Raw genomic sequence first — 72089 nt, 5'->3', positions numbered from 1 at the left:
CATTTACCACTCTAGTCTCATTTAAGTAAAGAATATAGGATCCATACAGTGTTTCATGTCATCTTAACTCGAATTAAGGATTTCCCGGATCTTAGCTACCTTTTCTACACTAAGAACTGACTTGGAGAATCTCTTTGAGCTGTTCTAAACAAGTTCTCATCTGTTTACAGTCATTTTCTCTGAATTATCCATGTTTTCAGGTAGTTTCCTATATTCTGCCTTCTGGTCCAAGTATAAGCTTTGCCCACTTTATCAAACAACTTCCTACGCACTGTTATGAACTGAGGCAGCTCGGGAACATTGTCTCTCAACTGTGTTATAGAGTGTAGTACTACATTTCAGTGAAGTGTAAGGCTTTCCAAAGCTGCCGAACGTGTTTCTTTCTCTATTTCAATGGTATTCTGCCTTGTATAACACACATTTACCACTCTAGTCTCCTTTAAGTAAAGAATATGGGATTCATACAGTGTTTCATGTCATCTTAATTCAAATTAAGGATTTCCCCGATCTTAGCTACCTTTACTACACTAAGAACTGACTGGAGAATCTCTTTCAGCTGTTCTAAACAAGTTCTCATCTGTTTACACTCATTTTCTCTGAATTATCCATGTTTTCATGTAGTTTCCTTTAAAGGAGACTAGTTTCCACTCTAGTCTCCTTTAAGTAAAGAATATAGGATTCATACAGTGTTTCATGTGATCTTAACTCGAATTAAGGATTTCCCGGATCTTAGCTACCTTTACTACACTAAGAACTGACTGGAGAATCTCTTTCAGCTGTTCTAAACAAGTTCTCATCTGTTTACACTCATTTTCTCTGAATTATCCATGTTTTCATGCAGTTTCCCATATTCTGCATTCTGATCCAAGTATAAGCTTTGCCCACTTTATCAAACAACTTCCTACACACTGTTATGAACTGAGGTAGCTCGGGAACAACGTCTCTCAACTGTGTTATAGAGTGTAGTACTACATTTCAGTGAAGTGTAAGGCTTTCCAAAGCTGCCGAACGTGTTTCTTTCTCTATTTCAATGGTATTCTGCCTTGTATAACACACATTTACCACTCTAGTCGACTTTAAGTAAAGAATATAGGATTCATACAGTGTTTCATGTCATCTTAACTCGAATTAAGGATTTCCCGGATCTTAGCTACCTTTTCTACACTAAGAACTGACCGGAGAATCTCTTTGAGCTGTTCTAAACAAGTTCTCATCTATTTACAGTCATTTTCTCTGAATTATCCATGTTTTCATGTAGTTTCCTATATTCTGCCATCTGGTCCAAGTATAAGCTTTGCCCACTTTATCAAACAACTTCCTACACACTGTTATGAACTGAGGCAGCTCGGGAACATTTTCTCTCAACTGTGTTATAGAGTGTAGTACTACATTTCAGTGAAGTGTAAGGCTTTCCAAAGCTACCTAACGTGTTTCTTTCTCTATTTCAATGGTATTCTGCCTTGTATAACATACATTTACCACTCTAGTCTCCTTTAAGTAAGGAATATAGGATTCCTTCAGTGTTTCATGTCATCTTAACTCGAATTAAGGATTTCCCGGATCTTAGCTACCTTTTCTACACTAAGAACTGACTTGGAGAATTCTCTGAGCTGTTCTAAACAAGTTCTCATCTATTTACAGTCATTTTCTCTGAATTATCCATGTTTTCATGTAGTTTCCTATATTCTGCCATCTGGTCCAAGTATAAGCTTTGCCCACTTTATCAAACAACTTCCTACACACTGTTATGAACTGAGGCAGCTCGGGAACATTTTCTCTCAACTGTGTTATAGAGTGTAGTACTACATTTCAGTGAAGTGTAAGGCTTTCCAAAGCTACCTAACGTGTTTCTTTCTCTATTTCAATGGTATTCTGCCTTGTATAACACACATTTACCACTCTAGTCTCCTTTAAGTAATGAATATAGGATTCATACAGTGTTTCATGTCATCTTAACTCGAATTAAGGATTTCCCCGATCTTAGCTACCTTTACTACACTAAGAACTGACTGGAGAATCTCTTTCAACTGTTCTATAAAAGTTCTCATCTGTTAACAGTCATTTTCTCTGAATTATCCATTTTTCATGTAGTTTCCTATATTCTGCCATCTGGTCCAAGTATAAGCTTTGCCCACTTTATCAAACAACTTCCTACACACTGTTATGAACTGAGGAAGCTCAGGAACATTGTCTCTCAACTGTGTTATAGAGTGTAGTACTACATTTCAGTGAAGTGTAAGGCTTTCCAAAGCTGCCGAACGTGTTTCTTTCTCTATTTCAATGGTATTCTGCCTTATATAACACACATTTTCCACTCTAGTCGACTTTAAGTAAAGAATATAGGATTCATACAGTGTTTCATGTCATCTTAACTCGAATTAAGGATTTCCCGGATCTTAGCTACCTTTACTACACTAAGAACTGACTGGAGAATCTCTTTCAGCTCTTCTAAACAAGTTATCATCTGTTTACACTCATTTTCTCTGAATTATCCATGTTTTCATGTAGTTTCCTTTAAAGGAGACTAGTTTCCACTCTAGACTCCTTTAAGTAAAGAATATAGGATTCATACAGTGTTTCATGTGATCTTAACTCGAATTAAGGATTTCCCGGATCTTAGCTACCTTTACTACACTAAGAACTGACCGGAGAATCTCTTTGAGCTGTTCTAAACAAGTTCTCATCTGTTTACACTCATTTTCTCTGAATTATCCATGTTTTCATGTAGTTTCCTATATTCTGCCTTCTGGTCCAAGTATAAGCTTTGCCCAATTTATCAAACAACTTCCTAAACACTGTTATGAACTGAGGTAGCTCGGGAACATTGTCTCTCAACTGTGTTATAGAGTGTAGTACTACATTTCAGTGAAGTGTAATTCTTTCCAAAGCTACCGAACGTGTTTCTTTCTCTATTTCAATGGTATTCTGCCTTGTATAACACACATTTACCACTCTAGTCGACTTTAAGTAAAGAATATGGGATTCATACAGTGTTTCATGTCATCTTAATTCAAATTAAGGATTTCCCCGATCTTAGCTACCTTTACTACACTAAGAACTGACTGGAGAATCTCTTTCAGCTGTTCTAAACAAGTTCTCATCTGTTTACACTCATTTTCTCTGAATTATCCATGTTTTCATGTAGTTTCCTTTAAAGGAGACTAGTTTCCACTCTAGTCTCCTTTAAGTAAAGAATATAGGATTCATACAGTGTTTCATGTGATCTTAACTCGAATTAAGGATTTCCCGGATCTTAGCTACCTTTACTACACTAAGAACTGACTGGAGAATCTCTTTCAGCTGTTCTAAACAAGTTCTCATCTGTTTACACTCATTTTCTCTGAATTATCCATGTTTTCATGCAGTTTCCCATATTCTGCATTCTGATCCAAGTATAAGCTTTGCCCACTTTATCAAACAACTTCCTACACACTGTTATGAACTGAGGTAGCTCGGGAACAATGTCTCTCAACTGTGTTATAGAGTGTAGTACTACATTTCAGTGAAGTGTAAGGCTTTCCAAAGCTGCCGAACGTGTTTCTTTCTCTATTTCAATGGTATTCTGCCTTGTATAACACACATTTACCACTCTAGTCGACTTTAAGTAAAGAATATAGGATTCATACAGTGTTTCATGTCATCTTAACTCGAATTAAGGATTTCCCGGATCTTAGCTACCTTTTCTACACTAAGAACTGACCGGAGAATCTCTTTGAGCTGTTCTAAACAAGTTCTCATCTATTTACAGTCATTTTCTCTGAATTATCCATGTTTTCATGTAGTTTCCTATATTCTGCCATCTGGTCCAAGTATAAGCTTTGCCCACTTTATCAAACAACTTCCTACACACTGTTATGAACTGAGGCAGCTCGGGAACATTTTCTCTCAACTGTGTTATAGAGTGTAGTACTACATTTCAGTGAAGTGTAAGGCTTTCCAAAGCTACCTAACGTGTTTCTTTCTCTATTTCAATGGTATTCTGCCTTGTATAACATACATTTACCACTCTAGTCTCCTTTAAGTAAGGAATATAGGATTCCTTCAGTGTTTCATGTCATCTTAACTCGAATTAAGGATTTCCCGGATCTTAGCTACCTTTTCTACACTAAGAACTGACTTGGAGAATTCTCTGAGCTGTTCTAAACAAGTTCTCATCTATTTACAGTCATTTTCTCTGAATTATCCATGTTTTCATGTAGTTTCCTATATTCTGCCATCTGGTCCAAGTATAAGCTTTGCCCACTTTATCAAACAACTTCCTACACACTGTTATGAACTGAGGCAGCTCGGGAACATTTTCTCTCAACTGTGTTATAGAGTGTAGTACTAAATTTCAGTGAAGTGTAAGGCTTTCCAAAGCTACCTAACGTGTTTCTTTCTCTATTTCAATGGTATTCTGCCTTGTATAACACACATTTACCACTCTAGTCTCCTTTAAGTAATGAATATAGGATTCATACAGTGTTTCATGTCATCTTAACTCGAATTAAGGATTTCCCGGATCTTAGCTACCTTTACTACACTAAGAACTGACTGGAGAATCTCTTTCAGCTCTTCTAAACAAGTTATCATCTGTTTACACTCATTTTCTCTGAATTATCCATGTTTTCATGTAGTTTCCTTTAAAGGAGACTAGTTTCCACTCTAGACTCCTTTAAGTAAAGAATATAGGATTCATACAGTGTTTCATGTGATCTTAACTCGAATTAAGGATTTCCCGGATCTTAGCTACCTTTACTACACTAAGAACTGACCGGAGAATCTCTTTGAGCTGTTCTAAACAAGTTCTCATCTGTTTACACTCATTTTCTCTGAATTATCCATGTTTTCATGTAGTTTCCTATATTCTGCCTTCTGGTCCAAGTATAAGCTTTGCCCAATTTATCAAACAACTTCCTAAACACTGTTATGAACTGAGGTAGCTCGGGAACATTGTCTCTCAACTGTGTTATAGAGTGTAGTACTACATTTCAGTGAAGTGTAATTCTTTCCAAAGCTACCGAACGTGTTCCTTTCTCTATTTCAATGGTATTCTGCCTTGTATAACACACATTTACCACTCTAGTCGACTTTAAGTAAAGAATATAGGATTCATACAGTGTTTCCTGTCATCTTAACTCGAATTAAGGATTTCCCGGATCTTAGCTACCTTTACTACACTAAGAACTGACCGGAGAATCTCTTTGAGCTGTTCTAAACAAGTTCTCATCTGTTTACAGTCATTTTCTATGAATTATCCATGTTTTCATGTAGTTTCCTATATTCTGCCTTCTGGTCCAAGTATAAGCTTTGCCCACTTTATCAAACAACTTCCTCAAAACTGTTATGAACTGAGGCAGCTCGGGAACATTGTCTCTCAACTGTGTTATAGAGTGTAGTACTACATTTCAGTGAAGTGTAAGGCTTTCGAAAGCTGCCGAACGTGTTTCTTTCTCTATTTCAATGGTATTCTGCCTTGTATAACACACATTTACCACTCTAGTCTCGTTTAAGTAAAGAATATAGGATCCATACAGTGTTTCATGTCATCTTAACTCGAATTAAGGATTTCCCGGATCTTAGCTACCTTTTCTACACTAAGAACTGACTTGGAGAATCTCTTTCAGCTGTTCTAAACAAGTTCTCATCTGTTTACAGTCATTTTCTCTGAATTATCCATGTTTTCAGGGAGTTTCCTATATTCTGTCTTCTGGTCCAAGTATAAGCTTTGCCCACTTTATCAAACAACTTCCTACGCACTGTTATGAACTGAGGCAGCTCGGGAACATTGTCTCTCAACTGTGTTATAGAGTGTAGTACTACATTTCAGTGAAGTGTAAGGCTTTCCAAAGCTGCCGAATGTGTTTCTTTCTCTATTTCAATGGTATTCTGCCTTGTATAACACACATTTACCACTCTAGTCTCCTTTAAGTAAAGAATATGGGATTCATACAGTGTTTCATGTCATCTTAATTCAAATTAAGGATTTCCCCGATCTTAGCTACCTTTACTACACTAAGAACTGACTGGAGAATCTCTTTCAGCTGTTCTAAACAAATTCTCATCTGTTTACACTCATTTTCTCTGAATTATCCATGTTTTCATGTAGTTTCCTTTAAAGGAGACTAGTTTCCACTCTAGTCTCCTTTAAGTAAAGAATATAGGATTCATACAGTGTTTCATGTCATCTTAACTCGAATTAAGGATTTCCCCGATCTTAGCTACCTTTACTACACTAAGAACTGACTGGAGAATCTCTTTGAGCTGTTCTAAACAAGTTCTCATCTGTTTACAGTCATTTTCTCTGAATTATCCATGTTGTCATGTAGTTTCCTATATTCTGCCTTCTGGTCCAAGTATAAGCTTTGCCCACTTTATCAAACAACTTCCTACACACTGTTATGAACTGAGGCAGCTCGGGAACATTGTCTCTCAACTGTGTTATAGAGTGTAGTAGTACATTTCAGTGAAGTGTAAGGCTTTCCAAAGCTGCCGAACGTGTTTCTTTCTTTATTTCAATGGTCTTCTCACTTGTATAAAACACATTTACCACTCTAGTCTCCTTAAATAAAGAATATAGGATTCATACAGTGTTGCATGTCATCTTAACTCGAATTATGGATTTCCCGGATCTTAGCTACCTTTACTCCACTAAGAACTGACTGGAGAATCTCTTTAAGCTGTTCTAAACAAGTTCTCATCCTTTTACAGTCATTTTCTCTGAATTATCCATGTTTTCATGTAGTTTCCTATATTCTGCCTTCTGGTCCAAGTATAAGCTTTGCCCACTTTATCAAACAACTTCCTACACACTGTTATGAACTGAGGCAGCTCGGGAACATTGTCTCTCAACTGTGTTATAGAGCGTAGTACTACATTTCAGTGAAGTGTAAGGCTTTCCAAAGCTGCCGAACGTGTTTCTTTCTCTATTTCAATGGTATTCTGCCTTGTATAAGACACATTTACCACTCTAGTCTCCTTTAAGTAATGAATATAGGATTCATACAGTGTTTCATGTCATCTTAACTCGAATTAAGGATTTCCCGATCTTAGCTACCTTTACTACACTAAGAACTGACTGGAGAATCTCTTTCAGCTGTTCTAAACAAGTTCTCATCTGTTAACAGTCATTTTCTCTGAATTATCCATTTTTCATGTAGTTTCCTATATTCTGCCATCTGGTCCAAGTATAAGCTTTGCCCACTTTATCAAACAACTTCCTACACACTGTTATGAACTGAGGCAGCTCGAGAACATTTTCTCTCAACTGTGTTATAGAGTGTAGTACTACATTTCAGTGAAGTGTAAGGCTTTCCAAAGCTGCCTAACGTGTTTCTTTCTCTATTTCAATGGTATTCTGCCTTGTATAACACACATTTACCACTCTAGTCTCCTTTAAGTAAGGAATATAGGATTCCTACAGTGTTTCATGTCATCTTAACTCGAATTAAGGATTTCCCGGATCTTAGCTACCTTTTCTACACTAAGAACTGACTTGGAGAATTCTCTGAGCTGTTCTAAACAAGTTCTCATCTGTTTACAGTCATTTTCTCTGAATTATCCATGTTTTCATGTAGTTTCCTATATTCTGCCTTCTGGTCCAAGTATAAGCTTTGCCCACTTTATCAAACAACTTCCTACACACTGTTATGAACTGAGGCAGCTCGGGAACATTGTCTCTCAACTGTGTTATAGAGTGTAGTACTACATTTCAGTGAAGTGTAAGGCTTTCCAAAGCTGCCGAACGTGTTTCTTTCTCTATTTCAATGGTATTCTGCCTTGTATAACACACATTTACCACTCTAGTCTCCTTTAAGTAAAGAATATAGGATTCATACAGTGTTTCATGTCATCTTAACTCGAATTAAGGATTTCCCCGATCTTAGCTACCTTTACTACACTAAGAACTGACTGGAGAATCTCTTTGAGCTGTTCTAAACAAGTTCTCATCTGTTTACAGTCATTTTCTCTGAATTATCCATGTTGTCATGTAGTTTCCTATATTCTGCCTTCTGGTCCAAGTATAAGCTTTGCCCACTTTATCAAACAACTTCCTACACACTGTTATGAACTGAGGCAGCTCGGGAACATTGTCTCTCAACTGTGTTATAGAGTGTAGTAGTACATTTCAGTGAAGTATAAGGCTTTCCAAAGCTGCCAAAGTGTTTCTTTCTCTATTTAAATGGTATTCTGCCTTGTATAACACACATTTACCACTCTAGTTTCCTTTAAGTAAAGAATATAGGATTCATACAGTGTTTCATGTCATCTTAACTCGAATTAAGGATTTTCCGGATCTTAGCTACCTTTACTACACTAAGAACTGACTGGAGAATCTCTTTGAGCTGTTCTAAACAAGTTCTCATCTGTTTACAGTCATTTTCTCTGAATTATCCATGTTTTCATGTAGTTTACTATATTCTGCCATCTGGTCCAAGTATAAGCTTTGCCCACTTTATCAAACAACTTCCTACACACTGTTATGAACTGAGGCAGCTCGAGAACATTGTCTCTCAACTGTGTTATATAAAGTGTAGTACTACATTTCAGTGAAGTGTAAGGCTTTCCAAAGCTGCCGAACTTGTTTCTTTCTCTATTTCAATGGTATTCTGCCTTGTATAACACACATTTACCACTCTAGTCTCTTTAAGTAAGGAATATAGGATTCCTACAGTGTTTCATGTCATCTTAACTCGAATTAAGGATTTCCCGGATCTTAGCTACCTTTTCTACACTAAGAACTAACTTGGAGAATTCTCTGAGCTGTTCTAAACAAGTTCTCATCTGTTTACAGTCATTTTCTCTGAATTATCCATGTTTTCATGTAGTTTCCTATATTCTGCCTTCTGGTCCAAGTATAAGCTTTGCCCACTTTATCAAACAACTTCCTACACACTGTTATGAACTGAGGCAGCTCGGGAACATTGTCTCTCAACTGTGTTATAGAGTGTAGTACTACATTTCAGTGAAGTGTAAGGCTTTCCAAAGCTGCCGAACGTGTTTCTTTCTATATTTCAATGGTATTCCGCCTTGTATAACACAAATTTACCACTCTAGTCTCCTTTAAGTAAAGAATATAGGATTCCTACAGTGTTTCTTGTCATCTTAACTCGAATTAAGGATTTCCCGGATCTTAGCTACATTTACTGCACTAAGAACTGACCGGAGATTCTCTTTGAGCTGTTCTAAACAAGTTCTCATGTGTTTACAGTCATTTTCTCTGAATTATCCATGTTTTCATGTAGTTTCCTATATTCTGCTTCTGGTCCAAGTATAAGCTTTGCCCACTTTATCAAACAACTTCCTACACACTGTTATGAACTGAGGCAGCTCGGGAACATTGTCTCTCAACTGTGTTATAGAGTGTAGTACTACATTTCAGTGAAGTGTAAGGCTTTCCAAAGCTGCCGAACGTGTTTCTTTCTCTATTTCAATGGTATTCTGCCTTGTATAACACACATTTACCACTCTAGTCTCCTTTAAGTAAAGAATATAGGATTCATACAGTGTTTCATGTCATCTTAACTCGAATTAAGGATTTCCCCGATCTTAGCTACCTTTACTACACTAAGAACTGACTGGAGAATCTCTTTGAGCTGTTCTAAACAAGTTCTCATCTGTTTACAGTCATTTTCTCTGAATTATCCATGTTGTCATGTAGTTTCCTATATTCTGCCTTCTGGTCCAAGTATAAGCTTTGCCCACTTTATCAAACAACTTCCTACACACTGTTATGAACTGAGGCAGCTCGGGAACATTGTCTCTCAACTGTGTTGTAGAGTGTAGTAGTACATTTCAGTGAAGTGTAAGGCTTTCCAAAGCTGCCGAACGTGTTTCTTTCTCTATTTCAATGGTCTTCTGCCTTGTGTAAAACACATTTACCACTCTAGTCTCCTTAAATAAAGAATATAGGATTCATACAGTGTTGCATGTCATCTTAACTCGAATTATGGATTTCCCGGATCTTAGCTACCTTTACTCCACTAAGAACTGACTGGAGAATCTCTTTAAGCTGTTCTAAACAAGTTCTCATCCTTTTACAGTCATTTTCTCTGAATTATCCATGTTTTCATGTAGTTTCCTATATTCTGCCTTCTGGTCCAAGTATAAGCTTTGCCCACTTTATCAAACAACTTCCTACACACTGTTATGAACTGAGGCAGCTCAGGAACAGTGTCTCTCAACTGTGTTATAGAGTGTAGTACTACATTTCAGTGAAGTGTAAGGCTTTCCAAAGCTGCCGAACGTGTTTCTTTCTCTATATCAATTGTATTCTGCCTTGTATAACACACATTTACCACTCTAGTCTCCTTTAAGTAAAGAATATAGGATTCATACAGTGTTTCATGTCATCTTAACTCGAATTAAGGATTTCCCCGGTCTCAGTTACCTTTACTACACTAAGAACTGACTGGAGAATCTCTTTCAGCTGTTCTAAACAAGTTCTCATCTGTTTACAGTCATTTTCTCTGAATTATCCATGTTTTCATGTAGTTTCCTATATTCTGCCTTCTGATCCAAGTATAAGCTTTGCCCACTTTATCAAACAACTTCCTACACACTGTTATGAACTGAGGTAGCTCGGGAACATTGTCTCTCAACTGTGTTATAGAGTGTAGTACTACATTTCAGTGAAGTGTAAGGCTTTTCAAAGCTGCCGAACTTGTTTCTTTCTCTATTTAAATGGTATTCTGCCTTGTATAACACACATTTACCACTCTAGTTTCCTTTAAGTAAAGAATATAGGATTCATACAGTGTTTCATGTCATCTTAACTCGAATTAAGGATTTTCCGGATCTTAGCTACCTTTACTACACTAAGAACTCACTGGAGAATCTCTTTGAGCTGTTCTAAACCAGTTCTCATCTGTTTACAGTCATTTTCTCTGAATTATCCATGTTTTCATGTAGTTTACTATATTCTGCCATCTGGTCCAAGTATAAGCTTTGCCCACTTTATCAAACAACTTCCTACACACTGTTATGAACTGAGGCAGCTCGAGAACATTGTCTCTCAACTGTGTTATATAAAGTGTAGTACTACATTTCAGTGAAGTGTAAGGCTTTCCAAAGCTGCCGAACTTGTTTCTTTCTCTATTTCAATGGTATTCTGCCTTGTATAACACACATTTACCACTCTAGTCTCCTTTAAGTAAGGAATATAGGATTCCTACATTGTTTCATGTCATCTTAACTCGAATTAAGGATTTCCCGGATCTTAGCTACCTTTTCTACACTAAGAACTAACTTGGAGAATTCTCTGAGCTGTTCTAAACAAGTTCTCATCTGTTTACAGTCATTTTCTCTGAATTATCCATGTTTTCATGTAGTTTCCTATATTCTGCCTTCTGGTCCAAGTATAAGCTTTGCCCACTTTATCAAACAACTTCCTACACACTGTTATGAACTGAGTCAGCTCGGGAACATTGTCTCTCAACTGTGTTATAGAGTGTAGTACTACATTTCAGTGAAGTGTAAGGCTTTCCAAAGCTGCCGAACGTGTTTCTTTCTATATTTCAATGGTATTCCGCCTTGTATAACACACATTTACCACTCTAGTCTCCTTTAAGTAAAGAATATAGGATTCCTACAGTGTTTCATGTCATCTTAACTCGAATTAAGGATTTCCCGGATCTTAGCTACATTTACTGCACTAAGAACTGACCGGAGATTCTCTTTGAGCTGTTCTAAACAAGTTCTCATGTGTTTACAGTCATTTTCTCTGAATTATCCATGTTTTCATGTAGTTTCCTATATTCTGCTTCTGGTCCAAGTATAAGCTTTGCCCACTTTATCAAACAACTTCCTACACACTGTTATGAACTGAGGCAGCTCGGGAACATTGTCTCTCAACTGTGTTATAGAGTGTAGTACTACATTTCAGTGAAGTGTAAGGCTTTCCAAAGCTGCCGAACGTGTTTCTTTCTCTATTTCAATGGTATTCTGCCTTGTATAACACACATTTACCACTCTAGTCTCCTTTAAGTAAAGAATATAGGATTCATACAGTGTTTCATGTCATCTTAACTCGAATTAAGGATTTCCCCGATCTTAGCTACCTTTACTACACTAAGAACTGACTGGAGAATCTCTTTGAGCTGTTCTAAACAAGTTCTCATCTGTTTACAGTCATTTTCTCTGAATTATCCATGTTGTCATGTAGTTTCCTATATTCTGCCTTCTGGTCCAAGTATAAGCTTTGCCCACTTTATCAAACAACTTCCTACACACTGTTATGAACTGAGGCAGCTCGGGAACATTGTCTCTCAACTGTGTTATAGAGTGTAGTAGTACATTTCAGTGAAGTGTAAGGCTTTCCAAAGCTGCCGAACGTGTTTCTTTCTCTATTTCAATGGTCTTCTGCCTTGTGTAAAACACATTTACCACTCTAGTCTCCTTAAATAAAGAATATAGGATTCATACAGTGTTGCATGTCATCTTAACTCGAATTATGGATTTCCCGGATCTTAGCTACCTTTACTCCACTAAGAACGGACTGGAGAATCTCTTTAAGCTGTTCTAAACAAGTTCTCATCCTTTTACAGTCATTTTCTCTGAATTATCCATGTTTTCATGTAGTTTCCTATATTCTGCCTTCTGGTCCAAGTATAAGCTTTGCCCACTTTATCAAACAACTTCCTACACACTGTTATGAACTGAGGCAGCTCAGGAACAGTGTCTCTCAACTGTGTTATAGAGTGTAGTACTACATTTCAGTGAAGTGTAAGGCTTTCCAAAGCTGCCGAACTTGTTTCTTTCTCTATTTAAATGGTATTCTGCCTTGTATAACACACATTTACCACTCTAGTCTCCTTTAAGTAAAGAATATAGGATTCATACAGTGTTTCATGTCATCTTAACTCGAATTAAGGATTTCCCTGGTCTCAGTTACCTTTACTACACTAAGAACTGACTGGAGAATCTCTTTCAGCTGTTCTAAACAAGTTCTCATCTGTTTACAGTCATTTTCTCTGAATTATCCATGTTTTCATGTAGTTTCCTATATTCTGCCTTCTGATCCAAGTATAAGCTTTGCCCACTTTATCAAACAACTTCCTACACACTGTTATGAACTGAGGTAGCTCGGGAACATTGTCTCTCAACTGTGTTATAGAGTGTAGTACTACATTTCAGTGAAGTGTAAGGCTTTTCAAAGCTGCCGAACTTGTTTCTTTCTCTATTTAAATGGTATTCTGCCTTGTATAACACACATTTACCACTCTAGTTTCCTTTAAGTAAAGAATATAGGATTCATACAGTGTTTCATGTCATCTTAACTCGAATTAAGGATTTTCCGGATCTTAGCTACCTTTACTACACTAAGAACTGACTGGAGAATCTCTTTGAGCTGTTCTAAACAAGTTCTCATCTGTTTACAGTCATTTTCTCTGAATTATCCATGTTTTCATGTAGTTTACTATATTCTGCCATCTGGTCCAAGTATAAGCTTTGCCCAGTTTATCAAACAACTTCCTACACACTGTTATGAACTGAGGCAGCTCGAGAACATTGTCTCTCAACTGTGTTATATAAAGTGTAGTACTACATTTCAGTGAAGTGTAGGGCTTTCCAAAGCTGCCGAACTTGTTTCTTTCTCTATTTCAATGGTTTTCTGCCTTGTATAACACACATTTACCACTCTAGTCTCCTTTAAGTAAGGAATATAGGATTCCTACAGTGTTTCATGTCATCTTAACTCGAATTAAGGATTTCCCGGATCTTAGCTACCTTTTCTACACTAAGAACTAACTTGGAGAATTCTCTGAGCTGTTCTAAACAAGTTCTCATCTGTTTACAGTCATTTTCTCTGAATTATCCATGTTTTCATGTAGTTTCCTATATTCTGCCTTCTGGTCCAAGTATAAGCTTTGCCCACTTTATCAAACAACTTCCTACACACTGTTATGAACTGAGGCAGCTCGGGAACATTGTCTCTCAACTGTGTTATAGAGTGTAGTACTACATTTCAGTGAAGTGTAAGGCTTTCCAAAGCTGCCGAACGTGTTTCTTTCTATATTTCAATGGTATTCCGCCTTGTATAACACACATTTACCACTCTAGTCTCCTTTAAGTAAAGAATATAGGATTCCTACAGTGTTTCATGTCATCTTAACTCGAATTAAGGATTTCCCGGATCTTAGCTACATTTACTGCACTAAGAACTGACCGGAGATTCTCTTTGAGCTGTTCTAAACAAGTTCTCATGTGTTTACAGTCATTTTCTCTGAATTATCCATGTTTTCATGTAGTTTCCTATATTCTGCTTCTGGTCCAAGTATAAGCTTTGCCCACTTTATCAAACAACTTCCTACACACTGTTATGAACTGAGGCAGCTCGGGAACATTGTCTCTCAACTGTGTTATAGAGTGTAGTACTACATTTCAGTGAAGTGTAAGGATTTCCAAAGCTGCCGAACGTGTTTCTTTCTCTATTTCAATGGTATTCTGCCTTGTATAACACACATTTACCACTCTAGTCTCCTTTAAGTAAAGAATATAGGATTCATACAGTGTTTCATGTCATCTTAACTCGAATTAAGGATTTCCCCGATCTTAGCTTCCTTTACTACACTAAGAACTGACTGGAGAATCTCTTTGAGCTGTTCTAAACAAGTTCTCATCTGTTTACAGTCATTTTCTCTGAATTATCCATGTTGTCATGTAGTTTCCTATATTCTGCCTTCTGGTCCAAGTATAAGCTTTGCCCACTTTATCAAACAACTTCCTACACACTGTTATGAACTGAGGCAGCTCGGGAACATTGTCTCTCAACTGTGTTATAGAGTGTAGTAGTACATTTCAGTGAAGTGTAAGGCTTTCCAAAGCTGCCGAACGTGTTTCTTTCTCTATTTCAATGGTCTTCTGCCTTGTGTAAAACACATTTACCACTCTAGTCTCCTTAAATAAAGAATATAGGATTCATACAGTGTTGCATGTCATCTTAACTCGAATTATGGATTTCCCGGATCTTAGCTACCTTTACTCCACTAAGAACTGACTGGAGAATCTCTTTAAGCTGTTCTAAACAAGTTCTCATCCTTTTACAGTCATTTTCTCTGAATTATCCATGTTTTCATGTAGTTTCCTATATTCTGCCTTCTGGTCCAAGTATAAGCTTTGCCCACTTTATCAAACAACTTCCTAAACACTGTTATGAACTGAGGCAGCTCAGGAACAGTGTCTCTCAACTGTGTTATAGAGTGTAGTACTACATTTCAGTGAAGTGTAAGGCTTTCCAAAGCTGCCGAACTTGTTTCTTTCTCTATTTAAATGGTATTCTGCCTTGTATAACACACATTTACCACTCTAGTCTCCTTTAAGTAAAGAATATAGGATTCATACAGTGTTGCATGTCATCTTAACTCGAATTAAGGATTTCCCGGATCTTAGCTACATTTACTGCACTAAGAACTGACCGGAGATTCTCTTTGAGCTGTTCAAACAAGTTCTCATGTGTTTACAGTCATTTTCTCTGAATTATCCATGTTTTCATGTAGTTTCCTATATTCTGCTTCTGGTCCAAGTATAAGCTTTGCCCACTTTATCAAACAACTTCCTACACACTGTTATGAACTGAGGCAGCTCGGGAACATTGTCTCTCAACTGTGTTATAGAGTGTAGTACTACATTTCAGTGAAGTGTAAGGCTTTCCAAAGCTGCCGAACGTGTTTCTTTCTCTATTTCAATGGTATTCTGCCTTGTATAACACACATTTACCACTCTAATCTCCTTTAAGTAAAGAATATAGGATTCATACAGTGTTTCATGTCATCTTAACTCGAATTAAGGATTTCCCCGATCTTAGCTACCTTTACTACACTAAGAACTGACTGGAGAATCTCTTTGAGCTGTTCTAAACAAGTTCTCATCTGTTTACAGTCATTTTCTCTGAATTATCCATGTTGTCATGTAGTTTCCTATATTCTGCCTTCTGGTCCAAGTATAAGCTTTGCCCACTTTATCAAACAACTTCCTACACACTGTTATGAACTGAGGCAGCTCGGGAACATTGTCTCTCAACTGTGTTATAGAGTGTAGTAGTACATTTCAGTGAAGTCTAAGGCTTTCCAAAGCTGCCGAACGTGTTTCTTTCTTTATTTCAATGGTCTTCTGCCTTGTATAAAACACATTTACCACTCTAGTCTCCTTAAATAAAGAATATAGGATTCATACAGTGTTGCATGTCATCTTAACTCGAATTATGGATTTCCCGGATCTTAGCTACCTTTACTCCACTAAGAACTGACTGGAGAATCTCTTTAAGCTGTTCTAAACAAGTTCTCATCCTTTTACAGTCATTTTCTCTGAATTATCCGTGTTTTCATGTAGTTTCCTATATTCTGCCTTCTGGTCCAAGTATAAGCTTTGCCCACTTTATCAAACAACTTCCTACACACTGTTATGAACTGAGGCAGCTCAGGAACAGTGTCTCTCAACTGTGGTATAGAGTGCAGTACTACATTTCAGTGAAGTGTAAGGCTTTCCAAAGCTGCCGAACGTGTTTCTTTCTCTATTCTAATGCTCTTCTGCCTTGTATAAAACACATTTACCACTCTAGTCTCCTTAAATAAAGAATATAGGATTCATACAGTGTTGCATGTCATCTTAACTCGAATTAAGGATTTCCCGGATCTTAGCTACCTTTACTCCACTAAGAACTGACTGGAGAATCTCTTTAAGCTGTTCTAAACAAGTTCTCATCTGTTTACAGTCATTTTCTCTGAATTATCCATGTTTTCATGTAGTTTCCTATATTCTGCCTTCTGGTCCAAGTATAAGCTTTGCCCACTTTATCAAACAACTTCCTACACACTGTTATGAACTGAGGCAGCTCAGGAACATTGTCTCTCAACTGTGTTATAGAGTGTAGTACTACATTTCAGTGAAGTGTAAGGCTTTCCAAAGCTGCAGAACGTGTTTCTTTCTCTATTTCAATGGTATTCTGCCTTGGATAACACACATTTACCACTCTAGTCTCCTTTAAGTAAAGAATATAGGATTCATACAGTGTTTCATGTCATCTTAACTCGAATTAAGGATTTCCCCGATCTCAGTTACCTTTACTACACTAAGAACTGACTGGAGAATCTCTTTCAGCTGTTCTAAACAAGTTCTCATCTGTTTACAGTCATTTTCTCTGAATTATCCATGTTTTCATGTAGTTTCCTATATTCTGCCTTCTGATCCAAGTATAAGCTTTGCCCACTTTATCAAACAACTTCCTACACACTGTTATGAACTGAGGTAGCTCGGGAACATTGTCTCTCAATTGTGTTATAGATTGTAGTACTACATTTCAGTGAAGTGTAAGGCTTTTCAAAGCTGCCGAACGTGTTTCTTTCTCTATTTAAATGGTATTCTGCCTTGTATAACACACATTTACCACTCTAGTCTCCTTTAAGTAAAGAATATAGGATTCATACAGTGTTTCATGTCATCTTAACTCGAATTAAGGATTTCCCTGATCTTAGCTACCTTTACTACACTAAGAACTGACTGGAGAATCTCTTTCAGCTCTTCTAAACAAGTTCTCATCTGTTTACACTCATTTTCTCTGAATTATCCATGTTTTCATGTAGTTTCCTTTAAAGGAGACTAGTTTCCACTCTAGTCTCCTTTAAGTAAAGAATATAGGATTCATACAGTGTTTCATGTCATCTTAACTCGAATTAAGGATTTCCCAGATCTTAGCTACCTTTTCTACACTAAGAACTGACTTGGAGAATCTCTTTGAGCTGTTCTAAACAAGTTCTAATCTGTTTACAGTCATTTTCTCTGAATTATCCATGTTTTCAGGTAGTTTCCTATATTCTGCCTTCTGGTCCAAGTATAAGCTTTGCCCACTTTATCAAACAACTTCCTACGCACTGTTATGAACTGAGGCAGCTCGGGAACATTGTCTCTCAACTGAGTTATAGAGTGTAGTACTACATTTCAGTGAAGTGTAAGGCTTTCCAAAGCTGCCGAACGTGTTTCTTTCTCTATTTCAATGGTATTCTGCCTTGTATAACACACATTTACCACTCTAGTCTCCTTTAAGTAAAGAATATGGGATTCATACAGTGTTTCATGTCATCTTAATTCGAATTAAGGATTTCCCCGATCTTAGCTACCTTTACTACACTAAGAACTGACTGGAGAATCTCTTTCAGCTGTTCTAAACAAGTTCTCATCTGTTTACACTCATTTTCTCTGAATTATCCATGTTTTCATGTAGTTTCCTTTAAAGGAGACTAGTTTCCACTCTAGTCTCCTTTAAGTAAAGAATATAGGATTCATACAGTGTTTCATGTCATCTTAACTCGAATTAAGGATTTCCCGGATCTTAGCTACATTTACTACACTAAGAACTGACCGGAGAATCTCTTTGAGCTGTTCTAAACAAGTTCTCATGTGTTTACAGTCATTTTCTCTGAATTATCCATGTTTTCATGTAGTTTCCTATATTCTGCCTTCTGGTCCAAGTATAAGCTTTGCCCACTTTATCAAACAACTTCCTACACACTGTTATGAACTGAGGCAGCTCGGGAACATTGTCTCTCAACTGTGTTATAGAGCGTAGTACTACATTTCAGTGAAGTGTAAGGCTTTCCAAAGCTGCCGAACGTGTTACTTTCTCTATTTCAATGGTATTCTGCCTTGTATAAGACACATTTACCACTCTAGTCTCCTTTAAGTAATGAATATAGGATTCATACAGTGTTTCATGTCATCTTAACTCGAATTAAGGATTTCCCCGATCTTAGCTACCTTTACTACACTAAGAACTGACTGGAAAATCTCTTTGAGCTGTTCTAAACAAGTTCTCATCTGTTTACAGTCATTTTCTCTGAATTATCCATGTTGTCATGTAGTTTCCTATATTCTGCCTTCTGGTCCAAGTATAAGCTTTGCCCACTTTATCAAACAACTTCCTACACACTGTTATGAACTGAGGCAGCTCGGGAACATTGTCTCTCAACTGTGTTATAGAGTGTAGTAGTACATTTCAGTGAAGTGTAAGGCTTTCCAAAGCTGCCGAACGTGTTTCTTTCTTTATTTCAATGGTCTTCTGCCTTGTATAAAACACATTTACCACTCTAGTCTCCTTAAATAAAGACTATAGGATTCATACAGTGTTGCATGTCATCTTAACTCGAATTATGGATTTCCCGGATCTTAGCTACCTTTACTCCACTAAGAACTGACTGGAGAATCTCTTTAAGCTGTTCTAAACAAGTTCTCATCCTTTTACAGTCATTTTCTCTGAATTATCCATGTTTTCATGTAGTTTCCTATATTCTGCCTTCTGGTCCAAGTATAAGCTTTGCCCACTTTATCAAACAACTTCCTACACACTGTTATGAACTGAGGCAGCTCAGGAACAGTGTCTCTCAACTGTGTTATAGAGTGTAGTACTACATTTCAGTGAAGTGTAAGGCTTTCCAAAGCTGCCGAACGTGTTTCTTTCTCTATATCAATTGTATTCTGCCTTGTATAACACACATTTACCACTCTAGTCTCCTTTAAGTAAAGAATATAGGATTCATACAGTGTTTCATGTCATCTTAACTCGAATTAAGGATTTCCCCGGTCTCAGTTACCTTTACTACACTAAGAACTGACTGGAGAATCTCTTTCAGCTGTTCTAAACAAGTTCTCATCTGTTTACAGTCATTTTCTCTGAATTATCCATGTTTTCATGTAGTTTCCTATATTCTGCCTTCTGATCCAAGTATAAGCTTTGCCCACTTTATCAAACAACTTCCTACACACTGTTATGAACTGAGGTAGCTCGGGAACATTGTCTCTCAACTGTGTTATAGAGTGCAGTACTACATTTCAGTGAAGTGTAAGGCTTTTCAAAGCTGCCGAACTTGTTTCTTTCTCTATTTAAATGGTATTCTGCCTTGTATAACACACATTTACCACTCTAGTCTCCTTTAAGTAAAGAATATAGGATTCATACAGTGTTTCATGTCATCTTAACTCGAATTAAAGATTTTCCGGATCTTAGCTACCTTTACTACACTAAGAACTGACTGGAGAATCTCTTTGAGCTGTTCTAAACAAGTTCTCATCTGTTTACAGTCATTTTCTCTGAATTATCCATGTTTTCATGTAGTTTACTATATTCTGCCTTCTGGTCCAAGTATAAGCTTTGCCCACTTTATCAAACAACTTCCTACACACTGTTATGAACTGAGGCAGCAGGGGAACATTGTCTCTCAACTGTGGTATAGAGTGCAGTACTACATTTCAGTGAAGTGTAAGGCTTTCCAAAGCTGCCGAACGTGTTTCTTTCTCTATTCCAATGCTCTTCTGCCTTGTATAAAACACATTTACCACTCTAGTCTCCTTAAATAAAGAATATAGGATTCATACAGTGTTGCATGTCATCTTAACTCGAATTAAGGATTTCACGGATCTTAGCTACCTTTACTCCACTAAGAACTGACTGGAGAATCTCTTTCAGCTGTTCTAAACAAGTTCTCATCTGTTTACAGTCATTTTCTCTGAATTATCCATGTTTTCATGTAGTTTCCTATATTCTGCCTTCTGGTCCAAGTATAAGCTTTGCCCACTTTATCAAACAACTTCCTACACACTGTTATGAACTGAGGCAGCTCAGGAACATTGTCTCTCAACTGTGTTATAGAGTGTAGTACTACATTTCAGTGAAGTGTAAGGCTTTCCAAAGCTGCAGAACGTGTTTCTTTCTCTATTTCAATGGTATTCTGCCTTGGATAACACACATTTACCACTCTAGTCTCCTTTAAGTAAAGAATAAAGGATTCATACAGTGTTTCATGTCATCTTAACTCGAATTAAGGATTTCCCCGATCTCAGTTACCTTTACTACACTAAGAACTGACTGGAGAATCTCTTTCAGCTTTTCTAAACAAGTTCTCATCTGTTTACAGTCATTTTCTCTGAATTATCCATGTTTTCATGTAGTTTCCTATATTCTGCCTTCTGATCCAAGTATAAGCTTTGCCCACTTTATCAAACAACTTCCTACACACTGTTATGAACTGAGGTAGCTCGGGAACATTGTCTCTCAATTGTGTTATAGATTGTAGTACTACATTTCAGTGAAGTGTAAGGCTTTTCAAAGCTGCCGAACGTGTTTCTTTCTCTATTTAAATGGTATTCTGCCTTGTATAACACACATTTACCACTCTAGTCTCCTTTAAGTAAAGAATATAGGATTCATACAGTGTTTCATGTCATGTTAACTCGAATTAAGGATTTCCCCGATCTTAGCTACCTTTACTACACTAAGAACTGACTGGAGAATTTCTTTCAGCTCTTCTAAACAAGTTCTCATCTGTTTACACTCATTTTCTCTGAATTATCCATGTTTTCATGTAGTTTCCTTTAAAGGAGACTAGTTTCCACTCTAGTCTCCTTTAAGTATAGAATATAGGATTCATACAGTGTTTCATGTCATCTTAACTCGAATTAAGGATTTCCCGGATCTTAGCTACCTTTACTACACTAAGAACTGACTGGAGAATCTCTTTCAGCTGTTCTAAACAAGTTCTCATCTGTTTACAGTCATTTTCTCTGAATTATCCATGTTTTCATGTAGTTTACTATATTCTGCCTTCTGTTCCAAGTATAAGCTTTGCCCACTTTATCAAACAACTTCCTACACACTGTTATGAACTGAGGCAGCTCGGGAACATTGTCTCTCAACTGTGTTATAGAGTGTAGTACTACATTTCAGTGAAGTGTAAGGCTTTCCAAAGCTGCCGAACGTGTTTCTTTCTCTATTTCAATGGTCTTCTCCCTTGTATAAAACACATTTACCACTCTAGTCTCCTTAAATAAAGAATATAGGATTCATACAGTGTTGCATGTCATCTTAACTCGAATTAAGGATTTCCCGGATTTTAGCTACCTTTACTCCACTAAGAACTGACTGGAGAATCTCTTTATGCTGTTCTAAACAAGTTCTCATCTGTTTACAGTCATTTTCTCTGAATTATCCATGTTTTCATGTAGTTTCCTATATTCTGCCTTCTGGTCCAAGTATAAGCTTTGCCCACTTTATCAAACAACTTCCTACACACTGTTATGAACTGAGGCAGCTCAGGAACATTGTCTCTCAACTGTGTTAAAGAGTGTAGTACTACATTTCAGTGAAGTGTAAGGCTTTCCAAAGCTGCAGAACGTGTTTCTTTCTCTATTTCAATGGTATTCTGCCTTGTATAAAACACATTTACCACTCTAGTCTCCTTAAATAAAGAATATAGGATTCATACAGTGTTTCATGTCATCTTAACTCGAATTAAGGATTTCCCCGATCTTAGCTACCTTTACTACACTAAGAACTAACTGGAGAATCTCTTTGAGCTGTTCTAAACAAGTTCTCATCTGTTTACAGTCATTTTCTCTGAATTATCCATGTTGTCATGTAGTTTCCTATATTCTGCCTTCTGGTCCAAGTATAAGCTTTGCCCACTTTATCAAACAACTTCCTACACACAGTTATGAACTGAGGCAGCTCGGGAACATTGTCTCTCAACTGTGTTATAGAGTGTAGTAGTACATTTCAGTGAAGTGTAAGGCTTTCCAAAGCTGCCGAACTTGTTTCTTTCTCTATTTAAATGGTATTCTGCCTTGTATAACACACATTTACCACTCTAGTTTCCTTTAAGTAAAGAATATAGGATTCATACAGTGTTTCATGTCATCTTAACTCGAATTAAGGATTTCCCCGATCTTAGCTACCTTTACTACACTAAGAACTGACTGGAGAATCTCTTTCAGCTCTTCTAAACAAGTTCTCATCTGTTTACACTCATTTTCTCTGAATTATCCATGTTTTCATGTAGTTTCCTTTAAAGGAGACTAGTTTCCACTCTAGTCTCCTTTAAGTAAAGAATATAGGATTCATACAGTGTTTCATGTCATCTTAACTCGAATTAAGGATTTCCCGGATCTTAGCTACCTTTTCTACACTAAGAACTGACTTGGAGAATCTCTTTGAGCTGTTCTAAACAATTTCTAATCTGTTTACAGTCATTTTCTCTGAATTATCCATGTTTTCAGGTAGTTTCCTATATTCTGCCTTCTGGTCCAAGTATAAGCTTTGCCCACTTTATCAAACAACTTCCTACGCACTGTTATGAACTGAGGCAGCTCGGGAACATTGTCTCTCAACTGTGTTATAGAGTGTAGTACTACATTTCAGTGAAGTGTAAGGCTTTCCAAAGCTGCCGAACGTGTTTCTTTCTCTATTTCAATGGTATTCTGCCTTGTATAACACACATTTACCACTCTAGTCTCCTTTAAGTAAAGAATATGGGATTCATACAGTGTTTCATGTCATCTTAATTCGAATTAAGGATTTCCCCGATCTTAGCTACCTTTACTACACTAAGAACTGACTGGAGAATCTCTTTCAGCTGTTCTAAACAAGTTCTCATCTGTTTACACTCATTTTCTCTGAATTATCCATGTTTTCATGTAGTTTCCTTTAAAGGAGACTAGTTTCCACTCTAGTCTCCTTTAAGTAAAGAATATAGGATTCATACAGTGTTTCATGTCATCTTAACTCGAATTAAGGATTTCCCGGATCTTAGCTACATTTACTACACTAAGAACTGACCGGAGAATCTCTTTGAGCTGTTCTAAACAAGTTCTCATGTGTTTACAGTCATTTTCTCTGAATTATCCATGTTTTCATGTAGTTTCCTATATTCTGCCTTCTGGTCCAAGTATAAGCTTTGCCCACTTTATCAAACAACTTCCTACACACTGTTATGAACTGAGGCAGCTCGGGAACATTGTCTCTCAACTGTGTTATAGAGCGTAGTACTATATTTGAGTGAAGTGTAAGGCTTTCCAAAGCTGCCGAACATGTTACTTTCTCTATTTCAATGGTATTCTGCCTTGTATAAGACACATTTACCACTCTAGTCTCCTTTAAGTAATGAATATAGGATTCATACAGTGTTTCATGTCATCTTAACTCGAATTAAGGATTTCCCCGATCTTAGCTACCTTTACTCCACTAAGAACTGACTGGAGAATCTCTTTAAGCTGTTCTAAACAAGTTCTCATCCTTTTACAGTCATTTTCTCTGAATTATCCATGTTTTCATGTAGTTTCCTATATTCTGCCTTCTGGTCCAAGTATAAGCTTTGCCCACTTTATCAAACAACTTCCTACACACTGTTATGAACTGAGGCAGCTCAGGAACAGTGTCTCTCAACTGTGTTATAGAGTGTAGTACTACATTTCAGTGAAGTGTAAGGCTTTCCAAAGCTGCCGAACGTGTTTCTTTCTCTATATCAATTGTATTCTGCCTTGTATAACACAAATTTACCACTCTAGTCTCCTTTAAGTAAAGAATATAGGATTCATACAGTGTTTCATGTCATCTTAACTCGAATTAAGGATTTCCCCGGTCTCAGTTACCTTTACTACACTAAGAACTGACTGGAGAATCTCTTTCAGCTGTTCTAAACAAGTTCTCATCTGTTTACAGTCATTTTCTCTGAATTATCCATGTTTTCATGTAGTTTCCTATATTCTGCCTTCTGATCCAAGTATAAGCTTTGCCCACTTTATCAAACAACTTCCTACACACTGTTATGAACTGAGGTAGCTCGGGAACATTGTCTCTCAACTGTGTTATAGAGTGCAGTACTACATTTCAGTGAAGTGTAAGGCTTTTCAAAGCTGCCGAACTTGTTTCTTTCTCTATTTAAATGGTATTCTGCCTTGTATAACACACATTTACCACTCTAGTCTCCTTTAAGTAAAGAATATAGGATTCATACAGTGTTTCATGTCATCTTAACTCGAATTAAAGATTTTCCGGATCTTAGCTACCTTTACTACACTAAGAACTGACTGGAGAATCTCTTTGAGCTGTTCTAAACAAGTTCTCATCTGTTTACAGTCATTTTCTCTGAATTATCCATGTTTTCATGTAGTTTACTATATTCTGCCTTCTGGTCCAAGTATAAGCTTTGCCCACTTTATCAAACAACTTCCTACACACTGTTATGAACTGAGGCAGCAGGGGAACATTGTCTCTCAACTGTGGTATAGAGTGCAGTACTACATTTCAGTGAAGTGTAAGGCTTTCCAAAGCTGCCGAACGTGTTTCTTTCTCTATTCCAATGCTCTTCTGCCTTGTATAAAACACATTTACCACTCTAGTCTCCTTAAATAAAGAATATAGGATTCATACAGTGTTGCATGTCATCTTAACTCGAATTAAGGATTTCACGGATCTTAGCTACCTTTACTCCACTAAGAACTGACTGGAGAATCTCTTTCAGCTGTTCTAAACAAGTTCTCATCTGTTTACAGTCATTTTCTCTGAATTATCCATGTTTTCATGTAGTTTCCTATATTCTGCCTTCTGGTCCAAGTATAATCTTTGCCCACTTTATCAAACAACTTCCTACACACTGTTATGAACTGAGGCAGCTCAGGAACATTGTCTCTCAACTGTGTTATAGAGTGTAGTACTACATTTCAGTGAAGTGTAAGGCTTTCCAAAGCTGCAGAACGTGTTTCTTTCTCTATTTCAATGGTATTCTGCCTTGGATAACACACATTTACCACTCTAGTCTCCTTTAAGTAAAGAATAAAGGATTCATACAGTGTTTCATGTCATCTTAACTCGAATTAAGGATTTCCCCGATCTCAGTTACCTTTACTACACTAAGAACTGACTGGAGAATCTCTTTCAGCTTTTCTAAACAAGTTCTCATCTGTTTACAGTCATTTTCTCTGAATTATCCATGTTTTCATGTAGTTTCCTATATTCTGCCTTCTGATCCAAGTATAAGCTTTGCCCACTTTATCAAACAACTTCCTACACACTGTTATGAACTGAGGTAGCTCGGGAACATTGTCTCTCAATTGTGTTATAGATTGTAGTACTACATTTCAGTGAAGTGTAAGGCTTTTCAAAGCTGCCGAACGTGTTTCTTTCTCTATTTAAATGGTATTCTGCCTTGTATAACACACATTTACCACTCTAGTCTCCTTTAAGTAAAGAATATAGGATTCATACAGTGTTTCATGTCATGTTAACTCAAATTAAGGATTTCCCCGATCTTAGCTACCTTTACTACACTAAGAACTGACTGGAGAATTTCTTTCAGCTCTTCTAAACAAGTTCTCATCTGTTTACACTCATTTTCTCTGAATTATCCATGTTTTCATGTAGTTTCCTTTAAAGGAGACTAGTTTCCACTCTAGTCTCCTTTAAGTATAGAATATAGGATTCATACAGTGTTTCATGTCATCTTAACTCGAATTAAGGATTTCCCGGATCTTAGCTACCTTTACTACACTAAGAACTGACTGGAGAATCTCTTTCAGCTGTTCTAAACAAGTTCTCATCTGTTTACAGTCATTTTCTCTGAATTATCCATGTTTTCATGTAGTTTACTATATTCTGCCTTCTGGTCCAAGTATAAGCTTTGCCCACTTTATCAAACAACTTCCTACACACTGTTATGAACTGAGGCAGCTCGGGAACATTGTCTCTCAACTGTGTTATAGAGTGTAGTACTACATTTCAGTGAAGTGTAAGGCTTTCCAAAGCTGCCGAACGTGTTTCTTTCTCTATTTCAATGGTCTTCTCCCTTGTATAAAACACATTTACCACTCTAGTCTCCTTAAATAAAGAATATAGGATTCATACAGTGTTGCATGTCATCTTAACTCGAATTAAGGATTTCCCGGATTTTAGCTACCTTTACTCCACTAAGAACTGACTGGAGAATCTCTTTATGCTGTTCTAAACAAGTTCTCATCTGTTTACAGTCATTTTCTCTGAATTATCCATGTTTTCATGTAGTTTCCTATATTCTGCCTTCTGGTCCAAGTATAAGCTTTGCCCACTTTATCAAACAACTTCCTACACACTGTTATGAACTGAGGCAGCTCAGGAACATTGTCTCTCAACTGTGTTAAAGAGTGTAGTACTACATTTCAGTGAAGTGTAAGGCTTTCCAAAGCTGCAGAACGTGTTTCTTTCTCTATTTCAATGGTATTCTGCCTTGTATAAAACACATTTACCACTCTAGTCTCCTTAAATAAAGAATATAGGATTCATACAGTGTTTCATGTCATCTTAACTCGAATTAAGGATTTCCCCGATCTTAGCTACCTTTACTACACTAAGAACTGACTGGAGAATCTCTTTGAGCTGTTCTAAACAAGTTCTCATCTGTTTACAGTCATTTTCTCTGAATTATCCATGTTGTCATGTAGTTTCCTATATTCTGCCTTCTGGTCCAAGTATAAGCTTTGCCCACTTTATCAAACAACTTCCTACACACAGTTATGAACTGAGGCAGCTCGGGAACATTGTCTCTCAACTGTGTTATAGAGTGTAGTAGTACATTTCAGTGAAGTGTAAGGCTTTCCAAAGCTGCCGAACTTGTTTCTTTCTCTATTTAAATGGTATTCTGCCTTGTATAACACACATTTACCACTCTAGTTTCCTTTAAGTAAAGAATATAGGATTCATACAGTGTTTCATGTCATCTTAACTCGAATTAAGGATTTCCCCGATCTTAGCTACCTTTACTACACTAAGAACTGACTGGAGAATCTCTTTCAGCTCTTCTAAACAAGTTCTCATCTGTTTACACTCATTTTCTCTGAATTATCCATGTTTTCATGTAGTTTCCTTTAAAGGAGACTAGTTTCCACTCTAGTCTCCTTTAAGTAAAGAATATAGGATTCATACAGTGTTTCATGTCATCTTAACTCGAATTAAGGATTTCCCGGATCTTAGCTACCTTTTCTACACTAAGAACTGACTTGGAGAATCTCTTTGAGCTGTTCTAAACAAGTTCTAATCTGTTTACAGTCATTTTCTCTGAATTATCCATGTTTTCAGGTAGTTTCCTATATTCTGCCTTCTGGTCCAAGTATAAGCTTTGCCCACTTTATCAAACAACTTCCTACGCACTGTTATGAACTGAGGCAGCTCGGGAACATTGTCTCTCAACTGTGTTATAGAGTGTAGTACTACATTTCAGTGAAGTGTAAGGCTTTCCAAAGCTGCCGAACGTGTTTCTTTCTCTATTTCAATGGTATTCTGCCTTGTATAACACACATTTACCACTCTAGTCTCCTTTAAGTAAAGAATATGGGATTCATACAGTGTTTCATGTCATCTTAATTCGAATTAAGGATTTCCCCGATCTTAGCTACCTTTACTACACTAAGAACTGACTGGAGAATCTCTTTCAGCTGTTCTAAACAAGTTCTCATCTGTTTACACTCATTTTCTCTGAATTATCCATGTTTTCATGTAGTTTCCTTTAAAGGAGACTAGTTTCCACTCTAGTCTCCTTTAAGTAAAGAATATAGGATTCATACAGTGTTTCATGTCATCTTAACTCGAATTAAGGATTTCCCGGATCTTAGCTACATTTACTACACTAAGAACTGACCGGAGAATCTCTTTGAGCTGTTCTAAACAAGTTCTCATGTGTTTACAGTCATTTTCTCTGAATTATCCATGTTTTCATGTAGTTTCCTATATTCTGCCTTCTGGTCCAAGTATAAGCTTTGCCCACTTTATCAAACAACTTCCTACACACTGTTATGAACTGAGGCAGCTCGGGAACATTGTCTCTCAACTGTGTTATAGAGTGTAGTAGTACATTTCAGTGAAGTGTAAGGCTTTCCAAAGCTGCCGAACGTGTTTCTTTCTTTATTTCAATGGTCTTCTGCCTTGTATAAAACACATTTACCACTCTAGTCTCCTTAAATAAAGACTATAGGATTCATACAGTGTTGCATGTCATCTTAACTCGAATTATGGATTTCCCGGATCTTAGCTACCTTTACTCCACAAAGAACTGACTGGAGAATCTCTTTAAGCTGTTCTAAACAAGTTCTCATCCTTTTACAGTCATTTTCTCTGAATTATCCATGTTTTCATGTAGTTTCCTATATTCTGCCTTCTGGTCCAAGTATAAGCTTTGCCCACTTTATCAAACAACTTCCTACACACTGTTATGAACTGAGGCAGCTCAGGAACAGTGTCTCTCAACTGTGTTATAGAGTGTAGTACTACATTTCAGTGAAGTGTAAGGCTTTCCAAAGCTGCCGAACGTGTTTCTTTCTCTATATCAATTGTATTCTGCCTTGTATAACACACATTTACCACTCTAGTCTCCTTTAAGTAAAGAATATAGGATTCATACAGTGTTTCATGTCATCTTAACTCGAATTAAGGATTTCCCCGGTCTCAGTTACCTTTACTACACTAAGAACTGACTGGAGAATCTCTTTCAGCTGTTCTAAACAAGTTCTCATCTGTTTACAGTCATTTTCTCTGAATTATCCATGTTTTCATGTAGTTTCCTATATTCTGCCTTCTGATCCAAGTATAAGCTTTGCCCACTTTATCAAACAACTTCCTACACACTGTTATGAACTGAGGTAGCTCGGGAACATTGTCTCTCAACTGTGTTATAGAGTGCAGTACTACATTTCAGTGAAGTGTAAGGCTTTTCAAAGCTGCCGAACTTGTTTCTTTCTCTATTTAAATGGTATTCTGCCTTGTATAACACACATTTACCACTCTAGTCTCCTTTAAGTAAAGAATATAGGATTCATACAGTGTTTCATGTCATCTTAACTCGAATTAAAGATTTTCCGGATCTTAGCTACCTTTACTACACTAAGAACTGACTGGAGAATCTCTTTGAGCTGTTCTAAACAAGTTCTCATCTGTTTACAGTCATTTTCTCTGAATTATCCATGTTTTCATGTAGTTTACTATATTCTGCCTTCTGGTCCAAGTATAAGCTTTGCCCACTTTATCAAACAACTTCCTACACACTGTTATGAACTGAGGCAGCAGGGGAACATTGTCTCTCAACTGTGGTATAGAGTGCAGTACTACATTTCAGTGAAGTGTAAGGCTTTCCAAAGCTGCCGAACGTGTTTCTTTCTCTATTCCAATGCTCTTCTGCCTTGTATAAAACACATTTACCACTCTAGTCTCCTTAAATAAAGAATATAGGATTCATACAGTGTTGCATGTCATCTTAACTCGAATTAAGGATTTCACGGATCTTAGCTACCTTTACTCCACTAAGAACTGACTGGAGAATCTCTTTCAGCTGTTTTAAACAAGTTCTCATCTGTTTACAGTCATTTTCTCTGAATTATCCATGTTTTCATGTAGTTTCCTATATTCTGCCTTCTGGTCCAAGTATAAGCTTTGCCCACTTTATCAAACAACTTCCTACACACTGTTATGAACTGAGGCAGCTCAGGAACATTGTCTCTCAACTGTGTTATAGAGTGTAGTACTACATTTCAGTGAAGTGTAAGGCTTTCCAAAGCTGCAGAACGTGTTTCTTTCTCTATTTCAATGGTATTCTGCCTTGGATAACACACATTTACCACTCTAGTCTCCTTTAAGTAAAGAATATAGGATTCATACAGTGTTTCATGTCATGTTAACTCGAATTAAGGATTTCCCCGATCTTAGCTACCTTTACTACACTAAGAACTGACTGGAGAATTTCTTTCAGCTCTTCTAAACAAGTTCTCATCTGTTTACACTCATTTTCTCTGAATTATCCATGTTTTCATGTAGTTTCCTTTAAAGGAGACTAGTTTCCACTCTAGTCTCCTTTAAGTATAGAATATAGGATTCATACAGTGTTTCATGTCATCTTAACTCGAATTAAGGATTTCCCGGATCTTAGCTACCTTTACTACACTAAGAACTGACTGGAGAATCTCTTTCAGCTGTTCTAAACAAGTTCTCATCTGTTTACAGTCATTTTCTCTGAATTATCCATGTTTTCATGTAGTTTACTATATTCTGCCTTCTGGTCCAAGTATAAGCTTTGCCCACTTTATCAAACAACTTCCTACACACTGTTATGAACTGAGGCAGCTCGGGAACATTGTCTCTCAACTGTGTTATAGAGTGTAGTACTACATTTCAGTGAAGTGTAAGGCTTTCCAAAGCTGCCGAACGTGTTTCTTTCTCTATTTCAATGGTCTTCTGCCTTGTATAAAACACATTTACCACTCTAGTCTCCTTAAATAAAGAATATAGAATTCATACAGTGTTGCATGTCATCTTAACTCGAATTAAGGATTTCCCGGATTTTAGCTACCTTTACTCCACTAAGAACTGACTGGAGAATCTCTTTATGCTGTTCTAAACAAGTTCTCATCTGTTTACAGTCATTTTCTCTGAATTATCCATGTTTTCATGTAGTTTCCTATATTCTGCCTTCTGGTCCAAGTATAAGCTTTGCCCACTTTATCAAACAACTTCCTACACACTGTTATGAACTGAGGCAGCTCAGGAACATTGTCTCTCAACTGTGTTAAAGAGTGTAGTACTACATTTCAGTGAAGTGTAAGGCTTTCCAAAGCTGCAGAACGTGTTTCTTTCTCTATTTCAATGGTATTCTGCCTTGTATAAAACACATTTACCACTCTAGTCTCCTTAAATAAAGAATATAGGATTCATACAGTGTTTCATGTCATCTTAACTCGAATTAAGGATTTCCCCGATCTTAGCTACCTTTACTACACTAAGAACTGACTGGAGAATCTCTTTGAGCTGTTCTAAACAAGTTCTCATCTGTTTACAGTCATTTTCTCTGAATTATCCATGTTGTCATGTAGTTTCCTATATTCTGCCTTCTGGTCCAAGTATAAGCTTTGCCCACTTTATCAAACAACTTCCTACACACAGTTATGAACTGAGGCAGCTCGGGAACATTGTCTCTCAACTGTGTTATAGAGTGTAGTAGTACATTTCAGTGAAGTGTAAGGCTTTCCAAAGCTGCCGAACTTGTTTCTTTCTCTATTTAAATGGTATTCTGCCTTGTATAACACACATTTACCACTCTAGTTTCCTTTAAGTAAAGAATATAGGATTCATACAGTGTTTCATGTCATCTTAACTCGAATTAAGGATTTCCCAGATCTTAGCTACCTTTTCTACACTAAGAACTAACTTGGAGAATTCTCTGAGCTGTTCTAAACAAGTTCTCATCTGTTTACAGTCATTTTCTCTGAATTATCCATGTTTTCATGTAGTTTCCTATATTCTGCCTTCTGGTCCAAGTATAAGCTTTGCCCACTTTATCAAACAACTTCCTACACACTGTTATGAACTGAGTCAGCTCGGGAACATTGTCTCTCAACTGTGTTATAGAGTGTAGTACTACATTTCAGTGAAGTGTAAGGCTTTCCAAAGCTGCCGAACGTGTTTCTTTCTATATTTCAATGGTATTCCGCCTTGTATAACACACATTTACCACTCTAGTCCCCTTTAAGTAAAGAATATAGGATTCCTACAGTGTTTCATGTCATCTTAACTCGAATTAAGGATTTCCCGGATCTTAGCTACATTTACTGCACTAAGAACTGACCGGAGATTCTCTTTGAGCTGTTCTAAACAAGTTCTCATGTGTTTACAGTCATTTTCTCTGAATTATCCATGTTTTCATGTAGTTTCCTATATTCTGCTTCTGGTCCAAGTATAAGCTTTGCCCACTTTATCAAACAACTTCCTACACACTGTTATGAACTGAGGCAGCTCGGGAACATTGTCTCTCAACTGTGTTATAGAGTGTAGTACTACATTTCAGTGAAGTGTAAGGCTTTCCAAAGCTGCCGAACGTGTTTCTTTCTCTATTTCAATGGTATTCTGCCTTGTATAACACACATTTACCACTCTAGTCTCCTTTAAGTAAAGAATATAGGATTCATACAGTGTTTCATGTCATCTTAACTCGAATTAAGGATTTCCCCGATCTTAGCTACCTTTACTACACTAAGAACTGACTGGAGAATCTCTTTGAGCTGTTCTAAACAAGTTCTCATCTGTTTACAGTCATTTTCTCTGAATTATCCATGTTGTCATGTAGTTTCCTATATTCTGCCTTCTGGTCCAAGTATAAGCTTTGCCCACTTTATCAAACAACTTCCTACACACTGTTATGTACTGAGGCAGCTCGGGAACATTGTCTCTCAACTGTGTTATAGAGTGTAGTAGTACATTTCAGTGAAGTGTAAGGCTTTCCAAAGCTGCCGAAGGTGTTTCTTTCTCTATTTCAATGGTCTTCTGCCTTGTGTAAAACACATTTACCACTCTAGTCTCCTTAAATAAAGAATATAGGATTCATACAGTGTTGCATGTCATCTTAACTCGAATTATGGATTTCCCGGATCTTAGCTACCTTTACTCCACTAAGAACTGACTGGAGAATCTCTTTAAGCTGTTCTAAACAAGTTCTCATCCTTTTACAGTCATTTTCTCTGAATTATCCATGTTTTCATGTAGTTTCCTATATTCTGCCTTCTGGTCCAAGTATAAGCTTTGCCCACTTTATCAAACAACTTCCTACACACTGTTATGAACTGAGGCAGCTCAGGAACAGTGTCTCTCAACTGTGTTATAGAGTGTAGTACTACATTTCAGTGAAGTGTAAGGCTTTCCAAAGCTGCCGAACTTGTTTCTTTCTCTATTTAAATGGTATTCTGCCTTGTATAACACACATTTACCACTCTAGTCTCCTTTAAGTAAAGAATATAGGATTCATACAGTGTTTCATGTCATGTTAACTCGAATTAAGGATTTCCCCGATCTTAGCTACCTTTACTACACTAAGAACTGACTGGAGAATTTCTTTCAGCTCTTCTAAACAAGTTCTCATCTGTTTACACTCATTTTCTCTGAATTATCCATGTTTTCATGTAGTTTCCTTTAAAGGAGACTAGTTTCCACTCTAGTCTCCTTTAAGTATAGAATATAGGATTCATACAGTGTTTCATGTCATCTTAACTCGAATTAAGGATTTCCCGGATCTTAGCTACCTTTACTACACTAAGAACTGACTGGAGAATCTCTTTCAGCTGTTCTAAACAAGTTCTCATCTGTTTACAGTCATTTTCTCTGAATTATCCATGTTTTCATGTAGTTTACTATATTCTGCCTTCTGGTCCAAGTATAAGCTTTGCCCACTTTATCAAACAACTTCCTACACACTGTTATGAACTGAGGCAGCTCGGGAACATTGTCTCTCAACTGTGTTATAGAGTGTAGTACTACATTTCAGTGAAGTGTAAGGCTTTCCAAAGCTGCCGAACGTGTTTCTTTCTCTATTTCAATGGTCTTCTGCCTTGTATAAAACACATTTACCACTCTAGTCTCCTTAAATAAAGAATATAGAATTCATACAGTGTTGCATGTCATCTTAACTCGAATTAAGGATTTCCCGGATTTTAGCTACCTTTACTCCACTAAGAACTGACTGGAGAATCTCTTTATGCTGTTCTAAACAAGTTCTCATCTGTTTACAGTCATTTTCTCTGAATTATCCATGTTTTCATGTAGTTTCCTATATTCTGCCTTCTGGTCCAAGTATAAGCTTTGCCCACTTTATCAAACAACTTCCTACACACTGTTATGAACTGAGGCAGCTCAGGAACATTGTCTCTCAACTGTGTTAAAGAGTGTAGTACTACATTTCAGTGAAGTGTAAGGCTTTCCAAAGCTGCAGAACGTGTTTCTTTCTCTATTTCAATGGTATTCTGCCTTGTATAAAACACATTTACCACTCTAGTCTCCTTAAATAAAGAATATAGGATTCATACAGTGTTTCATGTCATCTTAACTCGAATTAAGGATTTCCCCGATCTTAGCTACCTTTACTACACTAAGAACTGACTGGAGAATCTCTTTGAGCTGTTCTAAACAAGTTCTCATCTGTTTACAGTCATTTTCTCTGAATTATCCATGTTGTCATGTAGTTTCCTATATTCTGCCTTCTGGTCCAAGTATAAGCTTTGCCCACTTTATCAAACAACTTCCTACACACAGTTATGAACTGAGGCAGCTCGGGAACATTGTCTCTCAACTGTGTTATAGAGTGTAGTAGTACATTTCAGTGAAGTGTAAGGCTTTCCAAAGCTGCCGAACTTGTTTCTTTCTCTATTTAAATGGTATTCTGCCTTGTATAACACACATTTACCACTCTAGTTTCCTTTAAGTAAAGAATATAGGATTCATACAGTGTTTCATGTCATCTTAACTCGAATTAAGGATTTCCCAGATCTTAGCTACCTTTTCTACACTAAGAACTAACTTGGAGAATTCTCTGAGCTGTTCTAAACAAGTTCTCATCTGTTTACAGTCATTTTCTCTGAATTATCCATGTTTTCATGTAGTTTCCTATATTCTGCCTTCTGGTCCAAGTATAAGCTTTGCCCACTTTATCAAACAACTTCCTACACACTGTTATGAACTGAGTCAGCTCGGGAACATTGTCTCTCAACTGTGTTATAGAGTGTAGTACTACATTTCAGTGAAGTGTAAGGCTTTCCAAAGCTGCCGAACGTGTTTCTTTCTATATTTCAATGGTATTCCGCCTTGTATAACACACATTTACCACTCTAGTCTCCTTTAAGTAAAGAATATAGGATTCCTACAGTGTTTCATGTCATCTTAACTCGAATTAAGGATTTCCCGGATCTTAGCTACATTTACTGCACTAAGAACTGACCGGAGATTCTCTTTGAGCTGTTCTAAACAAGTTCTCATGTGTTTACAGTCATTTTCTCTGAATTATCCATGTTTTCATGTAGTTTCCTATATTCTGCTTCTGGTCCAAGTATAAGCTTTGCCCACTTTATCAAACAACTTCCTACACACTGTTATGAACTGAGGCAGCTCGGGAACATTGTCTCTCAACTGTGTTATAGAGTGTAGTACTACATTTCAGTGAAGTGTAAGGCTTTCCAAAGCTGCCGAACGTGTTTCTTTCTCTATTTCAATGGTATTCTGCCTTGTATAACACACATTTACCACTCTAGTCTCCTTTAAGTAAAGAATATAGGATTCATACAGTGTTTCAAGTCATCTTAACTCGAATTAAGGATTTCCCCGATCTTAGCTACCTTTACTACACTAAGAACTGACTGGAGAATCTCTTTGAGCTGTTCTAAACAAGTTCTCATCTGTTTACAGTCATTTTCTCTGAATTATCCATGTTGTCATGTAGTTTCCTATATTCTGCCTTCTGGTCCAAGTATAAGCTTTGCCCACTTTATCAAACAACTTCCTACACACTGTTATGAACTGAGGCAGCTCGGGAACATTGTCTCTCAACTGTGTTATAGAGTGTAGTAGTACATTTCAGTGAAGTGTAAGGCTTTCCAAAGCTGCCGAACGTGTTTCTTTCTCTATTTCAATGGTCTTCTGCCTTGTGTAAAACACATTTACCACTCTAGTCTCCTTAAATAAAGAATATAGGATTCATACAGTGTTGCATGTCATCTTAACTCGAATTATGGATTTCCCGGATCTTAGCTACCTTTACTCCACTAAGAACTGACTGGAGAATCTCTTTAAGCTGTTCTAAACAAGTTCTCATCCTTTTACAGTCATTTTCTCTGAATTATCCATGTTTTCATGTAGTTTCCTATATTCTGCCTTCTGGTCCAAGTATAAGCTTTGCCCACTTTATCAAACAACTTCCTACACACTGTTATGAACTGAGGCAGCTCAGGAACAGTGTCTCTCAACTGTGTTATAGAGTGTAGTACTACATTTCAGTGAAGTGTAAGGCTTTCCAAAGCTGCCGAACTTGTTTCTTTCTCTATTTAAATGGTATTCTGCCTTGTATAACACACATTTACCACTCTAGTCTCCTTTAAGTAAAGAATATAGGATTCATACAGTGTTTCATGTCATCTTAACACGAATTAAGGATTTCCCCGGTCTCAGTTACCTTTACTACACTAAGAACTGACTGGAGAATCTCTTTCAGCTGTTCTAAACAAGTTCTCATCTGTTTACAGTCATTTTCTCTGAATTATCCATGTTTTCATGTAGTTTCCTATATTCTGCCTTCTGATCCAAGTATAAGCTTTGCCCACTTTATCAAACAACTTCCTACACACTGTTATGAACTGAGGTAGCTCGGGAACATTGTCTCTCAACTGTGTTATAGAGTGTAGTACTACATTTCAGAGAAGTGTAAGGCTTTTCAAAGCTGCCGAACTTGTTTCTTTCTCTATTTAAATGGTATTCTGCCTTGTATAACACACATTTACCACTCTAGTTTCCTTTAAGTAAAGAATATAGGATTCATACAGTGTTTCATGTCATCTTAACTCGAATTAAGGATTTTCCGGATCTTAGCTACCTTTACTACACTAAGAACTGACTGGAGAATCTCTTTGAGCTGTTCTAAACAAGTTCTCATCTGTTTACAGTCATTTTCTCTGAATTATCCATGTTTTCATGTAGTTTACTATATTCTGCCATCTGGTCCAAGTATAAGCTTTGCCCAGTTTATCAAACAACTTCCTACACACTGTTATGAACTGAGGCAGCTCGAGAACATTGTCTCTCAACTGTGTTATATAAAGTGTAGTACTACATTTCAGTGAAGTGTAAGCCTTTCCAAAGCTGCCGAACTTGTTTCTTTCTCTATTTCAATGGTATTCTGCCTTGTATAACACACATTTACGACTCTAGTCTCCTTTAAGTAAGGAATATAGGATTCCTACAGTGTTTCATGTCATCTTAACTCGAATTAAGGATTTCCCGGATCTTAGCTACCTTTTCTACACTAAGAACTAACTTGGAGAATTCTCTGAGCTGTTCTAAACAAGTTCTCATCTGTTTACAGTCATTTTCTCTGAATTATCCATGTTTTCATGTAGTTTCCTATATTCTGCCTTCTGGTCCAAGTATAAGCTTTGCCCACTTTATCAAACAACTTCCTACACACTGTTATGAACTGAGGCAGCTCGGGAACATTGTCTCTCAACTGTGTTATAGAGTGTAGTACTACATTTCAGTGAAGTGTAAGGCTTTCCAAAGCTGCCGAACGTGTTTCTTTCTATATTTCAATGGTATTCCGCCTTGTATAACACACATTTACCACTCTAGTCTCCTTTAAGTAAAGAATATAGGATTCCTACAGTGTTTCATGTCATCTTAACTCGAATTAAGGATTTCCCGGATCTTAGCTACATTTACTGCACTAAGAACTGACCGGAGATTCTCTTTGAGCTGTTCTAAACAAGTTCTCATGTGTTTACAGTCATTTTCTCTGAATTATCCATGTTTTCATGTAGTTTCCTATATTCTGCTTCTGGTCCAAGTATAAGCTTTGCCCACTTTATCAAACAACTTCCTACACACTGTTATGAACTGAGGCAGCTCGGGAACATTGTCTCTCAACTGTGTTATAGAGTGTAGTACTACATTTCAGTGAAGTGTAAGGATTTCCAAAGCTGCCGAACGTGTTTCTTTCTCTATTTCAATGGTATTCTGCCTTGTATAACACACATTTACCACTCTAGTCTCCTTTAAGTAAAGAATATAGGATTCATACAGTGTTTCATGTCATCTTAACTCGAATTAAGGATTTCCCCGATCTTAGCTACCTTTACTACACTAAGAACTGACTGGAGAATCTCTTTGAGCTGTTCTAAACAAGTTCTCATCTGTTTACAGTCATTTTCTCTGAATTATCCATGTTGTCATATAGTTTCCTATATTCTGCCTTCTGGTCCAAGTATAAGCTTTGCCCACTTTATCAAACAACTTCCTACACACTGTTATGAACTGAGGCAGCTCGGGAACATTGTCTCTCAACTGTGTTATAGAGTGTAGTAGTACATTTCAGTGAAGTGTAAGGCTTTCCAAAGCTGCCGAACGTGTTTCTTTCTCTATTTCAATGGTCTTCTGCCTTGTGTAAAACACATTTACCACTCTAGTCTCCTTAAATAAAGAATATAGGATTCATACAGTGTTGCATGTCATCTTAACTCAAATTATGGATTTCCCGGATCTTAGCTACCTTTACTCCACTAAGAACTGACTGGAGAATCTCTTTAAGCTGTTCTAAACAAGTTCTCATCCTTATACAGTCATTTTCTCTGAATTATCCATGTTTTCATGTAGTTTCCTATATTCTGCCTTCTGGTCCATGTATAAGCTTTGCCCACTTTATCAAACAACTTCCTACACACTGTTATGAACTGAGGCAGCTCAGGAACAGTGTCTCTCAACTGTGTTATAGAGTGTAGTACTACATTTCAGTGAAGTGTAAGGCTTTCCAAAGCTGCCGAACTTGTTTCTTTCTCTATTTAAATGGTATTCTGCCTTGTATAACACACATTTACCACTCTAGTCTCCTTTAAGTAAAGAATATAGGATTCATACAGTGTTTCATGTCATCTTAACTCGAATTAAGGATTTCCCCGGTCTCAGTTACCTTTATTACACTAAGAACTGACTGGAGAATCTCTTTCAGCTGTTCTAAACAAGTTCTCATCTGTTTACAGTCATTTTCTCTGAATTATCCATGTTTTCATGTAGTTTCCTATATTCTGCCTTCTGATCCAAGTATAAGCTTTGCCCACTTTATCAAACAACTTCCTACAAACTGTTATGAACTGAGGTAGCTCGGGAACATTGTCTCTCAACTGCGTTATAGAGTGTAGTACTACATTTCAGTGAAGTGTAAGGCTTTTCAAAGCTGCCGAACTTGTTTCTTTCTCTATTTAAATGGTATTCTGCCTTGTATAACACACATTTACCACTCTAGTCTCCTTTAAGTAAAGAATATAGGATTCATACAGTGTTGCATGTCATCTTAACTCGAATTAAGGATTTCCCGGATCTTAGCTACATTTACTGCACTAAGAACTGACCGGAGATTCTCTTTGAGCTGTTCTAAACAAGTTCTCATGTGTTTACAGTCATTTTCTCTGAATTATCCATGTTTTCATGTAGTTTCCTATATTCTGCTTCTGGTCCAAGTATAAGCTTTGCCCACTTTATCAAACAACTTCCTACACACTGTTATGAACTGAGGCAGCTCGGGAACATTGTCTCTCAACTGTGTTATAGAGTGTAGTACTACATTTCAGTGAAGTGTAAGGCTTTCCAAAGCTGCCGAACGTGTTTCTTTCTCTATTTCAATGGTATTCTGCCTTATATAACACACATTTACCACTCTAGTCTCCTTAAAGTAAAGAATATAGGATTCATACAGTGTTTCATGTCATCTTAACTCGAATTAAGGATTTCCCCGATCTTAGCTCCCTTTACTACACTAAGAACTGACTGGAGAATCTCTTTGAGCTGTTCTAAACAAGTTCTCATCTGTTTACAGTCATTTTCTCTGAATTATCCATGTTGTCATGTAGTTTCCTTTATTCTGCCTTCTGGTCCAAGTATAAGCTTTGCCCACTTTATCAAACAACTTCCTACACACTGTTATGAACTGAGGCAGCTCGGGAACATTGTCTCTCAACTGTGTTATAGAGTGTAGTAGTACATTTCAGTGAAGTCTAAGGCTTTCCAAAGCTGCCGAACGTGTTTCTTTCTTTATTTCAATGGTCTTCTGCCTTGTATAAAACACATTTACCACTCTAGTCTCCTTAAATAAAGAATATAGGATTCATACAGTGTTGCATGTCATCTTAACTCGAATTATGGATTTCCCGGATCTTAGCTACCTTTACTCCACTAAGAACTGACTGGAGAATCTCTTTAAGCTGTTCTAAACAAGTTCTCATCCTTTTACAGTCATTTTCTCTGAATTATCCGTGTTTTCATGTAGTTTCCTATATTCTGCCTTCTGGTCCAAGTATAAGCTTTGCCCACTTTATCAAACAACTTCCTACACACTGTTATGAACTGAGGCAGCTCAGGAACAGTGTCTCTCAACTGTGTTATAGAGTGTAGTACTACATTTCAGTGAAGTGTAAGGCTTTCCAAAGCTGCCGAACTTGTTTCTTTCTCTATTTAAATGGTATTCTGCCTTGTATAACACACATTTACCACTCTAGTCTCCTTTAAGTAAAGAATATAGGATTCATACAGTGTTTCATGTCATCTTAACTCGAATTAAGGATTTTCCGGATCTTAGCTACCTTTACTACACTAAGAACTGACTGGAGAATCTCTTTGAGCTGTTCTAAACAAGTTCTCATCTGTTTACAGTCATTTTCTCTGAATTATCCATGTTTTCATGTAGTTTACTATATTCTGCCTTCTGGTCCAAGTATAAGCTTTGCCCACTTTATCAAACAACTTCCTACACACTGTTATGAACTGAGGCAGCAGGGGAACATTGTCTCTCAACTGTGGTATAGAGTTCAGTACTACATTTCAGTGAAGTGTAAGGCTTTCCAAAGCTGCCGAACGTGTTTCTTTCTCTATTCCAATGCTCTTCTGCCTTGTATAAAACACATTTACCACTCTAGTCTCCTTAAATAAAGAATATAGGATTCATACAGTGTTGCATGTCATCTTAACTCCTCGAATTATGGATTTCCCGGATCTTAGCTACCTTTACTCCACTAAGAACTGACTGGAGAATCTCTTTAAGCTGTTCTAAACAAGTTCTCATCCTTTTACAGTCATTTTCTCTGAATTATCCGTGTTTTCATGTAGTTTCCTATATTCTGCCTTCTGGTCCAAGTATAAGCTTTGCCCACTTTATCAAACAACTTCCTACACACTGTTATGAACTGAGGCAGCTCAGGAACAGTGTCTCTCAACTGTGTTATAGAGTGTAGTACTACATTTCAGTGAAGTGTAAGGCTTTCCAAAGCTGCCGAACGTGTTTCTTTCTCTATATCAATTGTATTCTGCCTTGTATAACACACATTTACCACTCTAGTCTCCTTTAAGTAAAGAATATAGGATTCATACAGTGTTTCATGTCATCTTAACTCGAATTATGGATTTCCCCGGTCTCAGTTACCTTTACTACACTAAGAACTGACTGGAGAATCTCTTTCAGCTGTTCTAAACAAGTTCTCATCTGTTTACAGTCATTTTCTCTGAATTATCCATGTTTTCATGTAGTTTCCTATATTCCTCCTTCTGATCCAAGTATAAGCTTTGCCCACTTTATCAAACAACTTCCTACACACTGTTATGAACTGAGGTAGCTCGGGAACATTGTCTCTCAACTGTGTTATAGAGTGTAGTACTACATTTCAGTGAAGTGTAAGGCTTTTCAAAGCTGCCGAACTTGTTTCTTTCTCTATTTAAATGGTATTCTGCCTTGTATAACACACATTTACCACTCTAGTCTCCTTTAAGTAAAGAATATAGGATTCATACAGTGTTTCATGTCATCTTAACTCGAATTAAGGATTTTCCGGATCTTAGCTACCTTTACTACACTAAGAACTGACTGGAGAATCTCTTTGAGCTGTTCTAAACAAGTTCTCATCTGTTTACAGTCATTTTCTCTGAATTATCCATGTTTTCATGTAGTTTACTATATTCTGCCTTCTGGTCCAAGTATAAGCTTTGCCCACTTTATCAAACAACTTCCTAGACACTGTTATGAACTGAGGCAGCTCGGGAACATTGTCTCTCAACTGTGTTATAGAGTGTAGTACTACATTTCAGTGAAGTGTAAGGCTTTTCAAAGCTGCCGAACTTGTTTCTTTCTCTATTTAAATGGTATTCTGCCTTGTATAACACACATTTACCACTCTAGTCTCCTTTAAGTAAAGAATATAGGATTCATACTGTGTTTCATGTCATCTTAACTCGAATTAAGGATTTTCCGGATCTTAGCTACCTTTACTACACTAAGAACTGACTGGAGAATCTCTTTGAGCTGTTCTAAACAAGTTCTCATCTGTTTACAGTCATTTTCTCTGAATTATCCATGTTTTCATGTAGTTTACTATATTCTGCCTTCTGGTCCAAGTATAAGCTTTGCCCACTTTATCAAACAACTTCCTACACACTGTTATGAACTGAGGCAGCAGGGGAACATTGTCTCTCAACTGTGGTATAGAGTTCAGTACTACATTTCAGTGAAGTGTAAGGCTTTCCAAAGCTGCCGAACGTGTTTCTTTCTCTATTCCAATGCTCTTCTGCCTTGTATAAAACACATTTACCACTCTAGTCTCCTTAAATAAAGAATATAGGATTCATACAGTGTTGCATGTCATCTTAACTCCTCGAATTATGGATTTCCCGGATCTTAGCTACCTTTACTCCACTAAGAACTGACTGGAGAATCTCTTTAAGCTGTTCTAAACAAGTTCTCATCCTTTTACAGTCATTTTCTCTGAATTATCCGTGTTTTCATGTAGTTTCCTATATTCTGCCTTCTGGTCCAAGTATAAGCTTTGCCCACTTTATCAAACAACTTCCTACACACTGTTATGAACTGAGGCAGCTCAGGAACAGTGTCTCTCAACTGTGTTATAGAGTGTAGTACTACATTTCAGTGAAGTGTAAGGCTTTCCAAAGCTGCCGAACGTGTTTCTTTCTCTATATCAATTGTATTCTGCCTTGTATAACACACATTTACCACTCTAGTCTCCTTTAAGTAAAGAATATAGGATTCATACAGTGTTTCATGTCATCTTAACTCGAATTATGGATTTCCCCGGTCTCAGTTACCTTTACTACACTAAAAACTGACTGGAGAATCTCTTTCAGCTGTTCTAAACAAGTTCTCATCTGTTTACAGTCATTTTCTCTGAATTATCCATGTTTTCATGTAGTTTCCTATATTCCTCCTTCTGATCCAAGTATAAGCTTTGCCCACTTTATCAAACAACTTCCTACACACTGTTATGAACTGAGGTAGCTCGGGAACATTGTCTCTCAACTGTGTTATAGAGTGTAGTACTACATTTCAGTGAAGTGTAAGGCTTTTCAAAGCTGCCGAACTTGTTTCTTTCTCTATTTAAATGGTATTCTGCCTTGTATAACACACATTTACCACTCTAGTCTCCTTTAAGTAAAGAATATAGGATTCATACAGTGTTTCATGTCATCTTAACTCGAATTAAGGATTTTCCGGATCTTAGCTACCTTTACTACACTAAGAACTGACTGGAGAATCTCTTTGAGCTGTTCTAAACAAGTTCTCATCTGTTTACAGTCATTTTCTCTGAATTATCCATGTTTTCATGTAGTTTACTATATTCTGCCTTCTGGTCCAAGTATAAGCTTTGCCCACTTTATCAAACAACTTCCTAGACACTGTTATGAACTGAGGCAGCTCGGGAACATTGTCTCTCAACTGTGTTATAGAGTGTAGTACTACATTTCAGTGAAGTGTAAGGCTTTTCAAAGCTGCCGAACTTGTTTCTTTCTCTATTTAAATGGTATTCTGCCTTGTATAACACACATTTACCACTCTAGTCTCCTTTAAGTAAAGAATATAGGATTCATACAGTGTTTCATGTCATCTTAACTCGAATTAAGGATTTTCCGGATCTTAGCTACCTTTACTACACTAAGAACTGACTGGAGAATCTCTTTGAGCTGTTCTAAACAAGTTCTCATCTGTTTACAGTCATTTTCTCTGAATTATCCATGTTTTCATGTAGTTTACTATATTCTGCCTTCTGGTCCAAGTATAAGCTTTGCCCACTTTATCAAACAACTTCCTACACACTGTTATGAACTGAGGCAGCAGGGGAACATTGTCTCTCAACTGTGGTATAGAGTTCAGTACTACATTTCAGTGAAGTGTAAGGCTTTCCAAAGCTGCCGAACGTGTTTCTTTCTCTATTCCAATGCTCTTCTGCCTTGTATAAAACACATTTACCACTCTAATCTCCTTAAATAAAGAATATAGGATTCATACAGTGTTGCATGTCATCTTAACTCGAATTAAGGATTTCCCGGATCTTAGCTACCTTTACTCCACTAAGAACTGACTGGAGAATCTCTTTAAGCTGTTCTAAACAAGTTCTCATCTGTTTACAGTCATTTTCTCTGAATTATCCATGTTTTCATGTAGTTTCCTATATTCTGCCTTCTGGTCCAAGTATAAGCTTTGCCCACTTTATCAAACAACTTCCTACACACTGTTATGAACTGAGGCAGCTCAGGAACATTGTCTCTCAACTGTGTTATAGAGTGTAGTACTACATTTCAGTGAAGTGTAAGGCTTTCCAAAGCTGCAGAACGTGTTTCTTTCTCTATTTCAATGGTATTCTGCCTTGGATAACACACATTTACCACTCTAGTCTCCTTTAAGTAAAGAATATAGGATTCATACAGTGTTTCATGTCATCTTAACTCGAATTAAGGATTTCCCCGATCTCAGTTACCTTTACTACACTAAGAACTGACTGGAGAATCTCTTTCAGCTGTTCTAAACAAGTTCTCATCTGTTTACAGTCATTTTCTCTGAATTATCCATGTTTTCATGTAGTTTCCTATATTCTGCCTTCTGATCCAAGTATAAGCTTTGCCCACTTTATCAAACAACTTCCTACACACTGTTATGAACTGAGGTAGCTCGGGAACATTGTCTCTCAATTGTGTTATAGATTGTAGTACTACATTTCAGTGAAGTGTAAGGCTTTTCAAAGCTGCCGAACGTGTTTCTTTCTCTATATCAATTGTATTCTGCCTTGTATAACACACATTTACCACTCTAGTCTCCTTTAAGTAAAGAATATAGGATTCATACAGTGTTTCATGTCATCTTAACTCGAATTAAGGATTTCCCCGGTCTCAGTTACCTTTACTACACTAAGAACTGACTGGAGAATCTCTTTGAGCTGTTCTAAACAAGTTCTCATCTGTTTACAGTCATTTTCTCTGAATTATCCATGTTTTCTTGTAGTTTCCTATATTCTGCCTTCTGATCCAAGTATAAGCTTTGCCCACTTTATCAAACAACTTCCTACACACTGTTATGAACTGAGGTAGCTCGGGAACATTGTCTCTCAACTGTGTTATAGAGTGCAGTACTACATTTCAGTGAAGTGTAAGGCTTTTCAAAGCTGCCGAACTTGTTTCTTTCTCTATTTAAATGGTATTCTGCCTTGTATAACACACATTTACCACTCTAGTCTCCTTTAAGTAAAGAATATAGGATTCATACAGTGTTTCATGTCATCTTAACTCGAATTAAAGATTTTCCGGATCTTAGCTACCTTTACTACACTAAGAACTGACTGGAGAATCTCTTTGAGCTGTTCTAAACAAGTTCTCATCTGTTTACAGTCATTTTCTCTGAATTATCCATGTTTTCATGTAGTTTACTATATTCTGCCTTCTGGTCCAAGTATAAGCTTTGCCCACTTTATCAAACAACTTCCTACACACTGTTATGAACTGAGGCAGCAGGGGAACATTGTCTCTCAACTGTGGTATAGAGTGCAGTACTACATTTCAGTGAAGTGTAAGGCTTTCCAAAGCTGCCGAACGTGTTTCTTTCTCTATTCCAATGCTCTTCTGCCTTGTATAAAACACATTTACCACTCTAGTCTCCTTAAATAAAGAATATAGGATTCATACAGTGTTGCATGTCATCTTAACTCGAATTAAGGATTTCACGGATCTTAGCTACCTTTACTCCACTAAGAACTGACTGGAGAATCTCTTTCAGCTGTTCTAAACAAGTTCTCATCTGTTTACAGTCATTTTCTCTGAATTATCCATGTTTTCATGTAGTTTCCTATATTCTGCCTTCTGGTCCAAGTATAAGCTTTGCCCACTTTATCAAACAACTTCCTACACACTGTTATGAACTGAGGCAGCTCAGGAACATTGTCTCTCAACTGTGTTATAGAGTGTAGTACTACATTTCAGTGAAGTGTAAGGCTTTCCAAAGCTGCAGAACGTGTTTCTTTCTCTATTTCAATGGTATTCTGCCTTGGATAACACACATTTACCACTCTAGTCTCCTTTAAGTAAAGAATAAAGGATTCATACAGTGTTTCATGTCATCTTAACTCGAATTAAGGATTTCCCCGATCTCAGTTACCTTTACTACACTAAGAACTGACTGGAGAATCTCTTTCAGCTTTTCTAAACAAGTTCTCATCTGTTTACAGTCATTTTCTCTGAATTATCCATGTTTTCATGTAGTTTCCTATATTCTGCCTTCTGATCCAAGTATAAGCTTTGCCCACTTTATCAAACAACTTCCTACACACTGTTATGAACTGAGGTAGCTCGGGAACATTGTCTCTCAATTGTGTTATAGATTGTAGTACTACATTTCAGTGAAGTGTAAGGCTTTTCAAAGCTGCCGAACGTGTTTCTTTCTCTATTTAAATGGTATTCTGCCTTGTATAACACACATTTACCACTCTAGTCTCCTTTAAGTAAAGAATATAGGATTCATACAGTGTTTCATGTCATGTTAACTCGAATTAAGGATTTCCCCGATCTTAGCTACCTTTACTACACTAAGAACTGACTGGAGAATTTCTTTCAGCTCTTCTAAACAAGTTCTCATCTGTTTACACTCATTTTCTCTGAATTATCCATGTTTTCATGTAGTTTCCTTTAAAGGAGACTAGTTTCCACTCTAGTCTCCTTTAAGTATAGAATATAGGATTCATACAGTGTTTCATGTCATCTTAACTCGAATTAAGGATTTCCCGGATCTTAGCTACCTTTACTACACTAAGAACTGACTGGAGAATCTCTTTCAGCTGTTCTAAACAAGTTCTCATCTGTTTACAGTCATTTTCTCTGAATTATCCATGTTTTCATGTAGTTTACTATATTCTGCCTTCTGGTCCAAGTATAAGCTTTGCCCACTTTATCAAACAACTTCCTACACACTGTTATGAACTGAGGCAGCTCGGGAACATTGTCTCTCAACTGTGTTATAGAGTGTAGTACTACATTTCAGTGAAGTGTAAGGCTTTCCAAAGCTGCCGAACGTGTTTCTTTCTCTATTTCAATGGTCTTCTGCCTTGTATAAAACACATTTACCACTCTAGTCTCCTTAAATAAAGAATATAGGATTCATACAGTGTTGCATGTCATCTTAACTCGAATTAAGGATTTCCCGGATTTTAGCTACCTTTACTCCACTAAGAACTGACTGGAGAATCTCTTTATGCTGTTCTAAACAAGTTCTCATCTGTTTACAGTCATTTTCTCTGAATTATCCATGTTTTCATGTAGTTTCCTATATTCTGCCTTCTGGTCCAAGTATAAGCTTTGCCCACTTTATCAAACAACTTCCTACACACTGTTATGAACTGAGGCAGCTCAGGAACATTGTCTCTCAACTGTGTTAAAGAGTGTAGTACTACATTTCAGTGAAGTGTAAGGCTTTCCAAAGCTGCAGAACGTGTTTCTTTCTCTATTTCAATGGTATTCTGCCTTGTATAAAACACATTTACCACTCTAGTCTCCTTAAATAAAGAATATAGGATTCATACAGTGTTTCATGTCATCTTAACTCGAATTAAGGATTTCCCCGATCTTAGCTACCTTTACTACACTAAGAACTGACTGGAGAATCTCTTTGAGCTGTTCTAAACAAGTTCTCATCTGTTTACAGTCATTTTCTCTGAATTATCCATGTTGTCATGTAGTTTCCTATATTCTGCCTTCTGGTCCAAGTATAAGCTTTGCCCACTTTATCAAACAACTTCCTACACACAGTTATGAACTGAGGCAGCTCGGGAACATTGTCTCTCAACTGTGTTATAGAGTGTAGTAGTACATTTCAGTGAAGTGTAATGCTTTCCAAAGCTGCCGAACGTGTTTCTTTCTTTATTTCAATGGTCTTCTGCCTTGTATAAAACACATTTACCACTCTAGTCTCCTTAAATAAAGACTATAGGATTCATACAGTGTTGCATGTCATCTTAACTCGAATTATGGATTTCCCGGATCTTAGCTACCTTTACTCCACTAAGAACTGACTGGAGAATCTCTTTAAGCTGTTCTAAACAAGTTCTCATTCTTTTACAGTCATTTTCTCTGAATTATCCATGTTTTCATGTAGTTTCCTATATTCTGCCTTCTGGTCCAAGTATAAGCTTTGCCCACTTTATCAAACAACTTCCTACACACTGTTATGAACTGAGGCAGCTCAGGAACAGTGTCTCTCAACTGTGTTATAGAGTGTAGTACTACATTTCAGTGAAGTGTAAGGCTTTCCAAAGCTGTCGAACGTGTTTCTTTCTCTATATCAATTGTATTCTGCCTTGTATAACACACATTTACCACTCTAGTCTCCTTTAAGTAAAGAATATAGGATTCATACAGTGTTTCATGTCATCTTAACTCGAATTAAGGATTTCCCCGGTCTCAGTTACCTTTACTACACTAAGAACTGACTGGAGAATCTCTTTAAGCTGTTCTAAAAAAGTTCTCATCTGTTTACAGTCATTTTCTCTGAATTATCCATGTTTTCATGTAGTTTCCTATATTCTGCCTTCTGATCCAAGTATAAGCTTTGCCCACTTTATCAAACAACTTCCTACACACTGTTATGAACTGAGGTAGCTCGGGAACATTGTCTCTCAACTGTGTTATAGAGTGTAGTACTACATTTCAGTTAAGTGTAAGGCTTTTCAAAGCTGCCGAACTTGTTTCTTTCTCTATTTAAATGGTATTCTGCCTTGTATAACACACATTTACCACTCTAGTCTCCTTTAAGTAAAGAATATAGGATTCATACAGTGTTTCATGTCATCTTAACTCGAATTAAGGATTTTCCGGATCTTAGCTACCTTTACTACACTAAGAACTGACTGGAGAATCTCTTTGAGCTGTTCTAAACAAGTTCTCATCTGTTTACAGTCATTTTCTCTGAATTATCCATGTTTTCATGTAGTTTACTATATTCTGCCTTCTGGTCCAAGTATAAGCTTTGCCCACTTTATCAAACAACTTCCTACACACTGTTATGAACTGAGGCAGCTCGGGAACATTGTCTCTCAACTGTGTTATAGAGTGTAGTACTACATTTCAGTGAAGTGTAAGGCTTTCCAAAGCTGCCGAACGTGTTTCTTTCTCTATTTCAATGGTCTTCTGCCTTTTATAAAACACATTTACCACTCTAGTCTCCTTAAATAAAGAATATAGGATTCATACAGTGTTGCATGTCATCTTAACTCGAATTAAGGATTTCCCGGATTTTAGCTACCTTTACTACACTAAGAACTGACTGGAGAATCTCTTTAAGCTGTTCTAAACAAGTTCTCATCTGTTTACAGTCATTTTCTCTGAATTATCCATGTTTTCATGTAGTTTCCTATATTCTGCCTTCTGGTCCAAGTATAAGCTTTGCCCACTTTATCAAACAACTTCCTACACACTGTTATGAACTGAGGCAGCTCAGGAACATTGTCTCTCAACTGTGTTAAAGAGTGTAGTACTACATTTCAGTGAAGTGTAAGGCTTTCCAAAGCTGCAGAACGTGTTTCTTTCTCTATTTCAATGGTATTCTGCCTTGTATAAAACACATTTACCACTCTAGTCTCCTTAAATAAAGAATATAGGATTCATACAGTGTTTCATGTCATCTTAACTCGAATTAAGGATTTCCCGGATCTTAGCTACCTTTACTACACTAAGAACTGACTGGAGAATCTCTTTGAGCCATTCTAAACAAGTTCTCATCTGTTTACACTCATTTTCTCTGAATTATCCATGTTTTCATGTAGTTTCCAATATTCTGCCTTCTGGTCCAAGTATAAGCTTTGCCCACTTTATCAAACAACTTCCTACACACTGTTATGAACTGAGGCAGCTCGGAAACATTGTCTCTCAACTGTGTTATAGAGTGTAGTACTACATTTCAGTGAAGTGTAAGGCTTTCCAAAGCTGCCGAACGTGTTTCTTTCTCTATTTCAATGGTATTCTGCCTTGGATAACACACATTTACCACTCTAGTCTCTTTTAAGTAAAGAATATAAGATTCATACAGTGTTTCATGTCATCTTAACTCGAATTAAGGATTTCCTCGATCTTAGCTACCTTTACTACACTAAGAACTGACTGGAGAATCTCTTTCAGCTGTTCTAAACAAGTTCTCATCTGTTTACACTCATTTTCTCTGAATTATCCATGTTTTCATGTAGTTTCCTTTAAAGGAGACTAGTTTCCACTCTAGTCTCCTTTAAGTAAAGAATATAGGATTCATACAGTGTTTCATGTCATCTTAACTCGAATTAAGGATTTCCCGGATCTTAGCTACATTTACTACACTAAGAACTGACCGGAGAATCTCTTTGAGCTGTTCTAAACAAGTTCTCATGTGTTTACAGTAATTTTCTCTGAATTATCCATGTTTTCATGTAGTTTCCTATATTCTGCCTTCTGGTCCAAGTATAAGCTTTGCCCACTTTATCAAACAACTTCCTACACACTGTTATGAACTGAGGCAGCTCGGGAACATTGTCTCTCAACTGTGTTATAGAGCGTAGTACTACATTTCAGTGAAGTGTAAGGCTTTCCAAAGCTGCCTAACGTGTTTCTTTCTCTATTTCAATGGAATTCTGCCTTGTATAACACACATTTACCACTCTAGTCTCCTTTAAGTAAGGAATATAGGATTCCTACAGTGTTTCCTGTCATCTTAACTCGAATTAAGGATTTCCCGGATCTTAGCTACCTTTTCTACACTAAGAACTGACTTGGAGAATTCTCTGAGCTGTTCTAAACAAGTTCTCATCTGTTTACAGTCATTTTCTCTGAATTATCCATGTTTTCATGTAGTTTCCTATATTCTGCCTTCTGGTCCAAGTATAAGCTTTGCCCACTTTATCAAACAACTTCCTACACACTGTTATGAACTGAGGCAGCTCGGGAACATTGCCTCTCAACTGTGTTATAGAGTGTAGTACTACATTTCAGTGAAGTGTAAGGCTTTCCAAAGCTGCGGAACGTGTTTCTTTCTCTATTTCAATGGTATTCTGCCTTGTATAACACACATTTACCACTCTAGTCTCCTTTAAGTAAAGAATATAGGATTCCTACAGTGTTTCATGTCATCTTAACTCGAATTAAGGATTTCCCGGATCTTACCTACATTTACTGCACTAAGAACTGACCGGAGATTCTCTTTGAGCTGTTCTAAACAAGTTCTCATGTGTTTACAGTCATTTTCTCTGAATTATCCATGTTTTCATGTAGTTTCCTATATTCTGCTTCTGGTCCAAGTATAAGCTTTGCCCACTTTATCAAACAACTTCCTACACACTGTTATGAACTGAGGCAGCTCGGGAACATTGTCTCTCAACTGTGTTATAGAGTGTAGTACTACATTTCAGTGAAGTGTAAGGCTTTCCAAAGCTGCCGAACGTGTTTCTTTCTCTATTTCAATGGTATTCTGCCTTGTATAACACACATTTACCACTCTAGTCTCCTTTAAGTAAAGAATATAGGATTCATACAGTGTTTCATGTCATCTTAACTCGAATTAAGGATTTCCCCGATCTTAGCTACCTTTACTACACTAAGAACTGACTGGAGAATCTCTTTGAGCTGTTCTAAACAAGTTCTCATCTGTTTACAGTCATTTTCTCTGAATTATCCATGTTGTCATGTAGTTTCCTATATTCTGCCTTCTGGTCCAAGTATAAGCTTTGCCCACTTTATCAAACAACTTCCTACACACTGTTATGAACTGAGGCAGCTCGGGAACATTGTCTCTCAACTGTGTTATAGAGTGTAGTAGTACATTTCAGTGAAGTGTAAGGCTTTCCAAAGCTGCCGAACGTGTTTCTTTCTCTATTTCAATGGTCTTCTGCCTTGTATAAAACACATTTACCACTCTAGTCTCCTTAAATAAAGAATATAGGATTCATACAGTGTTGCATGTCATCTTAACTCGAATTATGGATTTCCCGGATCTTAGCTACCTTTACTCCACTAAGAACTGACTGGAGAATCTCTTTAAGCTGTTCTAAACAAGTTCTCATCCATTTACAGTCATTTTCTCTGAATTATCCATGTTTTCATGTAGTTTCCTATATTCTGCCTTCTGGTCCAAGTATAAGCTTTGCCCACTTTATCAAACAACTTCCTACACAGTGTTATGAACTGAGGCAGCTCAGGAACAGTGTCTCTCAACTATGTTATAGAGTGTAGTACTACATTTCAGTGAAGTGTAAGGCTTTCCAAAGCTGCCGAACGTGTTTCTTTCTCTATATCAATTGTATTCTGCCTTGTATAACACACATTTACCACTCTAGTCTCCTTTAAGTAAAGAATATAGGATTCATACAGTGTTTCATGTCATCTTAACTCGAATTAAGGATTTCCCCGGTCTCAGTTACCTTTACTACACTAAGAACTGACTGGAGAATCTCTTTCAGCTGTTCTAAACAAGTTCTCATCTGTTTACAGTCATTTTCTCTGAATTATCCATGTTTTCATGTAGTTTCCTATATTCTGCCTTCTGATCCAAGTATAAGCTTTGCCCACTTTATCAAACAACTTCCTACACACTGTTATGAACTGAGGTAGCTCGGGAACATTGTCTCTCAACTGTGTTATAGATTGTAGTACTACATTTCAGTGAAGTGTAAGGCTTTTCAAAGCTGCCGAACGTGTTTCTTTCTCTATTTAAATGGTATTCTGCCTTGTATAACACACATTTACCACTCTAGTCTCCTTTAAGTAAAGAATATAGGATTCATACAGTGTTTCATGTCATCTTAACTCGAATTAAGGATTTCCCCGATCTTAGCTACCTTTACTACACTAAGAACTGACTGGAGAATCTCTTTCAGCTGTTCTAAACAAGTTCTCATCTGTTTACAGTCATTTTCTCTGAATTATCCATGTTTTCATGTAGTTTACTATATTCTGCCTTCTGGTCCAAGTATAAGCTTTGCCCACTTTATCAAACAACTTCCTACACACTGTTATGAACTGAGGCAGCTCGGGAACATTGTCTCTCAACTGTGTTATAGAGTGTAGTACTACATTTCAGTGAAGTGTAAGGCTTTCCAAAGCTGCCGAACGTGTTTCTTTCTCTATTTCAATGGTCTTCTGTCTTGTATAAAACACATTTACCACTCTAGTCTCCTTAAATAAAGAATATAGGATTCATACAGTGTTGCATGTCATCTTAACTCGAATTAAGGATTTCCCGGATCTTAGCTACCTTTACTACACTAAGAACTGACTGGAGAATCTCTTTCAGCTCTTCTAAACAAGTTCTCATATGTTTTCACTCCTTTTCTCTGAATTATCCATGTTTTCATGTAGTTTCCTTTAAAGGAGACTAGTTTCCACTCTAGTCTCCTTTAAGTAAAGAATATAGGATTCATACAGTGTTTCATGTGATCTTAATTCGAATAAAGGATTTCCCGGATCTTAGCTACCTTTACTACACTAAGAACTGACCGGAGAATCTCTTTGAGCTGTTCTAAACAAGTTCTCATCTGTTTACAGTCATTTTCTCTGAATTATCCATGTTTTCATGTAGTTTCCTATATTCTGCCTTCTGGTCCAAGTATAAGCTTTGCCCACTTTATCAAACAACTTCCTACACACTGTTATGAACTGAGGCAGCTCGGGAACATTGTCTCTCAACTGTGTTATAGAGTGTAGTAGTACATTTCAGTGAAGTGTAAGGCTTTCCAAAGCTGCCGAACGTGTTTCTTTCTCTATTTCAATGGTCTTCTGCCTTGTATAAAACATATTTACCACTCTAGTCTCCTTAAATAAAGAATATAGGATTCATACAGTGTTGCATGTCATCTTAACTCGAATTATGGATTTCCCGGATCTTAGCTACCTTTACTCCACTAAGAACTGACTGGAGAATCTCTTTAAGCTGTTCTAAACAAGTTCTCATCCATTTACAGTCATTTTCTCTGAATTATCCATGTTTTCATGTAGTTTCCTATATTCTGCCTTCTGGTCCAAGTATAAGCTTTGCCCACTTTATCAAACAACTTCCTACACACTGTTATGAACTGAGGCAGCTCAGGAACAGTGTCTCTCAACTATGTTATAGAGTGTAGTACTACATTTCAGTGAAGTGTAAGGCTTTCCAAAGCTGCCGAACGTGTTTCTTTCTCTATATCAATTGTATTCTGCCTTGTATAACACACATTTACCACTCTAGTCTCCTTTAAGTAAAGAATATAGGATTCATACAGTGTTTCATGTCATCTTAACTCGAATTAAGGATTTCCCCGGTCTCAGTTACCTTTACTACACTAAGAACTGACTGGAGAATCTCTTTCAGCTGTTCTAAACAAGTTCTCATCTGTTTACAGTCATTTTCTCTGAATTATCCATGTTTTCATGTAGTTTCCTATATTCTGCCTTCTGATCCAAGTATAAGCTTTGCCCACTTTATCAAACAACTTCCTACACACTGTTATGAACTGAGGTAGCTCGGGAACATTGTCTCTCAACTGTGTTATAGATTGTAGTACTACATTTCAGTGAAGTGTAAGGCTTTTCAAAGCTGCCGAACGTGTTTCTTTCTCTATTTAAATGGTGTTCTGCCTTGTATAACACACATTTACCACTCTAGTCTCCTTAAATAAAGAATATAGGATTTATACAGTGTTGCATGTCATCTTAACTCGAATTAAGGATTTCCCGGATCTTAGCTACCTTTACTACACTAAGAACTGACTGGAGAATCTCTTTCAGCTCTTCTAAACAAGTTCTCATCTGTTTTCACTCATTTTCTCTGAATTATCCATGTTTTCATGTAGTTTCCTTTAAAGGAGACTAGTTTCCACTCTAGTCTCCTTTAAGTAAAGAATATAGGATTCATACAGTGTTTCATGTGATCTTAACTCGAATAAAGGATTTCCCGGATCTTAGCTACCTTTACTACACTAAGAACTGACCGGAGAATCTCTTTGAGCTGTTCTAAACAAGTTCTCATCTGTTTACAGTCATTTTCTCTGAATTATCCATGTTTTCATGTAGTTTCCTATATTCTGCCTTCTGGTCCAAGTATAAGCTTTGCCCACTTTATCAAACAACTTCCTACACACTGTTATGAACTGAGGCAGCTCGGGAACATTGTCTCTCAACTGTGTTATAGAGTGTAGTAGTACATTTCAGTGAAGTGTAAGGCTTTCCAAAGCTGCCGAACGTGTTTCTTTCTCTATTTCAATGGTCTTCTGACTTGTATAAAACACATTTACGACTCTAGTCTCCTTTAAGTAAAGAATATAGGATTCATACAGTGTTTCATGTCATCTTAACTCGAATTAAGGATTTCCCGGATCTTAGCTACCTTTACTACACTAAGAACTGACTGGAGAATCTCTTTCAGCTGTTCTAAACAAGTTCTCATCTGTTTACAGTCATTTTCTCTGAATTATCCATGTTTTCATGTAGTTTACTATATTCTGCCTTCTGGTCCAAGTATAAGCTTTGCCCACTTTATCAAACAACTTCCTACACACTGTTATGAACTGAGGCAGCTCGGGAACATTGTCTCTCAACTGTGTTATAGAGTGTAGTACTACATTTCAGTGAAGTGTAAGGCTTTCCAAAGCTGCCGAACGTGTTTCTTTCTCTATTTCAATGGTCTTCTGCCTTGTATAAAACACATTTACCACTCTAGTCTCCTTAAATAAAGAATATAGGATTCATACAGTGTTGCATGTCATCTTAACTCGAATTAAGGATTTCCCGGATCTTAGCTACCTTTACTACACTAAGAACTGACTGGAGAATCTCTTTCAGCTCTTCTAAACAAGTTCTCATCTGTTTTCACTCATTTTCTCTGAATTATCCATGTTTTCATGTAGTTTCCTTTAAAGGAGACTAGTTTCCACTCTAGTCTCCTTTAAGTAAAGAATATAGGATTCATACAGTGTTTCATGTGATCTTAACTCGAATAAAGGATTTCCTGGATCTTAGCTACCTTTACTACACTAAGAACTGACCGGAGAATCTCTTTGAGCTGTTCTAAACAAGTTCTCATCTGTTTACAGTCATTTTCTCTGAATTATCCATGTTTTCATGTAGTTTCCTATATTCTGCCTTCTGGTCCAAGTATAAGCTTTGCCCACTTTATCAAACAACTTCCTACACACTGTTATGAACTGAGGCAGCTCGGGAACATTGTCTCTCAACTGTGTTATAGAGTGTAGTACTACATTTCAGTGAAGTGTAAGGCTTTCCAAAGCTTCCGAACGTGTTTCTTTCTCTATTTCAATGGTCTTCTGCCTTGTATAAAACACATTTACGACTCTAGTCTCCTTTAAGTAAAGAATATAGGATTCATACAGTGTTTCATGTCATCTTAACTCGAATTAAGGATTTCCCGGATCTTAGCTACCGTTACTACACTAAGAACTGACTGGAGAATCTCTTTCAGCTGTTCTAAACAAGTTCTCATCTGTTTACAGTCATTTTCTCTGAATTATTCATGTTTTCATGTAGTTTACTATATTCTGCCTTCTGGTCCAAGTATAAGCTTTGCCCACTTTATCAAACAACTTCCTACACACTGTTATGAACTGAGGCAGCTCGGGAACATTGTCTCTCAACTGTGTTATAGAGTGTAGTACTACATTTCAGTGAAGTGTAAGGCTTTCCAAAGCTGCCGAACGTGTTTCTTTCTCTATTTCAATGGTCTTCTGCCTTGTATAAAACACATTTACCACTCTAGTCTCCTTAAATAAAGAATATAGGATTCATACAGTGTTGCATGTCATCTTAACTCGAATTATGGATTTCCCGGATCTTAGCTACCTTTACTCCACTAAGAACTGACTGGAGAATCTCTTTCAGCTCTTCTAAACAAGTTCTCATCTGTTTTCACTCATTTTCTCTGAATTATCCATGTTTTCATGTAGTTTCCTTTAAAGGAGACTAGTTTCCACTCTAGTCTCCTTTAAGTAAAGAATATAGGATTCATACAGTGTTTCATGTGATCTTAACTCGAATAAAGGATTTCCTGGATCTTAGCTACCTTTACTACACTAAGAACTGACCGGAGAATCTCTTTGAGCTGTTCTAAACAAGTTCTCATCTGTTTACAGTCATTTTCTCTGAATTATCCATGTTTTCATGTAGTTTCCTATATTCTGCCTTCTGGTCCAAGTATAAGCTTTGCCCACTTTATCAAACAACTTCCTACACACTGTTATGAACTGAGGCAGCTCGGGAACATTGTCTCTCAACTGTGTTATAGAGTGTAGTACTACATTTCAGTGAAGTGTAAGGCTTTCCAAAGCTTCCGAACGTGTTTCTTTCTCTATTTCAATGGTCTTCTGCCTTGTATAAAACACATTTACGACTCTAGTCTCCTTTAAGTAAAGAATATAGGATTCATACAGTGTTTCATGTCATCTTAACTCGAATTAAGGATTTCCCGGATCTTAGCTACCTTTACTACACTAAGAACTGACTGGAGAATCTCTTTCAGCTGTTCTAAACAAGTTCTCATCTGTTTACAGTCATTTTCTCTGAATTATCCATGTTTTCATGTAGTTTACTATATTCTGCCTTCTGGTCCAAGTATAAGCTTTGCCCACTTTATCAAACAACTTCCTACACACTGTTATGAACTGAGGCAGCTCGGGAACATTGTCTCTCAACTGTGTTATAGCGTGTAGTACTACATTTCAGTGAAGTGTAAGGCTTTCCAAAGCTGCCGAACGTGTTTCTTTCTCTATTTCAATGGTCTTCTGCCTTGTATAAAACACATTTACCACTCTAGTCTCCTTAAATAAAGAATATAGGATTCATACAGTGTTGCATGTCATCTTAACTCGAATTAAGGATTTCCCGGATCTTAGCTACCTTTACTACACTAAGAACTGACTGGAGAATCTCTCTCAGCTCTTCTAAACAAGTTCTCATATGTTTTCACTCCTTTTCTCTGAATTATCCATGTTTTCATGTAGTTTCCTTTAAAGGAGACTAGTTTCCACTCTAGTCTCCTTTAAGTAAAGAATATAGGATTCATACAGTGTTTCATGTGATCTTAATTCGAATAAAGGATTTCCCGGATCTTAGCTACCTTTACTACACTAAGAACTGACCGGAGAATCTCTTTGAGCTGTTCTAAACAAGTTCTCATCTGTTTACAGTCATTTTCTCTGAATTATCCATGTTTTCATGTAGTTTCCTATATTCTGCCTTCTGGTCCAAGTATAAGCTTTGCCCACTTTATCAAACAACTTCCTACACACTGTTATGAACTGAGGCAGCTCGGGAACATTGTCTCTCAACTGTGTTATAGAGTGTAGTAGTACATTTCAGTGAAGTGTAAGGCTTTCCAAAGCTGCCGAACGTGTTTCTTTCTCTATTTCAATGGTCTTCTGCCTTGTATAAAACACATTTACCACTCTAGTCTCCTTAAATAAAGAATATAGGATTCATACAGTGTTGCATGTCATCTTAACTCGAATTATGGATTTCCCGGATCTTAGCTACCTTTACTCCACTAAGAACTGACTGGAGAATCTCTTTAAGCTGTTCTAAACAAGTTCTCATCCATTTACAGTCATTTTCTCTGAATTATCCATGTTTTCATGTAGTTTCCTATATTCTGCCTTCTGGTCCAAGTATAAGCTTTGCCCACTTTATCAAACAACTTCCTACACACTGTTATGAACTGAGGCAGCTCAGGAACAGTGTCTCTCAACTATGTTATAGAGTGTAGTACTACATTTCAGTGAAGTGTAAGGCTTTCCAAAGCTGCCGAACGTGTTTCTTTCTCTATATCAATTGTATTCTGCCTTGTATAACACACATTTACCACTCTAGTCTCCTTTAAGTAAAGAATATAGGATTCATACAGTGTTTCATGTCATCTTAACTCGAATTAAGGATTTCCCCGGTCTCAGTTACCTTTACTACACTAAGAACTGACTGGAGAATCTCTTTCAGCTGTTCTAAACAAGTTCTCATCTGTTTACAGTCATTTTCTCTGAATTATCCATGTTTTCATGTAGTTTCCTATATTCTGCCTTCTGATCCAAGTATAAGCTTTGCCCACTTTATCAAACAACTTCCTACACACTGTTATGAACTGAGGTAGCTCGGGAACATTGTCTCTCAACTGTGTTATAGATTGTAGTACTACATTTCAGTGAAGTGTAAGGCTTTTCAAAGCTGCCGAACGTGTTTCTTTCTCTATTTAAATGGTGTTCTGCCTTGTATAACACACATTTACCACTCTAGTCTCCTTAAATAAAGAATATAGGATTCATACAGTGTTGCATGTCATCTTAACTCGAATTAAGGATTTCCCGGATCTTAGCTACCTTTACTACACTAAGAACTGACTGGAGAATATCTTTCAGCTCTTCTAAACAAGTTCTCATCTGTTTTCACTCATTTTCTCTGAATTATCCATGTTTTCATGTAGTTTCCTTTAAAGGAGACTAGTTTCCACTCTAGTCTCCTTTAAGTAAAGAATATAGGATTCATACAGTGTTTCATGTGATCTTAACTCGAATAAAGGATTTCCCGGATCTTAGCTACCTTTACTACACTAAGAACTGACCGGAGAATCTCTTTGAGCTGTTCTAAACAAGTTCTCATCTGTTTACAGTCATTTTCTCTGAATTATCCATGTTTTCATGTAGTTTCCTATATTCTGCCTTCTGGTCCAAGTATAAGCTTTGCCCACTTTATCAAACAACTTCCTACACACTGTTATGAACTGAGGCAGCTCGGGAACATTGTCTCTCAACTGTGTTATAGAGTGTAGTAGTACATGTCAGTGAAGTGTAAGGCTTTCCAAAGCTGCCGAACGTGTTTCTTTCTCTATTTCAATGGTCTTCTGCCTTGTATAAAACACATTTACGACTCTAGTCTCCTTTAAGTTAAGAATATAGGATTCATACAGTGTTTCATGTCATCTTAACTCGAATTAAGGATTTCCCGGATCTTAGCTACCTTTACTACACTAAGAACTGACTGGAGAATCTCTTTCAGCTGTTCTAAACAAGTTCTCATCTGTTTACAGTCATTTTCTCTGAATTATCCATGTTTTCATGTAGTTTACTATATTCTGCCTTCTGGTCCAAGTATAAGCTTTGCCCACTTTATCAAACAACTTCCTACACACTGTTATGAACTGAGGCAGCTCGGGAACATTGTCTCTCAACTGTGTTATAGAGTGTAGTACTACATTTCAGTGAAGTGTAAGGCTTTCCAAAGCTGCCGAACGTGTTTCTTTCTCTATTTCAATGGTCTTCTGCCTTGTATAAAACACATTTACCACTCTAGTCTCCTTAAATAAAGAATATAGGATTCATACAGTGTTGCATGTCATCTTAACTCGAATTAAGGATTTCCCGGATCTTAGCTACCTTTACTACACTAAGAACTGACTGGAGAATCTCTTTCAGCTCTTCTAAACAAGTTCTCATCTGTTTTCACTCATTTTCTCTGAATTATCCATGTTTTCATGTAGTTTCCTTTAAAGGAGACTAGTTTCCACTCTAGTCTCCTTTAAGTAAAGAATATAGGATTCATACAGTGTTTCATGTGATCTTAATTCGAATAAAGGATTTCCCGGATCTTAGCTACCTTTACTACACTAAGAACTGACCGGAGAATCTCTTTGAGCTGTTCTAAACAAGTTCTCATCTGTTTACAGTCATTTTCTCTGAATTATCCATGTTTTCATGTAGTTTCCTATATTCTGCCTTCTGGTCCAAGTATAAGCTTTGCCCACTTTATCAAACAACTTCCTACACACTGTTATGAACTGAGGCAGCTCGGGAACATTGTCTCTCAACTGTGTTATAGAGTGTAGTAGTACATTTCAGTGAAGTGTAAGGCTTTCCAAAGCTGCCGAACGTGTTTCTTTCTCTATTTCAATGGTCTTCTGCCTTGTATAAAACACATTTACCACTCTAGTCTCCTTAAATAAAGAATATAGGATTCATACAGTGTTGCATGTCATCTTAACTCGAATTATGGATTTCCCGGATCTTAGCTACCTTTACTCCACTAAGAACTGACTGGAGAATCTCTTTAAGCTGTTCTAAACAAGTTCTCATCCATTTACAGTCATTTTCTCTGAATTATCCATGTTTTCATGTAGTTTCCTATATTCTGCCTTCTGGTCCAAGTATAAGCTTTGCCCACTTTATCAAACAACTTCCTACACACTGTTATGAACTGAGGCAGCTCAGGAACAGTGTCTCTCAACTATGTTATAGAGTGTAGTACTACATTTCAGTGAAGTGTAAGGCTTTCCAAAGCTGCCGAACGTGTTTCTTTCTCTATATCAATTGTATTCTGCCTTGTATAACACACATTTACCACTCTAGTCTCCTTTAAGTAAAGAATATAGGATTCATACAGTGTTTCATGTCATCTTAACTCGAATTAAGGATTTCCCCGGTCTCAGTTACCTTTACTACACTAAGAACTGACTGGAGAATCTCTTTCAGCTGTTCTAAACAAGTTCTCATCTGTTTACAGTCATTTTCTCTGAATTATCCATGTTTTCATGTAGTTTCCTATATTCTGCCTTCTGATCCAAGTATAAGCTTTGCCCACTTTATCAAACAACTTCCTACACACTGTTATGAACTGAGGTAGCTCGGGAACATTGTCTCTCAACTGTGTTATAGATTGTAGTACTACATTTCAGTGAAGTGTAAGGCTTTTCAAAGCTGCCGAACGTGTTTCTTTCTCTATTTAAATGGTGTTCTGCCTTGTATAACACACATTTACCACTCTAGTCTCCTTAAATAAAGAATATAGGATTCATACAGTGTTGCATGTCATCTTAACTCGAATTAAGGATTTCCCGGATCTTAGCTACCTTTACTACACTAAGAACTGACTGGAGAATCTCTTTCAGCTCTTCTAAACAAGTTCTCATCTGTTTTCACTCATTTTCTCTGAATTATCCATGTTTTCATGTAGTTTCCTTTAAAGGAGACTAGTTTCCACTCTAGTCTCCTTTAAGTAAAGAATATAGGATTCATACAGTGTTTCATGTGATCTTAACTCGAATAAAGGATTTCCCGGATCTTAGCTACCTTTACTACACTAAGAACTGACCAGAGAATCTCTTTGAGCTGTTCTAAACAAGTTCTCATCTGTTTACAGTCATTTTCTCTGAATTATCCATGTTTTCATGTAGTTTCCTATATTCTGCCTTCTGGTCCAAGTATAAGCTTTGCCCACTTTATCAAACAACTTCCTACACACTGTTATGAACTGAGGCAGCTCGGGAACATTGTCTCTCAACTGTGTTATAGAGTGTAGTAGTACATGTCAGTGAAGTGTAAGGCTTTCCAAAGCTGCCGAACGTGTTTCTTTCTCTATTTCAATGGTCTTCTGCCTTGTATAAAACACATTTACGACTCTAGTCTCCTTTAAGTAAAGAATATAGGATTCATACAGTGTTTCATGTCATCTTAACTCGAATTAAGGATTTCCCGGATCTTAGCTACCTTTACTACACTAAGAACTGACTGGAGAATCTCTTTCAGCTGTTCTAAACAAGTTCTCATCTGTTTACAGTCATTTTCTCTGAATTATCCATGTTTTCATGTAGTTTACTATATTCTGCCTTCTGGTCCAAGTATAAGCTTTGCCCACTTTATCAAACAACTTCCTACACACTGTTATGAACTGAGGCAGCTCGGGAACATTGTCTCTCAACTGTGTTATAGAGTGTAGTACTACATTTCAGTGAAGTGTAAGGCTTTCCAAAGCTGCCGAACGTGTTTCTTTCACTATTTCAATGGTCTTCTGCCTTGTATAAAACACATTTACCACTCTAGTCTCCTTAAATAAAGAATATAGGATTCATACAGTGTTGCATGTCATCTTAACTCGAATTAAGGATTTCCCGGATCTTAGCTACCTTTACTACACTAAGAACTGACTTGAGAATCTCTTTCAGCTCTTCTAAACAAGTTCTCATCTGTTTTCACTCATTTTCTCTGAATTATCCATGTTTTCATGTAGTTTCCTTTAAAGGAGACTAGTTTCCACTCTAGTCTCCTTTAAGTAAAGAATATAGGATTCATACAGTGTTTCATGTGATCTTAACTCGAATAAAGGATTTCCTGGATCTTAGCTACCTTTACTACACTAAGAACTGACCGGAGAATCTCTTTGAGCTGTTCTAAACAAGTTCTCATCTGTTTACAGTCATTTTCTCTGAATTATCCATGTTTTCATGTAGTTTCCTATATTCTGCCTTCTGGTCCAAGTATAAGCTTTGCCCACTTTATCAAACAACTTCCTACACACTGTTATGAACTGAGGCAGCTCGGGAACATTGTCTCTCAACTGTGTTATAGAGTGTAGTACTACATTTCAGTGAAGTGTAAGGCTTTCCAAAGCTGCCGAACGTGTTTCTTTCTCTATTTCAATGGTCTTCTGCCTTGTATAAAACACATTTACGACTCTAGTCTCCTTTAAGTAAAGAATATAGGATTCATACAGTGTTTCATGTCATCTTAACTCGAATTAAGGATTTCCCGGATCTTAGCTACCTTTACTACACTAAGAACTGACTGGAGAATCTCTTTCAGCTGTTCTAAACAAGTTCTCATCTGTTTACAGTCATTTTCTCTGAATTATCCATGTTTTCATGTAGTTTACTATATTCTGCCTTCTGGTCCAAGTATAAGCTTTGCCCACTTTATCAAACAACTTCCTACACACTGTTATGAACTGAGGCAGCTCGGGAACATTGTCTCTCAACTGTGTTATAGAGTGTAGTACTACATTTCAGTGAAGTGTAAGGCTTTCCAAAGCTGCCGAACGTGTTTCTTTCTCTATTTCAATGGTCTTCTGCCTTGTATAAAACACATTTACCACTCTAGTCTCCTTAAATAAAGAATATAGGATTCATACAGTGTTGCATGTCATCTTAACTCGAATTAAGGATTTCCCGGATCTTAGCTACCTTTACTACACTAAGAACTGACTGGAGAATCTCTTTCAGCTCTTCTAAACAAGTTCTCATCTGTTTTCACTCATTTTCTCTGAATTATCCATGTTTTCATGTAGTTTCCTTTAAAGGAGACTAGTTTCCACTCTAGTCTCCTTTAAGTAAAGAATATAGGATTCATACAGTGTTTCATGTGATCTTAACTCGAATAAAGGATTTCCCGGATCTTAGCTACCTTTACTACACTAAGAACTGACCGGAGAATCTCTTTGAGCTGTTCTAAACAAGTTCTCATCTGTTTACAGTCATTTTCTCTGAATTATCCATGTTTTCATGTAGTTTCCTATATTCTGCCTTCTGGTCCAAGTATAAGCTTTGCCCACTTTATCAAACAACTTCCTACACACTGTTATGAACTGAGGCAGCTCGGGAACATTGTCTCTCAACTGTGTTATAGAGTGTAGTACTACATTTCAGTGAAGTGTAAGGCTTTCCAAAGCTGCCGAACATGTTTCTTTCTCTATTTCAATGGTCTTCTGCCTTGTATAAAACACATTTACGACTCTAGTCTCCTTTAAGTAAAGAATATAGGATTCATACAGTGTTTCATGTCATCTTAACTCGAATTAAGGATTTCCCGGATCTTAGCTACCTTTACTACACTAAGAACTGACTGGAGAATCTCTTTCAGCTGTTCTAAACAAGTTCTCATCTGTTTACAGTCATTTTCTCTGAATTATCCATGTTTTCATGTAGTTTACTATATTCTGCCTTCTGGTCCAAGTATAAGCTTTGCCCACTTTATCAAACAACTTCCTACACACTGTTATGAACTGAGGCAGCTCGGGAACATTGTCTCTCAACTGTGTTATAGAGTGTAGTACTACATTTCAGTGAAGTGTAAGGCTTTCCAAAGCTGCCGAACGTGTTTCTTTCTCTATTTCAATGGTCTTCTGCCTTGTATAAAACACATTTACCACTCTAGTCTCCTTAAATAAAGAATATAGGATTCATACAGTGTTGCATGTCATCTTAACTCGAATTAAGGATTTCCCGGATCTTAGCTACCTTTACTACACTAAGAACTGACTGGAGAATCTCTTTCAGCTCTTCTAAACAAGTTCTCATCTGTTTTCACTCCTTTTCTCTGAATTATCCATGTTTTCATGTAGTTTCCTTTAAAGGAGACTAGTTTCCACTCTAGTCTCCTTTAAGTAAAGAATATAGGATTCATACAGTGTTTCATGTGATCTTAACTCGAATAAAGGATTTCCCGGATCTTAGCTACCTTTACTACACTAAGAACTGACCGGAGAATCTCTTTGAGCTGTTCTAAACAAGTTCTCATCTGTTTACAGTCATTTTCTCTGAATTATCCATGTTTTCATGTAGTTTCCTATATTCTGCCTTCTGGTCCAAGTATAAGCTTTGCCCACTTTATCAAACAACTTCCTACACACTGTTATGAACTGAGGCAGCTCGGGAACATTGTCTCTCAACTGTGTTATAGAGTGTAGTAGTACATTTCAGTGAAGTGTAAGGCTTTCCAAAGCTGCCGAACGTGTTTCTTTCTCTATTTCAATGGTCTTCTGCCTTGTATAAAACACATTTACCACTCTAGTCTCCTTAAATAAAGAATATAGGATTCATACAGTGTTGCATGTCATCTTAACTCGAATTATGGATTTCCCGGATCTTAGCTACCTTTACTCCACTAAGAACTGACTGGAGAATCTCTTTAAGCTGTTCTAAACAAGTTCTCATCCATTTACAGTCATTTTCTCTGAATTATCCATGTTTTCATGTAGTTTCCTATATTCTGCCTTCTGGTCCAAGTATAAGCTTTGCCCACTTTATCAAACAACTTCCTACACACTGTTATGAACTGAGGCAGCTCAGGAACAGTGTCTCTCAACTATGTTATAGAGTGTAGTACTACATTTCACTGAAGTGTAAGGCTTTCCAAAGCTGCCGAACGTGTTTCTTTCTCTATATCAATTGTATTCTGCCTTGTATAACACACATTTACCACTCTAGTCTCCTTTAAGTAAAGAATATAGGATTCATACAGTGTTTCATGTCATCTTAACTCGAATTAAGGATTTCCCCGGTCTCAGTTACCTTTACTACACTAAGAACTGACTGGAGAATCTCTTTCAGCTGTTCTAAACAAGTTCTCATCTGTTTACAGTCATTTTCTCTGAATTATCCCTGTTTTCATGTAGTTTCCTATATTCTGCCTTCTGATCCAAGTATAAGCTTTGCCCACTTTATCAAACAACTTCCTACACACTGTTATGAACTGAGGTAGCTCGGGAACATTGTCTCTCAACTGTGTTATAGATTGTAGTACTACATTTCAGTGAAGTGTAAGGCTTTTCAAAGCTGCCGAACGTGTTTCTTTCTCTATTTAAATGGTATTCTGCCTTGTATAACACACATTTACCACTCTAGTCTCCTTTAAGTAAAGAATATAGGATTCATACAGTGTTTCATGTCATCTTAACTCGAATTAAGGATTTCCCCGATCTTAGCTACCTTTACTACACTAAGAACTGACTGGAGAATCTCTTTCAGCTCTTCTAAACAAGTTCTCATCTGTTTACACTAATTTTTTCTGAATTATCCATGTTTTCATGTAGTTTCCTTTAAAGGAGACTAGTTTACACTCTAGTCTCCTTTAAGTAAAGAATATAGGATTCATACAGTGTTTCATGTCATCTTAACTCGAATTAACTATTTCCCGGATCTTAGCTACCTTTACTACACTAAGAACTGACCGGAGAATCTCTTTGAGCTGTTCTAAACAAGTTCTCATCTGTTTACAGTCATTTTCTCTGAATTATCCATGTTTTCATGTAGTTTCCTATATTCTGCCTTCTGGTCCAAGTATAAGCTTTGCCCACTTTATCAAACAACTTCCTACACACTGTTATGAACTGAGGCAGCTCGGGAACATTGTCTCTCAACTGTGTTATAGAGTGTAGTACTACATTTCAGTGAAGTGTAAGGCTTTCCAAAGCTGCCGAACGTGTTTCTTTCTCTATTTCAATGGTCTTCTGCCTTGTATAAAACACATTTACGACTCTAGTCTCCTTTAAGTAAAGAATATAGGATTCATACAGTGTTTCATGTCATCTTAACTCGAATTAGGGATTTCCCGGATCTTAGCTACCTTTACTACACTAAGAACTGACTGGAGAATCTCTTTCAGCTGTTCTAAACAAGTTCTCATCTGTTTACAGTCATTTTCTCTGAATTATCCATGTTTTCATGTAGTTTACTATATTCTGCCTTCTGGTCCAAGTATAAGCTTTGCCCACTTTATCAAACAACTTCCTACACACTGTTATGAACTGAGGCAGCTCGGGAACATTGTCTCTCAACTGTGTTATAAAGTGTAGTACTACATTTCAGTGAAGTGTAAGGCTTTCCAAAGCTGCCGAACGTGTTTCTTTCTCTATTTCAATGGTCTTCTGCCTTGTATAAAACACATTTACCACTCTAGTCTCCTTAAATAAAGAATATAGGATTCATACAGTGTTGCATGTCATCTTAACTCGAATTAAGGATTTCCCGGATCTTAGCTACCTTTACTACACTAAGAACTGACTGGAGAATCTCTTTCAGCTCTTCTAAACAAGTTCTCATCTGTTTTCACTCCTTTTCTCTGAATTATCCATGTTTTCATGTAGTTTCCTTTAAAGGAGACTAGTTTCCACTCTAGTCTCCTTTAAGTAAAGAATATAGGATTCATACAGTGTTTCATGTGATCTTAACTCGAATAAAGGATTTCCCGGATCTTAGCTACCTTTACTAAACTAAGAACTGACCGGAGAATCTCTTTGAGCTGTTCTAAACAAGTTCTCATCTGTTTACAGTCATTTTCTCTGAATTATCCATGTTTTCATGTAGTTTCCTATATTCTGCCTTCTGGTCCAAGTATAAGCTTTGCCCACTTTATCAAACAACTTCCTACACACTGTTATGAACTGAGGCAGCTCGGGAACATTGTCTCTCAACTGTGTTATAGAGTGTAGTACTACATTTCAGTGAAGTGTAAGGCTTTCCAAAGCTGCAGAACGTGTTTTTTTCTCTATTTCAATTGTATTCTGCCTTGTATAACACACATTTACCACTCTAGTCTCCTTTAAGTAAAGAATATAGGATTCATACAGTGTTTCATGTCATCTTAACTCGAATTAAGGATATCCCCGATCTTAGCTACCTTTACTCCACTAAGAACTGACTGGAGAATCTCTTTAAGCTGTTCTAAACAAGTTCTCATCTGTTTAGAGTCATTTTCTCTGAATTATCCATGTTTTCATGTAGTTTCCTATATTCTGCCTTCTGGTCCAAGTATAAGCTTTGCCCACTTTATCAAACAACTTCCTACACACTGTTATGAACTGAGGCAGCTCGGGAACATTTTCTCTCAACTGTGTTATAGAGTGTAGTACTACATTTCAGTGAAGTGTAAGGCTTTCGAAAGCTGCCGAACGTGTTTCTTTCTCTATTTCAATGGTATTCTGCCTAGTATAACACACATTTACCACACTAGTCCCCTTTAAGTAAAGAATATAGGATTCATACAGTGTTTCAAGTCATCTTAACTCGAATTAAGGATTTCCCGGATCTTAGCTACCTTTTCTACACTAAGAACTGACTTGGAGAATCTCTTTGATCTGTTTTAACAAGTTATCATCTGTTTACAGTCATTTTCTCTGAATTATCCATGTTTTCAGGTAGTTTCCTATATTCTGCCTTCTGGTCCAAGTATAAGCTTTGCCCACTTTATCAAACAACTTCCTACACACTGTTATGAACTGAGGCAGCTCGGGAACATTGTCTCTCAACTGTGTTATAGAGTGTAGTACTACATTTCAGTGAAGTGTAAGGCTTTCCAAAGCTGCCGAACGTGTTTCTTTCTCTATTTCAATGGTCTTCTGCCTTGTATAAAACACATTTACCACTCTAGTCTCCTTAAATAAAGAATATAGGATTCATACAGTGTTGCATGTCATCTTAACTCGAATTAAGGATTTCCCGGATCTTAGCTACCTTTACTACACTAAGAACTGACTGGAGAATCTCTTTCAGCTCTTCTAAACAAGTTCTCATCTGTTTTCACTCATTTTCTCTGAATTATCCATGTTTTCATGTAGTTTCCTTTAAAGGAGACTAGTTTCCACTCTAGTCTCCTTTAAGTAAAGAATATAGGATTCATACAGTGTTTCATGTGATCTTAACTCGAATAAAGGATTTCCCGGATCTTAGCTACCTTTACTACACTAAGAACTGACCGGAGAATCTCTTTGAGCTGTTCTAAACAAGTTCTCATCTGTTTACAGTCATTTTCTCTGAATTATCCATGTTTTCATGTAGTTTCCTATATTCTGCCTTCTGGTCCAAGTATAAGCTTTGCCCACTTTATCAAACAACTTCCTACACACTGTTATGAACTGAGGCAGCTCGGGAACATTGTCTCTCAACTGTGTTATATAGTGTAGTACTACATTTCAGTGAAGTGTAAGGCTTTCCAAAGCTGCCGAACGTGTTTCTTTCTCTATTTCAATGGTCTTTTGCCTTGTATAAAACACATTTACGACTCTAGTCTCCTTTAAGTAAAGAATATAGGATTCATACAGTGTTTCATGTCATCTTAACTCGAATTAAGGATTTCCCGGATCTTAGCTACCTTTACTACACTAAGAACTGACTGGAGAATCTCTTTCAGCTGTTCTAAACAAGTTCTCATCTGTTTACAGTCATTTTCTCTGAATTATCCATGTTTTCATGTAGTTTACTATATTCTGCCTTCTGGTCCAAGTATAAGCTTTGCCCACTTTATCAAACAACTTCCTACACACTGTTATGAACTGAGGCAGCTCGGGAACATTGTCTCTCAACTGTGTTATAGAGTGTAGTACTACATTTCAGTGAAGTGTAAGGCTTTCCAAAGCTGCCGAACGTGTTTCTTTCTCTATTTCAATGGTCTTCTGCCTTGTATAAAACACATTTACCACTCTAGTCTCCTTAAATAAAGAATATAGGATTCATACAGTGTTGCATGTCATCTTAACTCGAATTAAGGATTTCCCGGATCTTAGCTACCTTTACTACACTAAGAACTGACTGGAGAATCTCTTTCAGCTCTTCTAAACAAGTTCTCATCTGTTTTCACTCCTTTTCTCTGAATTATCCATGTTTTCATGTAGTTTCCTTTAAAGGAGACTAGTTTCCACTCTAGTCTCCTTTAAGTAAAGAATATAGGATTCATACAGTGTTTCATGTGATCTTAACTCGAATAAAGGATTTCCCGGATCTTAGCTACCTTTACTACACTAAGAACTGACCGGAGAATCTCTTTGAGCTGTTCTAAACAAGTTCTCATCTGTTTACAGTCATTTTCTCTGAATTATCCATGTTTTCATGTAGTTTACTATATTCTGCCTTCTGGTCCAAGTATAAGCTTTGCCCACTTTATCAAACAACTTCCTACACACTGTTATGAACTGAGGCAGCTCGGGAACATTGTCTCTCAACTGTGTTATAGAGTGTAGTAGTACATTTCAGTGAAGTGTAAGGCTTTCCAAAGCTGCCGAACGTGTTTCTTTCTCTATTTCAATGGTCTTCTGCCTTGTATAAAACACATTTACCACTCTAGTCTCCTTAAATAAAGAATATAGGATTCATACAGTGTTGCATGTCATCTTAACTCGAATTATGGATTTCCCTGATCTTAGCTACCTTTACTCCAGTAAGAACTGACTGGAGAATCTCTTTAAGCTGTTCTAAACAAGTTCTCATCCATTTACAGTCATTTTCTCTGAATTATCCATGTTTTCATGTAGTTTCCTATATTCTGCCTTCTGGTCCAAGTATAAGCTTTGCCCACTTTATCAAACAACTTCCTACACACTGTTATGAACTGAGGCAGCTCAGGAACAGTGTCTCTCAACTATGTTATAGAGTGTAGTACTACATTTCAGTGAAGTGTAAGGCTTTCCAAAGCTGCCGAACGTGTTTCTTTCTCTATATCAATTGTATTCTGCCTTGTATAACACACATTTACCACTCTAGTCTCCTTTAAGTAAAGAATATAGGATTCATACAGTGTTTCATGTCATCTTAACTCGAATTAAGGATTTCCCCGGTCTCAGTTACCTTTACTACACTAAGAACAGACTGGAGAATCTCTTTCAGCTGTTCTAAACAAGTTCTCATCTGTTTACAGTCATTTTCTCTGAATTATCCCTGTTTTCATGTAGTTTCCTATATTCTGCCTTCTGATCCAAGTATAAGCTTTGCCCACTTTATCAAACAACTTCCTACACACTGTTATGAACTGAGGTAGCTCGGGAACATTGTCTCTCAACTGTGTTATAGATTGTAGTACTACATTTCAGTGAAGTGTAAGGCTTTTCAAAGCTGCCGAACGTGTTTCTTTCTCTATTTAAATGGTATTCTGCCTTGTATAACACACATTTACCACTCTAGTCTCCTTTAAGTAAAGAATATAGGATTCAT

The sequence above is a fragment of the Pipistrellus hanaki genome, assembly GCF_964339955.1.
Source record: "Pipistrellus hanaki genome assembly, chromosome: 8".
Classification (NCBI taxonomy): Eukaryota; Metazoa; Chordata; class Mammalia; order Chiroptera; family Vespertilionidae; genus Pipistrellus; species Pipistrellus hanaki.
Note: the sequence above shows the minus strand (reverse complement) of the source record.